Below are 72089 nucleotides of genomic sequence, written 5' to 3' on the forward strand. Positions count from 1 at the left end.
CCATGTATCTCTTTTTCTCAACTATTTTTTTAAGTAAATTAGTTCCCAATAGTACTATGAAACCATTGAAAAATCCTATGTTTTACCTTTCCTGCAATATGTCTACTGCTACATTCTGAATAATCTCCATATGGGAATACAGGGATAGAGAGCTCAGTTACAGCAAATGGAGAAATTGCCCAGACTATGAAAAAAATCGTTTAAAAATGTTAATACATTATTTCATGACTGGTCCCACTCTAAGAGAACACAAATACTTCAGTTTTGTGCAATTGTATAAATATTTCACTTTCATGCTATACTTACTCAAAAAATAACACCTGGAGATGCTGGAGTGACAGTCTCCATTCTGTTGAACATGTTGATGCATGTACCTTCTAAAATGGTCTATACTCTTCCCTTGCAGAGTTCATTTCTACACTGTTTGAATCATTTGTAATCTTGTTTTCTCTGTGGAGTAATCCACAAATCTTTCTACACTATGTATAACCAAGCTGTGACATTCTTATTCTTGTCTTGATCGAGATTATGTTGTAGGTCACACATTTTTTATTTTGAATACAATAAATCAGTGAAAATAATACTATCTTTTTAGTCATAAATCATACTGTATTTGTGTCTACCAGAGAGATGATTTTGTACTTAGTTTGTAAATGGAAATGCCCCACAAAATATTGTACTTGTTTTTCACAAAACTACTATGCATACTCTATTCTTTGTATGGTGCATACTCTATTCTTTGTATGGTGTCCTTTTAAATGTAAACTTAACATTAGATAGTATGACAAAAAGCTGCTGAAATCACTGTAATGTCTCTGGCAAAAAAATGACAGAAGTAATCAAACTTATTGATTAGACAGAAAATAGACAACGATGTACACTTAAAAAACTCTTGATAGATCTATCAGACTTGCTGAACTGATTTTATTCACTTGAAAATATCAATGTCAACCAAACACTGCAGGAATTTTTGTACATCATGACATGGTTTTTAGACTGAAAAATTACAGAAATAAAGCCAAAAAACATATATCACAGAATCACAGAATGGCCAAGGTTGGAAGGGACCTCTCTGAAGATTATCTAGTCCAACCCCCCTATCAAATAGGATCACCTAGAACACATTGAGCAAGATGATATGCAGATGCATTTTGAGTATCTCCAGAGAAGGAGAGTCCACAACCTCTCTGGGTAACCTCTTCCAGTGCTCTATTACCCTCACAGTAAAGAAGTGCCCTCTCATATTCAGCCAGAACTTACTGTACTTCAGTTTGTGCCCATTGCCTCTTGTCCTGTTGCTGGGCACAACTGAAAAGAGACTGTCTCCATCCTCTCGACACCCTCCCTTCAGATAATTATAAATATTGATGAGGTCTCCCCTCAGTCTTCTCTTTTCCAGGCTAAACAGGTCCAGTTTTCTCAGCCTGTCCTTGTACAGCAGGAGCTCCAGGTGCTTATAAACATTAAGAATACTTTTTTTTTTAACAGTTTTAACTTCAAGTGTATTGTTTAATATCAGCATGTATTTCCTCTGTTTCTGAAACTTTAAAATGAAACTGCACTTATTTGACTAGCCTTGTCTAAAGTGTTTCCTATCTCATTTCCCATTCTTTTTAAATGCATATTTTTTGGGGTGATTCTGCTTTAAGATACCCACAAAGCTTAATACCCATAAATCCATGGGCCCAGATGAGACGTACCCGTGAGTGCTGAGGGAGCTGGTGGACTTTATTCCTAAGCCACTCTCCAACATCTTTCAAAGATTGTGGAGAACATGGGAGTTGCCTGAAGGCTGAAAGAAAGCCCATGTCACTCCAATCTTCAGAAAGGACAAGAAGGAATACCCAGAAAACTACACTACAGTCAGCCTCATCCCCATCCCTGGAAAGGTGATGGGGTGATGGAGCAGCTCATCCAGGAGGTCATCTCCAAGCACGTGGAGGATAAGAAGATGATCAGGAGTGGTCAGCATAGTTTCATCAAGGGGAAATCATGTTTAACCAATCTGATGTTGGAATGACTGGATGGGTAGATGAGAGGAGAGCAATGGATGTTGTCCACCTTGAAAGCAAGGCTTTTTTCAGGCTTTTTTTCAGCAAGGCTTCTTTTTCCTGGAAGGCTTTTTTTTTTTTTTTTTTTTTTTTTTTCCCACCTAAGGGGAATAACCATATGTACCTGTACAGGTTGGGGATTGATCTGCTGGAAAAGAAGCTCTGTGGAGAAGGACCTGGGAGTCCCGGTGGACAACAAGTTAACCATGAGCCAGCAATGTGCCCTGGTCAATGATACATTAGGAAGAGTGTTCCCAGTAGGTCAAGGGATCCTTCCCCTCTGTTCAGTCCTGGTGAGGTCACATCTACATGTACTGTGTCCATGTGCAACATGCTCAAGGTGTTACCTTTGTACTAGGTAATCTCCAGAAGTCCCTTCCTACCTCAACCATTCTTTGATTCTGTGATTCTGTAAAGATGAGAGGGTAGCCTGCACACTTCAGAGCAAGTTTTTACCTGAGAAATTTCAAAAAGTTCTATTTAAATTATCTAGATCCCTCTGACTCTTGTTCTGCAATATATATATGGTGTATGGTGTTATATATGGTGTTTTATATATATATATATATACATGGTGGGTTATGTTGGTGGTTTTTTTTAATAGGAAAGGAAGATTATCTGAAGAAGAAGAAGAAGAAGAAGAAGAAGAAGAAGAAGAAGAAGAAGAAGAAGAAGAAGAAGAAGAAGAAGAAGAAGAAGAAGAAGAAGAAGAAGAAGAAGAAGAAGAAGAAGAAGAAGAAGAAGAAGAAGAAGAAGAAGAAGAAGAAGAAGAAGAAGAAGAAGAAGAAGAAGAAGAAGAAGAAGAAGAAGAAGAAGAAGAAGAAGAAGAAGAAGAAGAAGAAGAAGAAGAAGAAGAAGAAGAAGAAGAAGAAGAAGAAGAAGAAGAAGAAGAAGAAGAAGAAAGAAGAAGAAGAAGAAGAAGAAGAAGAAGAAAGAAGAAGAAGAAGAAGAAGAAGAAGAAGAAGAAGAAGAAGAAGAAGAAGAAGAAGAAGAAGAAGAAGAAGAAGAAGAAGAAGAAGAAGAAGAAGAAGAAGAAGAAGAAGAAGAAGAAGAAGAAGAAGAAGAAGAAGAAGAAGAAGAAGAAGAAGAAGAAGAAGAAGGAGAAGAAGAAGGAGAAGAAGGAGGAGAAGAAGGAGGAGAAGAAGGAGGAGAAGAAGGAGAAGGAGAAGGAGAAGGAGAAGGAGAAGGAGAAGGAGAAGGAGAAGGAGAAGGAGAAGGAGAAGGAGAAGGAGAAGGAGAAGAAGGAAAATTAATCTGAAGAAAAAAATGTGTCTTTATGGCATCTAGTAGAATATGTGCTAACACCCGACTGGCATCTTTGCTATATTCTGTGGTATAAATCGAATACTACAATGGATTTCTGGTGAGTAAATAGTGGTAAGTATGAAGCAAAGCAGGCTGAGACACTATCGTAAGAAGTTTCTATTTGTCTAGTATCTTTTTTGTGTTGCTGCAGGACTGAGCTCCATTTACCATTGCTGGAGGTTTAGCAGCCTCCACACCCCAATCGTCCTGCAAGGATTGTACCTGAGTACCTGTCAAAGCAGAAGGTTGCAGTGTTATGCTGTGAGTTTATTAAGTGTCTGTTCAAATCTCACACTTCCCTAGGCACCCCCACCCCCAGATGGATTCATGGCGAGAGACTGAGGGCCCTAGGTTGGGATGGAATGGAGTTCTCTATCAACAGCAAGGGAGCCAGTAAGTAGAAATAGTGCTTTAAGATCCCTTGACACTATACTATTCTTATAGATTTTATAATTTAGAGTTTGTTGTTTAAGAAAGTGGCAAGACAGTCTATGTGGGGGTGGGGGGGTTGATTATGTTAGGTTAGTTTTGTTTGTTTGGTTTTTTTTTGTTTTTTCTTTTGTTTTTAATATAGTGTGAATTTTAAGGAAGATACGGATTTGGAAATTAATTTTTAGAAAAAAAGTTTGGAGCAAACTTGATTGTCTCTAATGCATGAAAGAAAATTGCAATTTATAAGAACTGTCAAACATTTCGTAAGATTTTACTTTTTTGTTGTAGTTTTATTCTTTCTTACATTAAGTTATTCTTAAGTGTTATTACATGGCAGATTTTCTGTGCTATGCTAAGTAGACAAGTTGAAGTCTCTGTTACTTGAATTTCCTTAATATATTCATATTTTCAATATATTTACTTGGCGTCCTGTCAGATCTCACCCTTGTTCATTGTTGAAATATGAGATTGCTAAAATTTATTATTTTACCTATTGAAAATACATTGATGCATAAAGAAAAGATTTTGCAAGATCTACTGTTGCTCTTTTAAAAATATGATTTTTTTGATTAAAAATTGTACAGTAATTGTGGTTTTAAAAAAGGCTTAACCGAGCCAGTCATGGATGAGGGAGTACGACAGGCTATTACTTTAAAACAAACAAACAAACACACATACAACATAATAGGACAAGACTGAGCAACAAACAGCAACAATTGGTAATGTTAGATTTGCTGTAGTTTCCATCTACAGATGAGTGTCAAAGTCCAATCAGGTTTCAGAAAAAAAATGAAGAACTTTAGTGATGGATTCTCAACTTCCATTTTCAAAACCAATCATGGATTCTGAGGTTTGTTGACTTGAGAATTGAGATCTCAATTGACAGCATCATATTTGAGTCTTAAACCTTTTCCACATATGTAACTTCAGAGAATTCACTTACCTGGACTTTGTGCTGAGAGGCTAGGAGCCTGGAATCAAGTAATGTATTTGCATTATAGCAGCTCTTTGCCCACAATAATGCACCAAGCTGCAAAGCAAAGTGTCTTGCAATAAAGGGAATGTATCTTCTGTAAGGAGCTGACTTACCGCCAGATAGTTAATCATGCAAATGAAATGAATTCTCACCGCTGTGCATCCACCAGAATAAACTTGTCCCAGACAGCTAAATCATTTAAATCACTCTGAACATTTTAACTGTCACCAAGTATATTCTTACTTCTGACCAGAACTGATTAGATAACACTTACTAAACTACTAGCAGTCAAACAAAAGTACAATATTTTTGAAATAAAATATACAGCAATTTGTCCTGTGTTATTTGCTTTGGCCCAATTCTTTCTTATATAAAATGATCAACATTTCACTTGCTGCCATTTACAAAATTCCTTGATGCAGAAGTAAAATGAAGTAAAAGATCTTTGTTATCGTTTCCAAATGATACATGATGTCTTGCATCAATAATTGATTTGTTTGTGGCACTTAATAATTTTCAATATTGTACCACTTTTCTAACAATAATAAGTAGAACCATGAATGTAGAAGATTATTATTTACTAGCCACGGCTCAGTGTACCATATAATCAAATCCTTTGTCAGAGCATCCTGCCACATAATCAGATATTGTGAATTGTCAAAGGCAATTTTATAAATATATATGTTCATTTAAAGCCTCAGTAAGCTTGTCATGGCATGTGATAAGTACATTTTTCTTTCCTTTTTTTTTGTTTGTTTGTTTTTCCAGTTCTTTATATATGTAGCAATAGTAATTACACTGTCTTCAAATACAGTTTCTACAGTGCAAAGTAACACTCTACATCTACAGTGTGCTTGTGTCTAAAAAACCACAGCTATTAGACTGGATACTGTTCAGCGGGGGGGATTGGACTAGATGATCTTCAGAGGTCCCTTCCAACCTCGGCCATTCTGTGATTCTGTGATTCTGTGATAAGTAATATAAAATTCTGTATATATTCAAGGCATATTTTTAAATATTAGGTGAACTCAGTAGCAAGAGGCGAGGCGAGGCGAGGCGAGGCGCGAGGCGAGGCGAGGCGAGGAGAGGCGAGGAGAGGCAAGGAGAGGAGAGGAGAAAAAAAAATGAACAATATTTCAATTAAAAATAAGAAAAATGTAGCTGACATGCAGATGAGCGTCAGCTTTCTTCAGACAGCACAAACAATAAAAGCTGTGTAAACACATTCAAGATATGTTTGGAAAAGTGATAGCTATATCATGGAAAAGAAATAGTCCTGAAATAAGTAACTTTATAATATTGTTAGAGTTTGTCTGTAACAGATCAACAGTACATTTTCTCAGGTATCCTATGTGAATTGCAAAAGTCACTCAGTAAGGGGTTAGATAAACAGTAACTGATTCTTGACCACAATTACTTTAGCCTTGGTTTTCTTTACAATCCTGATTATTGGATGTGATGGTATGTAAATTTACTTTATACAAAGAAGAAAGAGGGGTCTAGAGGGGCCATAGTTCTATTTAATATATTTAATGTAATACCATATAAATAAGTAGTGCCATCTGCATTACGAAATCTTAGGGGATTTTACTTTGTCCTTCATTTAAGTGACTTTAGAGTGTGAATAGCTGAAATGCATAATTTTTCTTGTTGTTGTTGTTGTTTTTAATAGCAAAGTACAGTCAGGGTACCTGTAAATTGGAAACCTTCTTTAGATACAGGGGCAGTTCAGGTACTTCTGGACATATTTCCAAACTGCAAAGCTCCTCAGGTACTTATTTTTGGCATAAAATATCAGGCCAGGTCCAAAAGCCCAAGAGAGGTAAGGATGCTGCAATTTCATGCCCCAGGCACAACCAATAACAAGGCTGAAGATATATTCCCAGCAGACAGATGCAAACAGAGCACATGTATATGAAATGTATATAAATGGCTGGCCACTCCGTACAGGCAGATACGCAGAGCACTCATACAAACATAGACAACACCAACAGCCTGATCCTGATCCTGCTCCCTGATCCTGATCCTCCAACAGCCTGATCCTGATCCTGATCCTGCTCCTCTCTGGCTGAGAAAGACAGAGGTCTGTTGCAACTCCAGGTGCTGCACCACAGTCACAGGTCCCACACCCAGAGCTGGTGCTTGGTGTCACTCACTTAGGGTCAGTAGCACTGAGCACACAGACCCTCCAGCCTGCATTACTAGCCCAGCCGCTGGCAGCCAGACAGATACTTCCTCCAGGTGCCGGCCCCATACAGGTGCTGGCCCCCCACAGAGACCTTGTGACCTGGGGTCCCACACCAGTGGCTGACATTCCATACATACACACATGCAGACACAGCAGATAGAGTTCCTTACCTGAGAAAAAAGCTAGAAAGGAATTTTATGAGAAGTCAGAACAGATTACACTGGTGTCCTGGTTCCAGTTAGGACAGAGTTAAGTAGCTCATAGTAGCTGGTAGGGTGCTATGTTTTGGATTAGGATGAGAAGAGCGCTGATAACATGCTGATGTTTTAATTGTTGCAGAGCAGTGTTTACACCAGGCCAAGGACTTTTCGGCTTCTTGCTCTGTCCTGCCAGCGAGCAGGCTGGGGGTGCAGCAGGAGCTGGGAGGGGACAGACCCAGGACAGCTGACCCAAACTGGCCAAAGGGGTATTCCATACCATCTGACGTCATGCTAAACAATATATAGGGGTGGCTGGCCGGGGTGGGGGGGCCGGCTGCTCGGGAATAGGCTGGGCATCGGTCAGCGGGTGGTGAGCAATTGCATTGTGCATCACTTGTTTTCTTACACATTATTATTGTTAATACTATTACCATTATCACTATTATTATTATTATTGTTATTATTATTTTCCTGTCTTAATAAACTGTCTTTATCTCAACTCACAGGCTTCACTTTCCCGTTTCTCTCCCCCATCCCAGAGAGGGAGGGGGGAGGGTGAGCGAACGGCTGTGTGGTGTTTAGCTGCCAGCCGGGTTAAACCACAACAGTCCTTTTTGGCGCCCAACGTGGGGCCCGAAGGGTTGAGATATCGACAAATCTGACCAGAGTGTGTTAAACTAAAATTGGTATAAGTATTGGACCTGCTTAATAGTTGCTAGTCACGATGTTGATTGCCTTAATCTCCAGTCTGCTGTACCTGTATTCCAAATTGAGTTTTATGGTGCGTTACTTTCTGTATGTGCTCCCTGTTGCACTGTTTATCCTTTCCGGGCCCTGGTTTAAGATTGTTATGGTACTGTGCGGTGTAGCAATGGCTTATGAAATGATGAAATATCTGGTCACGACTTTAACCTGGTATTTGTACTCAGCACTGACGTCGACTCTATACTTTGGAACCCATATCTCGGAAACTATTAGCAATTACACCTATTGCCTGTTTTCGTTAGGGAGCCAATCTGTGAAGGGGACAGGGGAAGACATGTTTCCCTACCTGTTCACTCTCCCTTTCTCCTTCACCACCACCCTCTTATCCCCCGAGTTAGTTACGGTGGTTCTCCGAGATGTTGAATATCCTTGGGATACTCAGACCAGCCTGCTCTTGTTGTTATGTCTCCTGAATGCGCTTCAGATTTTGTGGAGGGTTAAACAACTACTTAGGAATCTCATCCGGAGATCTGTCTTGAGACGGGATAGTTGCGAGTGGCAGGGAGTGTGGGAGGATATGGGCAGGTTTCTAGAGCAGTGGTCACCTCCAGTGTTTTGGACATTCACCCCTGAACAACTGCAAAATCCTAAAAAGCTGGCAGAATGCTTGAAAAAAAGGTGTCATGACACTGGCAGTTCCAAAGTGACACAAATCACTGTAGCGTGCTGGGGTCTGGCTTGTGCCTATCGAGCTGCAATTGATGCTACTAGCAACCTAGCTCCAGCTCCTGCAGCCACTCCAGCTGCAGCTCCTGCAGCCGCTCCAGCTCCAGCTCCTGCAGCTACTCCAGCTCCAGCTCCTGCAGCCGCTCCAGCTCCAGCTCCTGCAGCCGCTCCAGCTCCAGCTCCTGCAGCCGTTCCGGCTCCTGCAGCCGCTCCAGCTCCAGCTCCTGCAGCCGCTCCAGCTGCAGCTCCTGCAGCCGCTCCAGCTCCAGCTCCTGCAGCCGCTCCAGCTGCAGCTCCTGCAGCCGCTCCAGCTCCAGCCCCTGCAGCCGCTCCAGCTCCTGCAGCTGCCCCAGCTCGTGCAGCTGCTCCCACTCCTGTGGCTGGGTCAGAGAAACGAGCTGTAGCAGTGCAAGTTGACCCCGCAGAGGGTATTCCAACCCCTGTGGCAGACCCTGTGTCTGGGTCAGAGAAACGAGCTGTAGCAGTGCAAGTTGTCCCTGTAGACAAGGTGAAAAAATGGTATAGAGGCTCAGGTCGTTTAAAACGCAGACAGTCTTCTGCTAAGTCTGGGCGTAGTGAAGACGAGGCTGGGCCATCAAAGGTGCAGGAGACTGAAGATGAGGATGAGGATGGCGAAAAATCAACAGTAACTACCCGGACTCCATACCAGCCATCAAAGGTGCAGGAGACTGAAGATGAGGATGAGGATGTCGGAAAATCAACAGTAACTACCCGGACTCTACACCGGCCATCAAAGGTGCAGAAGACTGAAGATGAGGATGAGGATGTCGAAAAATCAACAGTAATTACCCGGACTCTATACCAGCGTGAGCTACGAGATGTGCGAAAAGATTTTGGTCGCTGTATAGGCGAGCAGCTTGTCACCTGGCTGCTCCGGTGCTGGGACACGGGAGCCAATTATGTGGAATTGGAGGGCAAGGAAGCCAGGCGGCTGGGATCCCTTGCTAGGGACGCATGCATTGACAAAGCAATTGGAGATGGAGCACGATCTCGCAGCCTCTGGAGGCGTCTCCTGTCAGCTGTGCAGGAAAGGTATCCCTTCAAGGAAGAACTTGTATGTTTACCAAGCAAATGGACCACCATGGAGAAGGGAATTCAGTACCTGAGGGAATTGGCCGTACGGGAAGTAATTTATAAGGACCTAGACGACGCACAAACATCCGCAGATCCAGATGCAGTCCGATGTACACCACCTATGTGGCGGAAGTTTGTACAGAGTGCCCCATCATCATATGCCAACTCATTGGCAATACTAACCTGGAAAGAGGAGGAGAATCCCACAGTGAATGAAGTGACTAAAATACTCCGGCAGTACGAAGGAAATCTCTCCTCTTCCCTAAAGGCCTGTGTCTCAGCTGTGGAGAAACTCTCTGAAGAGGTCCACCAACTTAAAGAGAATTTATCTTCCCCTCCACCTGAACAAACCAGTGTCCACCAGCTAAAAGAGAATGCTTTGGAGAAACTTTCTGAAAAGATCCACCAACTTGAAGAAAGATTATCTTCCCCTTCACCTGAACGAACCAGTGTCCACCAGCTAAAAGAGAATACCTTGGAGAAACTTTCTGAAAAGATCCACCAACTTGAAGAGAGATTATTTTCCTCCCCACCTGTACAAACCAGTGTCTCAGCTATTAGGGGTAAACGTTCATCTATGCAAGGAAGACAATATGGTGGGCACACACACCGCGCCACCCTGTGGTTTTACCTACGTGACCATGGAGAGGACATGAGAAAATGGGATAGAAAATCTACTGCGACCCTAGAGGCACGGGTACGTGAATTGCAAAGGAAAACAATTGGGAAAAGGGAGTTCTCTGAAAGGTTTGCTGCTCCAACTTCCAGCAGGCAGTCCTTTAAACACAGAAATGAAGATTCTGACCAGGACTAGAGGGGCCCTGCCTCCAGCCAGGGGGAGAAAAGGGACAATCGAGTTTATTGGACTGTGTGGATTCGATGGCCTGGCACGTCAGACGCACAGAAGTATAAGGCTTTGGTAGACACCGGTGCACAATGTACTCTAATGCCATCAAGCTATAAAGGGCCAGAGCCCATCTGTATTTATGGTGTGACGGGGGGATCCCAGCAGTTAACTGTATTGGAGGCTGAAGTAAGTCTAACCGGTAATGAGTGGCAAAAGCACCGTATTGTGACTGGCCCAGATGCTCCGTGCATCCTTGGCATAGACTATCTTAGAAGAGGATATTTCAAGGACCCAAAAGGGTTCCGCTGGGCTTTTGGCATAGCTGCTTTGGAGACAGAGGACATTAAACAGTTGTCTACCTTGCCTGGTCTCTCAGAGGACCCTTCTGTTGTGGGGTTGCTGAGGGTTGAAGAACAGCAAGTGCCGATCGCTACCACAACTGTGCACCGGCGGCAATATCGCACCAACCGAGACTCCCTGAGTCCCATCCATAAGCTAATTCGTCAACTGGAGAGCCAAGGAGTGATCAGCAAGACTCATTCACCTTTTAATAGTCCCATATGGCCAGTGCGAAAGTCTAATGGTGAGTGGAGACTAACAGTGGACTATCGTGGCCTGAACGAAGTCACGCCACCACTGAGTGCTGCAGTGCCGGACATGCTAGAACTCCAGTATGAACTGGAATCAAAGGCAGCCAAGTGGTATGCCACAATTGATATCGCTAATGCATTTTTCTCCATCCCTCTAGCAGCACAGTGCAGGCCACAGTTTGCTTTCACTTGGAGGGGAGTCCAATATACTTGGAATCGGCTGCCCCAGGGGTGGAAACATAGCCCTACCATTTGCCATGGACTGATCCAGTCTGCGCTGGAGCAGGGGGAAGCTCCTGAACACCTGCAGTACATCGATGACATCATTGTGTGGGGTGACACTGCAGAAGAAGTTTTCGAGAAAGGGAAGAAAATAGTCCAAATCCTTCTGAAGGCCGGTTTTGCCATAAAACAGAATAAAGTTAAAGGACCTGCACGAGAGATCCAGTTTTTAGGAATAAAATGGCAAGATGGACGTCGTCAAATCCCAATGGATGTGATCAACAAGATAACAGCTATGTCTCCACCAACTAGCAAAAAAGAAACACAAACTTTCCTAGGTGTCGTGGGGTTTTGGAGAATGCATATTCCAAATTACAGTCTGATTGTAAACCCGCTCTACCAAGTAACCCGTAAGAAGAATGCTTTTGAATGGGGCCCTGAGCAACGACAAGCCTTTGAACAAATTAAGCAGGAAATAGTTCATGCAGTAGCCCTCGGGCCAGTCCGAACAGGACCAGATGTAAAGAATGTGCTCTACACCGCAGCCGGAGAGAATGGTCCCACCTGGAGCCTCTGGCAGAAAGAACCTGGGGAAACTCGAGGTCGACCCCTGGGGTTTTGGAGTCGGGGATACAGAGGATCTGAAGCCCGCTATACTCCAACTGAAAAGGAGATATTGGCAGCATATGAAGGAGTTCGATCTGCTTCGGAAGTGGTCGGTACTGAAGCGCAGCTCCTCCTGGCACCCCGACTGCCGGTACTAGGCTGGATGTTCAAAGGAAGGGTCCCCTCTACGCATCATGCAACTGATGCTACATGGAGCAAGTGGGTTGCACTGATTACTCAGCGGGCTCGAATAGGAAACCCCAGTCGCCCAGGAATCTTGGAGGTGATTATGGACTGGCCAGAAGGCAAATACTTTGGGATATCATCAGAGGAGGAGGTGGTTCGTGCTGAAGAAGCCCCCCTGTACAACAAGCTACCGGAAAATGAGAAGAAATATGCCTTGTTCACTGACGGGTCCTGTCGTATTGTGGGAAAGCATTGGAGATGGAAAGCTGCTGTATGGAGTCCTACACGACGAGTTGCAGAAGCTGCTGAGGGAGAAGGTGAATCGAGTCAGTTTGCAGAAGTAAAAGCCATTCAGCTGGCTTTAGATATTGCTGAACGAGAAAAGTGGCCAGTTCTCTATCTCTATACTGATTCATGGATGGTAGCAAATGCCCTGTGGGGGTGGTTACAGCAATGGAAGCAGAACAACTGGCAGCGCAGGGGCAAGCCCATCTGGGCTGCGGCATTGTGGCAAGATATTGCTGCCCGGGTAGAGAACCTGGTTGTAAAGGTATGCCATGTAGATGCTCATGTGCCCAAGAATCGGGCTACTGAAGAACACCAAAACAACCAGCAGGTGGATCAGGCTGCTAAGATTGAAGTGGCTCAGGTGGACCTGGACTGGCAACATAAAGGTGAATTATTTATAGCCCGATGGGCCCATGACACCTCAGGCCATCAAGGTAGAGATGCAACCTACAGATGGGCTCGTGATCGAGGGGTGGACCTGACCATGGACACTATAGCACAGGTTATTCATGACTGTGAAACATGTGCTGCAATCAAGCAAGCCAAACGGTCAAAACCTCTTTGGTATGGAGGACGATGGCTGAAATATAAATATGGAGAGGCCTGGCAGATTGATTACATCACACTCCCTCAAACCCGCAACGGCAAGCGCCACGTACTTACAATGGTGGAAGCAACCACCGGCTGGCTGGAAACATATCCTGTGCCCCATGCCACCGCCCGGAACACTATCCTGGGCCTTGAAAAGCAAGTCTTATGGCGACATGGCACCCCAGAGAGAATTGAGTCAGACAACGGGACTCATTTCCGAAACAACCTTATAGACACTTGGGCCAAAGAACATGGTATTGAGTGGGTGTATCACATCCCCTATCGTGCACCAGCCTCTGGAAAAGTTGAACGATACAATGGACTGTTGAAGACTACACTGAAAGCAATGGGTGCTGGGACATTCAAAAATTGGGATACACATTTGGCAAAGGCCACCTGGTTAGTCAATACCAGGGGATCTGCCAACCGAGCTGGACCTGCCCAATCAAACCTGTTACGCACTGTAGAAGGGGATAAAGTTCCTGTAGTGCACGTAAGAAACATGCTGGGTAAAACAGTCTGGGCTACTCCTGCCTCAGGAAAAGGCAAACCCATTCGTGGAATTGCTTTTGCTCAGGGACCTGGATGCACTTGGTGGGTAATGCAAAAGAATGGGGAGGTCCGGTGTGTACCTCAAGGGGATTTGATACTGGGTGAGAATAGCCCATGAGTTGAATTGTAGTATGTTAATTATTATATAATAATGTATGTCATCACTACCATGATTGCTATATATCATAGATGAAAATGGTGATTAATTAGAATGTATTGGACAGAGTGTAACCTGAGCATGACATAAATGGTATGGAATAAGGGGTGGATATCTGTCCTGGTTCCAGTTAGGACAGAGTTAAGTAGCTCATAGTAGCTGGTAGGGTGCTATGTTTTGGATTAGGATGAGAAGAGCGCTGATAACATGCTGATGTTTTAATTGTTGCAGAGCAGTGTTTACACCAGGCCAAGGACTTCTCGGCTTCTTGCTCTGTCCTGCCAGCGAGCAGGCTGGGGGTGCAGCAGGAGCTGGGAGGGGACAGACCCAGGACAGCTGACCCAAACTGGCCAAAGGGGTATTCCATACCATCTGACGTCATGCTAAACAATATATAGGGGTGGCTGGCCGGGGTGGGGGGGCCGGCTGCTCGGGAATAGGCTGGGCATCGGTCAGAGGGTGGTGAGCAATTGCATTGTGCATCACTTGTTTTCTTACACATTATTATTGTTAATACTATTACCATTATCACTATTATTATTATTATTGTTATTATTATTTTCCTGTCTTAATAAACTGTCTTTATCTCAACTCACAGGCTTCACTTTCCCGTTTCTCTCCCCCATCCCAGAGAGGGAGGGGGGAGGGTGAGCGAACGGCTGTGTGGTGTTTAGCTGCCAGCCGGGTTAAACCACAACAACTGGTCAGGCACAAGGGCATGGATAGACAAGTGTGGCAACCCATTTACTCACCATCAGTCTCTTTCATCCCATTATCACTCTATTTTTCCATGCTTGTCCCTCGCCAAATCACCTAGATCCCTCCCCTTCCCCAACTTTTATTCCTCTTCTAAACATCCTATAAGTTCTGTACAATCCCCAAATATTCTTGACCTGCATCCCATAATGTATCCCTTACCCCTAAATGGTGGATCCCCATCAGTCCTAAAGGTGCTTCTCTAACATTGACTTGCTTCGATATGCAGCACAAGTGGTCGCTGGGGCTGGGGTGAAACACTTTTGTTTCAGCCCTGGGATGGGCCTGGATAGGGCTTCCCTTCCTCTGTGCCCTTAATTTAGGTTCCTGCTTGCCTTTGTGTCCATCTGCTCCTCTAGGCCTATGGAGACAGGCCTTTGATGGGCTGACAGCACCTGCAATGGGCCTGGGAAGAACCAGATCAAATTGTTATTCAGGTTGCACTCTGACCATTTTCCTTTTGAGTTCCTATGCCAATGTGAGAATGACCTTTTATTACATATCTTAATTTATATACCACAAGTTGTGTATGTGTCATTATGTCCACAGCTAAATACCTAAGAAAGTTCAGGCTTGAGAATAAATAATTATCAGTTGGATAGTGAATAGGGTGAATCATGTACTTATCATAGAATCATAGAATGGTTTGGGTTGGAAGGACCTTAGAGATCACCTATTTCTAATTCCCCTGTCATGGGCAGGGACACCTTCCAATATGTCAGGTTGCTCAAACCCCTGTCCAACCTGGTCTTAAACTCTTCCAGGGATGGGACATCCACAGCTTCTCTGGGCAACCTGTTCCAGTGCCTCACTACCCTCTGAGTGAAGAATTTCTTCCTAAAACCTGATCTAAATCTACCCTCTTTCAGTTTAAAACCATTATCCCTTGTCCTATCCCTATACTCCCTAACAAAAAGTCCCGTATCCCCAGAGCCTTCTCTTCTCCAGACTGAACAACCCCAACTCCCTCAGCCTTTCTTCATGTGAGAGGTGCTACAGCTCTTTGATCATCCTCATGGACTCTTAGGTCAATATCCTTCTTATATTGGGGGCCCCAAAGCTGAACATAGTACTCCAGGTGGGGTCTCACAAGAGCAAAGTAGAGAGGAGACAATCACCTCCCTCAGCCTGCTGGCCACGCTTCTTTTGATGCAGCCCGAGGTACAGCTGGCTTTCTGGGTTGCAAGTGCACATTGCCAGCTCAGCAAGCGCCCATAATATTCTTGAGCCTACACAAAGTCCAATGCTACTGGTTTGTATATGGTTCTGTCTCACAGGACATAGCAAACTTGAGGAAGGTGAACTGGAAATATATTTCTGTACTGCTGTTGAAGGAGACACCCCTAAGCAGTGAGGACACAAAACAATCTATTACATTTTGCTAGGAACTGGTCCCTAACCGGCTTTTATTTACCAGTATAGATATATCCAATAAGAGTAATGCAAAGTATACCAGATGAAATACACTACTAAAGATGTAATTAACAAACCATTCCCTAAAAATGGGATTTTGTTAAATTGGGAAGGCTTATTGTATGAAATTATGCAAGGCTTTTTCTTGTTTTGGCACTACTCGATATTTAATTACTTGAGTGATAGACTGTGTAGTGCACCTTAGTAAGTCTGCACATGACACCAGGCCAGGAAGGATACCCTTATGAAGGGCAAGGTTAGAATGCAAAATGATCATGATGGATTAAGATGTCTGTTGGAAATAAATAAGATGCCCATCAAGAAGGAAAAGTTCAAAGTGCTGCACTGAGAAATAAACAACTGCAGAAAGAAAAGCTGAGGGAAATACTGGCCAAACAACGGTTCTGCAGAAATGACCTGGGCTTATACTAGTCTTTTGCAGATTCATAAACTCATGCAGTCATAGTGCCGGTAGGAACTTCTGGAGGTCATCAAGTACAGCCTCAAAGTCTCACCAACACTAGATCAGGTCAGCAATTTATTTTATTTTATTTTTTAAGCAGCATGAGTAGACAATGTCTAGTGACCTGTAACATCTTTGTTCTCACTCAAAAGTCATTTGGAATGATTTGCCTGGGCATTTGAGTCACAGTCACCATCTGTCCTTAGTCTCTTCTTGAGCAATTTAGAGTGTAACACTGCATAACACTTGATAAAGTTTTATGCTGGTACCTCCACAAAACATTTGAAAGTCTTCATTTTCTCTGTCTGTTGGCCTTTCTAGAGCAACATTTTGTATGCCAGTCAGCCGTTCTGGTCAGCAGCCCTGTTTTTTATGACACTATATCTTACCATGAGACTTAATCAAGAATCTCACTAATAGATTTCTTAATAGCTGAGGCTTGCTGGCATAGTATTGGGCACTTGGGATTAAGGAAACAGCAAGACTTAATGTAGATCAATGCATGAACATTACTGGAAGACTCCATAGCTCATTTGGAATACATAGTTTATTTTAAATGGAGAAAGGTTTGAAAAGTTTACACCAAAAAAGGATCCTTAGAGTAATCCTATATGATAACAGTGTAGATGTGTAGGGTAAGAGGAACCCAGGAGGAACTAAGTTTTTATGTAAGAATCAAAGCAAATCCTGTGGCATGGCTCAATGAAGCACTGCAACAGAAAAGAACCATTTGACTGGAACTGCATGAAATGCATGAAGTGCATCCTCTAGTCTGCTCCACACTGATAAACCATCTAGGATAGTTTTATATCCCCCTGTAGGCATTATTCTTTCATGAAAGATAAGACAGAGTAATTGGTGAGAGATCTGTGCAGAATGTTAATAACAATAGGTGATCTACAAAGACCAAAGTATTTAGAGTGGATTAGTCTGGGTAAGATAACGCTAAGGATACCAAGATCAGACTGATGGAAATGAAAAGGAGTAAACTCATTGTCATGGAAACAAGAGAAGACATCATGGATGAAAGTGAATCAAGGAAGGTACAGCATTAGACATTTTAAAATATGTTGCCAGCAATAAGGATAGTTAAGCACCAGTTTAAGCAAGAAAGTTGTAGGTTCTCCATAACTAAAGATTTTCAAAAAACAAATTAGACAAATGCATATATGGAAAGGTTTAAATAGAGCTGATCTTGCCCTGGGGCAGTGGAATGGCTTAGACAAATTCTCAAGAGTCTTTTAAGGCTTATTTCCTATGAAATATCTACAATACCAAATATCCAAGCATACTAATACTATAAACTCTGTTACCAAGGAAAATCACACTCAATGCTTCTAAACAACTCTACAGGGGGAAAACCCACTATTATTTTAAGGCACTTAGAAATGAGAATATGAACTAAAAGTATTATTAGTTTTAGAAGACATACTTCTGTATGAGTACTGATGATAAACCTGCCTTTGTCCTGTGAAAACAGAAAATTTCACAGTAATGAAGCTGGATCTGACCCTTGTTTTGTGTATGTCTTGTGTTTTTTCAGCAGTAATTTATCACAATGGTAGACACTGGATACAATCTTGAGGTATGGTTTCTTAATCTGTGTGTCTAATAAAGGAGTAAGACAGAGGGTTACAATTAAATATTCTTATTCCCTGACCTACAGTGTGTCATTGTATCTGCTTATGATGATGAAGAATTGTATAATCTCATGAAGGAAAAGAAAGAAGCATTTGGCTAATTTTCTTATCAATAGACTATAATGCTTTGATAAAAATGAAAACTTCAGATACATGAGAATTGAAACTGATAAAAAGCATATGTGAACTGGTTTCTGGGCTGAAATTGCTAGTCTTGCAAAAAGAGGCTGTTGTCATCATGACCTTCTGCTAATAAACATTAAAATACAGAGCTATTTAACTTAATTTTGTAGCTATTCCTGCAGTGCATGCAAATGGAATTGAATTAAATATGAAAAAATTTACATTAGATAATGTTTTTGACCTCCTGCCCAGTTACTGGCTATAAATATATTGACCTCTGCTTCTGGTAAACATATTGCAAATGAAACCAAAAATACATTTAAAAATATATCTATTAAGTATAATTTGGTAGTATTAAGAAGTATCAGATGGTCTCTAAACACACAGTAGAACATTTTTTGTCCCAAAGACCTGGTAATCTAAAGTGCCAAAGATGAGAAATATGGAAATAAACATAAGAAGCAACATTATTAGGAAAAAACTAGTCATGTCCAATACTTGAGTGCTTCTTTTCACTCTTTCTAGAGTTGAACATACCCATTTCATCACCTCTTGTTCTCCTTAGTCCTCTTCAGCCATTTTGTCTTTCTCCAATACTGAGTGCCAATTTCAGTCCCTATGCTTTTATATTCTTTTGATTAATCTGAATGAGCTATAATATTGTATCCATTTGGAAATGAGGATGGCTGCCACTCTTTGCTAAACAAACATGTATATAACCATAAGTGAATCTTGTCATTGGATTGTTTGCTTCTTTGGGTGTTTGCAAAGATGATGAGAATGCAAGGAAAGAAAAAAAAAAAAAAAAGAAGAAATAGCCAAATAGCCTTAGAATAATAGTTGTAATGCTGTAGTTTCTGTTATATGCCAGTTTTCAAGCTTTTCACAGCTATTTGAGGTACAGATCGTTCACATTCAAAATTCCATTTAAAGTTTTTTAAATGTGAATTCTTGATCCTCTTCTCATGAGTAAATACAATGCACAGGATAGCCTGCCTACCAATTGGCAGAAGTTGTTTTGAAGTACTCTGCAGAAATTTAAGTCACCAAATAGATGTAACCTATCTAGAAAGTCCAGCATTGTTTCTTGTTTACCTAATAGATGTGCCTAACACAAATGAAGAAGAAAGAATTGATTTATTTTTTTAGAATTTCAGTTTCTCTGTAATGGCTCATGTTCATTTTCTTGATATTAGAGTTTTTGCCTATACTGTATGCAATTAGGTAACTTGGTTTTAATTTCACTGTAGATCAAATAGAACTCTAGCTCTCACAGGACAATCTTTCAGCTTTCACAGTAGAAACAATGGCAAAAATATACATGGGCACAAAGTAAATATTTAATTGTATGTTCTAAAATGTAGCAGCTATTCTCAGTAGAGTTGAAAATGCTATATATTAAGACATCAAAAAAATGAGCTACCAAAGAACAGCTAAAATAACTAAAACCTTAGTCAAATGCAACAATGACTATCACCCAACCAGTAGCATTTAAATTTACTCAAATCATGTGAACAATCTTTGTCACCTCTCCTTATGACGGAAATCAGTGATAAAATCTCATTTAAATCAGAATACGTGCATGCACATTGGCTAGTTTAACTGACATGAAAGATGAAGTCTTTGAAGTAGTACCAGACATAAGCTGAGAGTTATTGGTATGTACTACTTTATAAAGAATACAGAATTCTGTATCCTATGAACCATCAGAAGTCTCAGAATGGGAGAATTTTTGGAAAAAGGAACTCCTGTCTGCACTACTGTATAAGTAGTTTAAAAGGTTTTACTGTTTAAAAGCATTAAAGATGCTTTTTTGAAAATAAATAATGTGTTTAATTGTCTCTTCCCCCCTTTATATCACAATTTTATTGTTTTATATAAGGAAGCTATATAAAGTGCCTGTGATGGCTATCCAAAACTGGAAACAGAGAAGCAGGTATATGTTAAGCTCTATGAAGTCAGTCCAGTTTGGGACAAGCAAATATAATGAAACTGAACCACAACTAGTTATCAGTATACATACGGAGGCACAATGCACCTTACCATTCATTTCTAGAGGTGAATTTGCATCAGATCTTCATTTTAGTCCTCAAGGTTCTGCAATGTTTAGCTAAGATGGTTCTCTCCTATCATTTCATGAAAAAGGACTGAAGTGAATGAAAACCTTGTTGAACCTTAAACCTTTCTGTCTACTGCATATAGAGGGAGGCAGCCAAGTCAGTTTATTTTGAAATGTATAATATTCTGATAAACATTACTAAATTAAAGTAAAAAGAATAAGGCAGCTTTAACTTTGGACCTCCTTAGAGATAAAGCTAGAAAATAAGAGTAGTTTAGGTCCTCCTTCCTCTGAAATCTAGTGATTTTAACACAACTTCTCAAAGTACTTACTCTCCAGGGTACTGATAGCTACAGGAAGTCTCAGATTGCACCAGAAATGTGTGTAACCTTTCCCAGTGCTGAACACAACTGGCAACCTACTCTCAAATTGCTATATGGATTTAGTAGTCAAAAATTTGCAACACTACTATGTTAATTTTACAACAATCTCTTATAATAGTTGTCTTCCGGAATGATTTTCTCCAGACAGATCTTGTATTCAATTCAACAATCCTGGCTATGTCAAAAACATTTGAAAAGAGTTGCCATCCCTAAAGAATTTCATACAGCACGACCTGCAAAAAAAATTTATTGTTAATATCATTTTATAAATATCTCATAACCAAGAAATAAGAATGTATTTGAAGAAATCTGGATAACTACCAAAAATACTCTATTCCTATCCTAATTTGAAGTGGGATATTTGTGTCAATAAGAAAACTGTATTAAGGAAAAACATATCAACTAATCTCATTAATGTCAGAAGGGAATGCTTAAATACCAAACCATGTTCAGAAGACCACTAGTAATACAATTAGGAGCAGTTTCACACAGAATCACAGAATCACAGAATTGTAGGGGTTGGAAGGGACCTCAAGAGATCATGTCCAACCTCCCTTAATTCTTTTTATAGAATTATATAAAATTTATATAATTTATAGAATATAGTTTTATAGAATCATAGAATATCCTGAGTTGGAAGGGATCCCTAAGGATCATTATGTCCAACTCCTGGGTCTTCACAGTACAACACAAAAATCAGCCAGTAAGTCTGAGAGCATTGTCCAAACACTTCTTGAGCTCTGACAGGCTTGGTGCTGTGACTACTTCCCTGGGGAGCCTGCTCCAGTGCCCAACCACCCGCTCAGTGAAGGACCTTTTCTTCATATCCAACCTGAGCCTCCCCTGCTGCAGGTTCACACTGTTCCTTCAGGTCCTGTCTTTGGCCACCAAAGACAAGAGATCATTGCCTGCCCCTCCTCTCCCCCTCATAAGGAAGCTGTAGGCCAGTAGGAGGTGTCCCCTCGGTCCCCTCTTCTCTAGGCTGAATAAACCAAGTGACTTCAGCCTCTCCTTATATGTCTTTTTCTGTTGACCCTTCACCATGTCTGTAGCCCTGCTTTGGACGCTCTCTAATAGTTTTATGTCCTTTTTATACTGTGGTGCCCAAAAGTGAGGCCAAACCAGCAAAGAGAAAGTATGGTACAATCGCTTCCCTCAAACATCTAGCATTGCCATGCTTGATGCACCCCAGGGTATGTTTGGCCCTCCTGGCTGCCAGGGCACACTGTTGAATCATGTTCAACTTGCTGCTGACGAGATCCCTTTCCATGGGGCTGCTCTCCAGCTTCTCTTCTTCTGGTTTGTACACATAGCTAGGATTGCCCCTTCCCAGGTACAGAATCTGGAACTTGGTCTTGTTCAACTTCATATTGTTGGTGATTGCCCAGCCCTGTAACTTGTAAACATCTCTCTGCAAGGTCTCGCCACCCTCAAAGGAGTCAACAGCTCCTCTCAATTTAGTATCATCTGCCAACATTCAAAAGGCCTTCTAGTCCTACATCCAAGTCATTTATGAAAACACTGAAGAGAACACATCATATTATATTTTTATCTAGCTGTATGCTGGACATTCTGTCCAGAAGGATACTGTGAAAAACAGTATAAAAGGTTTTACTGAAATCCAAAAAGATTACATCAACCGTCTTCCCTTGCTCAACTAGATGGGTGACCTTGTCATGAAAGGAAATTAAGTTTGTTAAGCTGGACATTCCCCTCATGAACCCACGTTGGCTATGGCCAATGACCACATTTTCCTTCAGGTGTTTTTCAGTAAATGCCAGAATAATTTTTTCCATAATTTTACCAGGCACTGAAGTGAGACTGACAGGCCTGTAATTACCAGGGTCTTCTTTCTTGCCCTTCTTGAAAATTGGAATGACTTTTGCCAGCTTCCAGTCAACTGGGACCTCTCCAGATTCCCAAGACCATTGAAAAATAATTGAAAGAGATTTTATGATGACATCAGTCAGCTCTCTGAGTACCCTGGGATGAATCCTATCAGGACCCATAGATATGCATCCAGTGGAGCAGCAAATCCCACACAACTTTGGGGTTGGCTGGGAGTTTTTTGTTCCTACAGTCACAGTCTTCCAATTCAGGGCACTTGAGGTCCAAGAGTCCATCATCAGTGTTGAAGTCAGATGCAAAAAAAGGTATTAAACATCTTTTCTTTGTCTATGTGTCTATGTTCCTGTTTGTGAGATGACCATCCTCATCAAATAATGGAGCAGTGTTTTCTCTGGTCCTCCTTTTACTGTTGAAACATTAAAAAACAAAAAACAAAAACAAAAAAAAACTTTTTATTATTGTCCTCCACAGTTCTGGCTAGCTTCAACTCTAATTGAGCCACACAATTTAGCCACACAAATTTTCTTCCTACAAAGGAGAACAGCATCCCTGTAGTCTTCCCATGTCACCCCATCTCACTTCCTGAGTCCATACATTTTATGATACTTATTATGAGTTTATGATTGTACACAGAAAAGCATCTGCAATTTGGATCAGTTGCAGCAATCCTTTTGTGGAATGAACATTTTATAAGGTAAAGCCATGTTTCAGACAAGAAAACTGAGTCCTGCCACTTATCTTCCTCCAGCTAATGGTAAAATTCAGGATTTTGCACTCAGTTCTTTTCATTAGGAAAAATGATAAATTATCTTGAGGACATTAAGGTTTTAGGGAGATGGAAAACAAAGACTAACGTCACATCTCATAACACGCACATTATGAAACAGACGTGTAATTCATATATTAACAGAGACATTTTTAAAACTGAAAATCTATGTACATGAGATAATTATTAGTATTATTTCATTTATTCTTCATGTTCTGTATGTTCTTTAGGTTGATTATTCTCCTACTGTTTAGAAGCAAAAAGAGTGTGTTAAGCGTTGTACTTCGATACCATAGAGAGCTGGTCATGGACTTAGAGCCTTTGCTGAACTTACTGCTGGAATGAACTTGTACTTTAATAATCTTAGCATACATTCTTAAATCTACCAGAATATAATTATGTTGTTCAGAAATCATTCGTTCTGAAGGCAGTTTGTGTTAAATGTCTGAGCTCTTCTGTCTGCTGATGTATGATATACACATTTCTGTATAACCATGGTTTCCAATCTTTGTAGGATATTCTTTAAGATACAATTAGCAACTGTAGTAGTCATGTGTAAGAGCAGTATTTTGTGAAAGATATTCATGATTATAAGATAATATAAAATGTGTGAAATGATGGAAACTTTAACTGCTCATAAATATTTCTGGTAGGTAAATATTATTTTGCAACCTGTCTTTATCATGGACTACTGAAAATGCAAACAAGCCATTATGCATCTAAGTTATCAAGAGAATAAATTACTTTACAGACCTCTGCCCTTTCTTCTTCCCATGGAGCCCTCACTCACCTTCTTCTTTCAGCCACCCAAGTCCTTCCCACTTTTCCTGTAAAATTTTGTCTAGTCACACCAAACAGTCAGAACTAAGGCTTCCACATATTAGTGATAAAAATTCCTGAAACCAGAACACTTTTGCTATATTAAAAATTCTCTATCCCTAAGTATGCTGTTTTAAAAATAACTTTCTTTTACATATTGGTAGGTGTGTGTGAAATTCAAACTTGACTACATGAGACAGATTTAAAAGACCTTACAAGGACTAGCTATGGTAAACATGGGTGAATCAAAAGTATATTTCTCTTTTTTTTTTTTTTGTCAGTTTTACTATGTATCATTTTTCCTGTCAAAATCAAGCAAAATATAGAAACACTCCTACAGTAAGTATATGTTTGTTTGTTTGTTTGTTTTATGTGTTTTGAGACATAGATTCACATAATATAAGGCCAGAAAGTATCATGGTACGTCTAACGTGGCTTCATGGCTTCATAAAGATGTTAATAAGATTAACTGAACTTGAAAATATCTTTTGTTAGAGTGAACATACTGATTCTAAAATTCTGAGGAATCAAAAATCCCTACAGATCCCCACAACTAATAACTTCATTCTTAACACCACTAAAACATCACAGAAAAGTGCTGACCAGTCACTTTTATATGGCTATTAACATGCACAAAATACAGAAATATTAAATAAATATGTCTGTACCCTGCTGAGGATAAAAAAGATGTTAAAGAGAAAGATGTTTCTATTATATTTTAGAATTATGAAGAATTCTCTCATGAGAGTTCAGGACTGCTGCCTCAGTTAATGATTTTCTTATTCTATCTGTACCTTCAGACTTTGTTAAAAGAAGAGATAGTGAAGATTTGGAAACATTCTACAGAAAATGGCGGTTACAAACATAGCTCATATTTTCTCTTTGAGAGGAATAATTGCAAACTTTATCCCTTTTTATACAAACATACTCTTGGTCTTCTTATGTGAAGTGATTCTGGTTTTGCTTTTTTAGAGACAACTGTCTTTTCTAAACATTTAAGAGTAGTTTGTGAAAAATATGTTTTATAATGAAAAAAATGAGTTCAAATTAATCAACTTAGAAAACATGTTTGACTTGATCACACTATATTTGTATTGTAAAGAAAACTAGTGATGGGATGTTCAGCCTGACAAAGACTGAGAAGATTCAGTGGTAAACATAAATTCAGAATAGAAATGTAACATAAATTTAAAAGCACAGATATAATTTATTTTTATTTTTAATTTTGCAATCCTAAAATGTTAAAATTAAATCTAGATATTTTTATAGAAGATACAGCTCTGTTCTCAAAGCCAGTTCCTTATGCCAGGCTTAACATGGTTAGCACAATTTTCACCTCCTGCAGTTGTCTGTATTCAGATGGGACTCAAAGATAAAATAAAATAAAATGATAATTACTATTAATTATGACAATTTTATTATTAGAGAAAGGCAAGGCTAATTCAAAAACACAACTAAATAAAAGAGATGATTACTCCAGAGAGAATCTCCTTTGCCTGAAGCCTAAAATAAAAAGTATGGGTTTTTTTTGTGTGTTTGTTTCTGTTTGTTTGTTTGTTTGTTTTTCTGGATTTGCATGTAGACAAGACTTTGTCACCTTATTTCCATAAGTTGTACCATGCTTTTTCTTTGTATTCCTGATACTCAGAATATTTACAAATGTGCAAAAGAGTTTTATTGACAAGATTAAGTCTTGCCTAGGCTATTGTAAATTACCTAAAACATTTATTTAAAAAATCCTTAACTTTTATAAGCCTTAAGGAAGCAAGCCAGTTCTCTAAAGAAACCAGTCAAGGCATTGTCTTGAGAGCAAAAAACGAATGTGAGATGTGAATTTAATTCTACTGTTTATTTTGGCATACCAGAGCTTAGTTCATATATCCTCTCCAGAAATAAATGGCTCTGAATGACTCAATGTTCAAGTAAATAAGCTTTTAGTGCTTAAACATATAAAATCATCTAAACAGCTTATTCAAAATCTTTGAAAGAAAACTATAACTAAATAGATTCTTAGAACTCCTTCGCTCCTTTTTAACTTGCCTTTGTGAAATCATAAGGCATGCTGACCCAGGAACTCGCTGTGCAGATTCAGGCAGGTGCCACAGGGATGAAGGAGAGAGTTCTTATCTTCTGCTTTCTTACACCACCGAGGAGACTGAGAGCATTGAGAAGGAGGTCAGAGAAATGAGCTGGATCAGTTCCAAAGGTTTTCTGAGTGCTCTTTTTCTCTAAATACATAGAAGAGGGAGTACCTCTCTCATTCATGTTTTTCTGGGTTCAAAATGAGCTGTTCTCATTTTTTGTTTGGCTCCATACCTTCATGAGATATTTTCATTACACATTTTGGCTTATGAATAAGCAGTCTACTACATTATGTGCAGTGGGGTAATACTCTTCCACAAATTTGATAAGTAAATAGTCTTTGTAGTCATGGAGTATATTCTTAAATATATATATATCCATCCAGTTCATTTTCTAATAGATTCTTTCTTGTTTCATCATTTTTAATAAGAGCTGAAATGTTTTTTTCTAATAAATCCTAACAGTCGATTACATATAAAAGCTTCTCAGCTCTTAATTTTTATTTTTCTCCTCAGCATTCTTGAGGGTAGCGACCGTTGACTATTCAATACATACATAAAGGAATTTGCTTAACCATTGTCAGAAAATGAATTACCCAGGTAATATATTTTTTTTATGCTTATATGGCTTTTTTCTATTTGGTAGCCTAAATGCTCTTGTTTTATTATACATAAATAGTTTCATTACTGCACAGCAAGAGTATCAGGAAATTATACCCTATCATTTCAAGAAGTTTGTCATCTCAGTTACAAAAGGAACTAAAAACGTGCACTATTTGGAAGGAGATGCTATTTGGAAGGACTGCTAGTGCCAGGGCAATTCTCCATCTAGTGCGTTAATGCCATTGCATTATATATATTACGTCTACATTGGGCAGAGCATTAAATGGTATACAGAGACCCATCTTTCCTCCTCCTTCAGGACATCTTTAAAGTAATCAGTATCTTTTTTAGAATATTTTAGAATGGTTGGTTTGGTGGTTTTTTTTTTCGTTAAATTCTGAAGTCTGTGGGGAGCCTAAATTAGTAAAAAATTAACCGTTTGAAAAAAAAAAGTTTTATTTTCAATTATATTTTTTGCAAAGAGCACTAAAATAAGGGTAATTTTATCACATAATCTACAGCTTTGAAAACCTATCCCCTTTTTTATTTTTCAGCATTTCTGCAAACTCTTTCTCTCTCTCTCTCTGTATATCCACCTACGATCACAAAATCTAGCAAGCTATTTTTTTGCTGAATAAACAAGTATTCATATTTAAGATATGTCTCAGGTAAGGGGGTAATCTGCCTTTGATATGCCTTTGTTTGGTTAGCTCTTAACCAATTGATTTCTAACTTTGAAATCTGCTACGCACAGTATATTTTAAATGTACCCAAAGCTCAGAGACAACATAACCTTACCAATAAATACTATTTCTTTTTTTAAAAAAAAAAATAAAGTATATAAAGTATAATCAGACAAAAGTTGAAGTAACATAGAAATTATAAAATCTTTTATCAACATTAGTATTATTGACGCTGATAAAGCAGAATCTATCTTAAATTAAAGAATATACAAAGCTATTAAAAATCTTTGTTTAAACAAGATAGCTTATTTAGTGAAATGAAATACATAACAGAACCTGTGTGAAAGATTTGCTATGCACTTTAATTGTGGATATAAATCACATTGAATATAATTTAAAGTTCAGTAATGGCCTTAAGTTAAAAGAGAGAATCATAATGGTTTTATCCAAAATAATGTTGTATTAATAATGAAACTACTTCCCCTTTGTCTAGTTGGCAAGTTTTACCACGTGATATTTATAACCAGGGTTCATTTCTTCAGACCTGTTAATGGTGTTTTTCATCTTTATTTTCCCATGTCTTATCCCTCTTGTCTAATTACACCGTACTTTCTGTGATCTGAAACAGCTCTAAACTTACAGGAAAAGGTAATTATATCCTTCACTGTCTTATAATTTGTCAGTTCAGCATGAGACATACAACAATACAGAAAACTTTCAATGCTTTTTGTTCATTGAAAACATCAGATTTCATTCAAAAAAAAATCATTTGTTTGAAAAGGAATACTAAAAAAAAAAAAAAACAGCTTGAAAATGCAATAATCAGATTTATTTCAAATATAGCTGTTCCTTCAAGGACTTGAATATTTGCTACATCAAAAAGGTTTCCTCTGTTATAAACAAGAAAATTTCCATTGGCACACATACAAAGAAGGATGAATGACATCTCGAAGAAAAACTGACACCAGGAACTTTTTACAATGAAATTTGTGGCTAAATATCTCCCTGACAACAAAGGCCAATTTTCATATTATTAGTACAGATCTTTTGCATTTCTTAGGGGATGACAAAAGAAAGCATGAAAGAATTAGAGATTCCTCACTAAAATTCTTCCTTTCAGTTATAAAAATGTTTTCAGAGGTACATATGAGTATAGAGTTGCATATGAGCACACTGATCGTGCCCAGTACTTCACACTTCTAAAAAGCATGATCGCAGTAAAAGATAACAGTTAAACATAAGCTTAGCTTTAAGGAATTGAACAATCTTTTTAAATTGTATCATTTCAACCTCTATGGGACAGTTCACATGCTGAATGCAGGCATGATTACATGTTTTCCTGAACAGACTACAATCCAGAAAAGCAGTGAACATTTGCTCCTGCAGATGGCATGTGTAAAATAAATAGACTCTTATGTCACGTAAGGGAAATTCCTTCCAATTTGTTTTACAGACTAGGAATGAAAAGTTTCCTTCCACATATTGATTTGCATCCCAAGTCATGATTGAGTAATCGTATTTTCTTCACAAGTACCACATTCACCATTGATCACTGAGAACTGCTCAGGTATCATTCAACTGGAGATTAAGGGAATTTCATTCATTTAGGTTCTCTTTGTTCCCTTATGTCTCACTAATTCTTTCCGTGTTAGGAAAAAGAGATATTTACTAATAAACATCAAGAAAAAGATAAGAGATAAACACTCACATTTCCCCCTCCTTCTACAGCACTGTTATTAAAGAAAATGTTCATGCTTGGAATATCTGAAGTTAAGGCTTAAAGTAATTTTGTGTTGCTTTCCATGCACAGTATATAACACAAAGCTATGTTAGCCAGGCACTTGAGTGGCTGCCTGAAAAGTACTTGCATAGGAAGACAATTTTGCTTAGATGTTCTAAGAGGAAAAGCCTGTGGATTTTGATATTTTTCCCTTTTGGAGGGAGAATTAAATTATTCACTGAGCTCTCAAGGGGCTTCTGAGCTGGGATTCCTGAAGTTAAAAGACAAAACGAAGTACTGCGTTCTGCTGTTGCTTCCCTCTTGAATATACTTGTGGATCCAAAGTGTAGATGTGGAAGTAAATTGCTTAAAACCCCAAGATTGTTTATTACTTTTTAAAGATTTTTTATTGCTCATTAATTAAAAAAAAAATCCTAATGTAATACAGTATTTGTTTTTGAACAGCATCCATCTTTATCATAGAATTTTTAGTCGTCCTAGCTTTTTCACTTATATATATTTTGCATCAGAAAAATAAGAAAAGGGAAAAAATATACAAATTCCATCTTTTATTTTAAAACATTTTTCCTTTGTTCCTTATGTGCAAATTAATTTATAAATGTTTTTAAAACCCTGAAAGAGTGAAGCTGTATTATTCAGACTGAATGGAGGTGTGAGACTCAGGCAATCAAATATTCTAGTTTGTGTTTACCCTGCCTGGATGCACTGGGCATATCTCACTTCCTTGTCATGCTCTGATCCACTGTTGCTAGGGAGAGAGAATATGAGGGTAAAATAACTTTATGTAGTAAAATTGATTTAAATTACAACAGTCATTCTCACAATAATCCTTTTAATTGCTCTTAGGAATTATGAAATTAATTAAGAAATATCTTGTGGCATCCACTCAATTTAAAAATAAAATATTGATTTAACTAATTGAATGGTTAGTACCTTGTGAAAAGCAGTCATCTTAGCTTTTATTTTTATTGGAAAAATAAAACAAGAACAAAAACAAAAACAAAAAAGTTGAATGTGCCTAATAAAGAAATATTTCTGTTTTGAATCCATTTCACCATCTCACGCCTTCCCTTATCAGCTAAACCAGATGAGATTAGTGGTGTCTTGAGTCCTATTAAGAGGAAGAAAGCCTTTGTTTTTTACTTGGTAGCACTCACTTCTCTGTCATTTTGTCTCTTTCTAAGCCTTTGTGTTCAACTTAAACTGCCGGGAAAATGCATTAACCTTTAAAGGGAAGTGGCAAAAGAATTTAATATGTGAAGTACAAAAAAATATTTCCTTCAGCTGTAGGACTTGTTTTCTTTTTGTATTCACTGGTTACGCAGTGTTTACTGTTGCACACTATTAGCCAGGCTTAATTAGGTGAGATGGGACATAGACATTTAGGAACAGAGTTCCTCCACAACTTATATATACCATGAGTCAAATGATGACAGGAATTGCAAGTGACAATGAACTTGTACTTGCATTGCCCAGCCCTCAGTTTCATGAGTTCTGGAGTTCTGCCTCTGCCACAATTTAGAGCTCTGGTCACACTGCTTGCCAATGCTTGCCAATGATTATGAGGTGAAAAAAGAGATGTTCTTGTCCCTGCTCTCTTTTCTTTATTTACACCTCCTCTAGCAATAATGCAATGACAAAGTAATCATTCTTTCTTCAGAGTACTGGAAAAATTCCATATTCTGGAACTGAGACTTTCACAGCAAATAATGCTGATCTGGTTCTACCAGATGTGTAACACAAAATCTGCTATTCTGTACCTGGAATCTAGATAAATTGTTGTTTTTTAGTGTTTAGCATCCATTTTATTCATCTGCAATTCTGCTATTAAAGACAATGCACTCTGCATTTAAATTAAAAGCACCTCATTAATGAACAAAAATGAACAAAGAAAGAATTATAGTAAAAACATTAAAGTGGAGACAGCTGGGATGGGGGAGAAAATCTCTGTTCAATAAGGGCAGGATTCTGTATAAGGGTCATGAATACTACTTAAGCAATGGGCCATTAGGGCGGTGCGGTTATCATGAAATAATCTCACCCCTGGAGAGATAACTATGGACCAGATGCAGCCATGTGCTTCTAAGCACCCAGGGGTGTAGTTATCATGATAATCACACCTGCTGATTTTGCTTCATTGCCACTATAAAATTTCCTGTATTTCGTCTCAGGACAAATATAACAGTGTTTAAGTATATTATTCTGACCACAGAAAATTGCCAATTAATGTAAGAATAGTTAAGCAATTTAATAGTTAACCAAGACAAAGACAGAGCACCTGTCTTTTCTTCCACACTTGCCCAAATCTAACCTCTTAGTGGGAAAAATAAAATAAAATACTGAAGGACTCAGTACCTGGAGCAAAAAGCTTTGGGTAACTTCCCCCCCCCCCCCCCCCCCCCCCAAAAAAAAAAACAAAACACTCTCTATCTAGCTCTCCTTAAGTGCTAATCTCCTGAGAAATTCCAAAGATTTGAATTCATATCGTATGCAGCAAGGACCCCACTTTCTTTTGTCTGGAGACAATGGTTGGGATGGCTGTTGGCAAAATATTCACAGTTCCCTCAGGGAGACGAGCTGTCAAGTAATAATAAGGCAGCAAGGAACAGCAGGGAACAGGGCCTGGGCTTCTGTGGAAATACAGTTGAATCTGACTTGCTTTAAATGCTAGGGGATCCAACTAAAGAGCATGTGGTCTGCGCTCTTCACTGAAACAGTGTAACCTGACACAAAAGAATATATTTGAAAAAATATGCAGATGGAGTTTCATCTTCGAGAAAATTGGAAAAAATAACTAAGGAAATTTAAACAGTAAATGAGGAAAATTCTATAAGTAATTGTTATAATAAGCAAGAGAACATTCATATATGAGATAATTATTATTTTCCCTTCACCTCAGTGAATTAATGGTGTTCATGTACTGTTAGAACTGTATCTGAAGTTTCATTAGTTTTGGTTTGGAGAACCAAAATACGTCTAACAAGATTATGTAAAAAAAAAAAAAACAACAACCATGCTGCTCACTTTTCCACGTCTCCATTATTATACCCCTTCATCATTTGAAAAACGAACAAACAAATAAAAAACATTTTTATTTACTTGAAAGTATCTTTATTATTATTTCTGTTTAAGTGTCTTTTTTTTTTTTTTTCAAAGAAAAACATGCAAAATGTTTTCTCAGGACAAGACATACAAGGAAGGAATCCGAACGGCCATTCTTAGATATTTTTAATGTGCCCCCAAACTAACTTTTTTTAATTCTTCCTCAAGGAATTTAAAATAAAATTGCTCTATCTATGGAAGGGAAACTAAAGTTAAGACCTATATAAAAATTACAGAAATTATGTTATTTACTATGCAGGATGTAATTCATAATACACCATCATTAAGGAGAATGGAAGATGAAAAGCAAAGGAAGGACATCTTTTGAATGACAGTCAAGCTCTGGCTATGAACTTTGCTAATGCTGTGGACTTTAGCTCATGAGTTCATTCTCACTTGAAAATTCAGTTTGAAATACAAAAGACATGAAGGGCTTTACCACTAAGCTAATAAATTGCTAGGAAAAAAAATGTTGGTGGTTTCAGAGCATATAATTTTCAAAGTCCAATGCACATTCCTTTTCTTTTTGAGCAGGGAATGGGAGAAAGCATTCAAAAATTTTGTGGTTGTGCTGAGTTTAGACTTTTTTAACAGGAACACTGGAAAGTGACATGCAGTTCTTCTTTGTCTGTCTTCCCAGTCAGAGAGCCTGGTATAAGAGGAATAGATTATGCATGTATAACATATTTTATCACTTTGCTAGCATCAGTGAGACATTTATTTAAGAATCCTTGAGCAGCAGCACAGTTTCATCCTGATCTCTCTCTCTCTCCCTCTCTCTCTCAAAAGATGCTTAGACACCAGGTAAGTTTCTAGCAATTTAAAAGTATTTAAGAGTTAATTTAGCTGTTTCCTTCTCCTCTGCATGTGTTCTCCTAGATGGATTCTGGGGTACAAGGAAGAAGGATGTAGTAAGGCAATTTCCTTAAGTAAACAGGCAGACATAAGATTTTCTAATTAACTCCTCTCCCCTATTTTAGCTTATGCAGATGTAAATTACCTAATTGCTATTTTATTGGCTCTGCATAGGTTGGTTGTCTTCTAATGGCATCTGTATGTTTTTTGCTTCACTGACATTATAGGACTCATTGCTGTGATCTGTATAGGAAAGCTATATTGCCTGAGCTTGAAATAGGAGAAAATGGCATACTAAAAGTTCAACATACAATATCTTATTTTTTGCTGTTTAGTGTAAGAACTACAACATGCAAAGCAAGTAACAATCTGAGTCAAATTTAACTGCATTTATAACAGGCTGATTCACCTGTCTGTTTGTACACATGATGCCAATGGTGCTGGAGCATACAATTGGTTTATTTTGTTCTGAGAAATAATATGTGCAAATAATATGACTAATGCAAATATTCCACAACTCAGAACATTTTAATGCTTTGGTAATGTCATTAGTCATTCATTACCTTCCTTTCCTTTGTCTTATTTTAGCATCTCCTCCTATTATAGTTCAAAATTGGAACACCATGAATAGCTTTCCCAGATATAACAGTAAAATAATAACAGAGGACAGAAAAGTATGTGTTTGAAGAGGTAGAAAGAAATCAGGGATGTTAACATGACAACAAAACAAAATAACTCTATTGGACAGAAGTATGAAGGGGAGAATGAGGGTGAGGCATGCAGCATTATGAGTATTAGTAAGAATGGGAAAACACTGTGTTTCGGTAATGAAATGCTGAAATTGAAGGTATTTTGAGCTCCTGGCTAGATGGGATATTAAATGCAAGTACAGTTATATTTGATATAGTGTAGAGAATTTATGAGATGGAAATACCTAGGAACACTGTTGAACAGAGGCCCTTTGATAAGGAGGGAACTAGATCCTTCCTAAAAGGAGGAAAAGAATCTGCATGGAAATGAGTTATATGGAGAGATGGCATTCCTGGAATTGGAAATTTGGATATGGAGGAATAAGAAAACACATAGAACCACAGCAGTAAGGAAGTGATTTTCAACAAAGACATGAAAGAACAGGAATCAGAAGTTACAGGGAATAATGAGGTTATGAGTCATGCTCCTGTCATGTGCTACAGGCAGTGTGACTCTATAGGACTGAGTAATAGCATCACATAAATTTTTAAAGAATCTGTGTACAACACTTAGTATTTACCAGTTACAGAGAAAGGCATCGATCTAGATTTATGACATGTTGATTTTTAAAGGTGTGTGTTTAAAGACAGACTTAATGAGAAAGCTGTTAATGTGTAATTTGTTTAGTTCATTGATTTATATTACTCTAGTAACACTGATACTTCTGGTCTTTAGTAATCACTTGAAAAACAAGTTGTCTGTTTAGCAAGCAGCTCAGAATAGTAAACTTTTTTATTGTTTTTCATATATTAGTTTTTCCACTGATAATTTAACTTGGTTCATTTTTTAATTTATTTTCTGACTTCTATCAGCCATCAATCCTTCCATCTGAACTGAGAATGAATGGTTTCCTCTAAAGAAAATTATAATTCAAACTATTAAATTCAAGGACATGTAGTATTCAAAGAAGAGGGTTGCTTTTGTAAGTGACTAAATACATAAGTGAAGCTGAATTTTCCAATAGCCACAAAAACAGCTTATTAAGACTATACCCTGTAGTGAGGGAAGGTGTTAGCTTTTTTCCTAGAGTGTAATGTCTTAAAATTTATAGAACAAAAACAAACAGAATATTTATAAATATTTGTAAAATGAAAACAAATGTGAAATCTGTCATACTGAAGTAAATTTCACATCCCACATATAAACAAGGGATGTCAGTGCTCTTGTGATCCTCAGGCCTCTTGATTAGAACATGCAAGAAAAGTGCCTTGACACAGACAGAAATTTCTTTAGGAAGAAATGAGCGCCAGCTTATGTACAAGAAAATACTCTTTAGTGTTAATGAGCTATCTGCTGCCAAATCATTGCTCATCCTTACTACGCTTAGGTTAGACCTCACTTAGCCTGACAGCCTTAATAATCACCTTTCATCTAAGTAAGAATATGATAAAACCACTGATTAGCTCCATCCCAAACACACAGCTCCATCCAAAAAAAAAAAAAAAAAGCTTACGTAGCAAGTGAAGATACATTTCTGGCCAGTGTTTTGCCTGATATCATAAAATCAAGAAGCACTGGTTAAATGGCAAAGTCAAAATAATGTGCATTGAAGTGCATTCCCTTCCTTAGTCATACTTTTATTGCCATGTACTAAATTAAATCAAGGTTTTTGCTTACAGTTTGCCTCAGCTGTTGTACCTGGGCATAAAGAAAACCTCCTGGAAAATGGGAGTGCAAAACTTACAGGCTGATTGTGTGTGGCTTTCTCAGAATGAGACAGATAGCAAAACTACATTTTGCCCTAAGGTAAAAAGGAAGCTAAAGGGTTTTTAGGTGCATGCTGCTAAAAAGGTCTTGGAGCAGTAAACAAAAGTACCTTGCTTTACTGTTTGATTTATGCTGTGTTCAGTGAATCAAAGCTTTATTTGTAAAGAGGACTTCATCAAGACAGTAATGCCTGACTGAATCATCATTTTCTCATCCTGAATAGAATGACTCAAAAAAACTGAGTTTTGCTAGCTCTACAAAAGAAGAGATGATAGAATATCAGCTACAGTATTGAACTGCAGCCTCTTAGGACTTTTCTGACCCAGTTTTGGATTTCAATTTCAAGTGAGTTCTCGCTGTGCTGATGGAAATCCTCCCTGATACTTCAGACCTTCTTGGAAAAACCAACAAACAAATGAAACCGCTAGCTTATATGTTCAAGTTGTCTTGCGGCTAGAGTTTATGCTTGAGCTTAAACTAATGGATTCCCAAAAAGACTTTTCTGTTGTCCTTCCCATTGAACTTATTAAGGAGTATAGTACTTATTTCCAATCCAGGATGATGATACAATGATACCTTGTTCGTACCTGAGATTCTGCTACATATGGTAGCACAATTAGATCAAGCCATTCAGCTTGTTAGTCTTGAGCCCTATCTCAAGAATCAGATTTCAAAGATCCAATGTGATACTAAACATTTTCCAGAATCCTTTAGGAATCCTAGGTTCATAATATTTAGTCCTTGATGCATTTCAGAGCAGTCTCAGTCCTCTGCTTGTCCTCACTGTACAGTTCTGTGTTTAGTGTCTGTCATTAATACACACTCGCTATCATGTGCTCTGGTTGGCAGATATGGCCTTTTAACATGAAGAGAATGCTACTGCATGCACTTAGTTTTGGGAGCAGAGGAAAGTTCTCCAATCTTAAGAAAAAGAGCAGTCACCATAAGAACACCTTCACAGAATTCTTATTTGGGATGAAGGAAGGGAGGGAGGGAGGGAGGGAGGAAGGAAGGAAGGAAGGAAGGAAGGAAGGAAGGAAGGAAGGAAGGAAGGAAGGAAGGAAGGAAGGAAGGAAGGAAGGAAGGAAGGAAGGAAGGAAGGAAGGAAGGAAGGAAGAAAAACCCACAACTGTCAAGGTGGGCTAGTGTAACCTCTATGTCTCCATTAAAAGATAATTTCCTGTTACATACAGATCAACCCTATCCAGCTATGTTAATTACCACCCACTTAAACCTTACTTTGCACAGTCTGCGCTTTTCTGCTGGTGTGAATTTCATGCTAAATGTAAGCCGTGCTGCTGTCTTCATGCCTAGAAAATGACACAGCAATACCAAAAGCACTGCCAAACTCAGGGAAAAAGGCACAGGTTGTGAAGTAGCCATTTGAGGATGGAAACTTTGACTTTTGCTTCCAACTTAAAGAATTGCTCCTGATTATCAAGATAAAATGCATTCTCTTTTAAATTCATTAATTTTACACACACACACACACACACACAAAGATACATTTTCAGATATAATTTCAGAAAAAAAAAAAAAAAAGAAAAAAAACTCTCTTTGTAGCATAGCTTAGACAGCCAGCGTAGATAGAGAAGGAAAATTGGCAGCTGCTTGTAAATTAAGTTGAATTTGAGCGTATTACAAAGATACCAAAACATCACAATTGCTTAAACAGCAACTACTTATTCTGGTAACCTTTCTCTTGAAAATGGTAAGATGTGAATCACATTCTGGTCATGGGAATGACTATGAAAAAGCAACATTTCCACTGTGTGAGTTCACACATGGGTATACACACAGAGGTTATCCTCAAATGTTCACATAGTTGTTCTGAAATTTCTGAAAGTCATCCAGAGTAAGCCTAGAAGTAATGCTGTCTATCTCAGCTGACCAACCACTAAAGTACTAACAGAGAATATTTCAAATGATAGTTGTCACAAATACTCCATAATATATACTCCAATATGTTAATTTTATTACTGCATAGTTATTAAAAGATTCCAGATATTCTAACGGGAACACATTTTTTTGTAGTCTGTAAACAGAAGAAGAAACAAAATGCATTATCAAGAAGAAAATGACTAATCTCCAGAATAAGTAAAATGTAGAAAAATATTTTACTTTAAAAATTAGTGCTGGGTACAAAATTCTTCCTTAATTCTCTTTTATATTCTTTGTCTAAGTATGTAATTCAAAAACTTTATTTAGGCAATTATGAATTACTTATTCTCTACATTACATGTTCTGTGAACTACTATGGACCTATACTGAGATGTGTGAGTAAGCGTGTGTGTGTGCATAATTTATGATAGGTTTTATTTAATTTTATCACTTCTTTTTTATAACATTGTTTGGTTAACATTATTTTGTTACTGTATTGTAATGCCAAACAAAAGATATTCATAACACATGAGAGAGTATCATTTTAAAGCAGAGGCAAAATCAGAAATCAGATTTTAATTTTCAGTATACAATCAAATCAAAAGCAGTTTTCTGTAGAATAAGATATTTGTTGATAGTTGGTCTATGCTGCTTATAATAGCATTGATCTTCACAGTCTTACATTTAGAAGTCATTTTTATAGGTATTTTACAAATTAACAGAGGATGAGATTAAATGTCATTTTGTTATGGCAAAGAGTTTTTTCATTAATCTGTTACAGCAATAAACATGTTGATTATGCTTGTTACCTCTTAAAGACTGACCCTGTTTTTCTAGAAGCCACAATACAACTATGCTTCCACAAAACCACTTTATCGCACAAAGTGAAATAAACTGCTGTTTAATTTCATTATTACTAGAGCACAATTTGCAAGGAGAAGACTTTCAGGGCAACTTATGTTTTATTGTCAGAGTATATGTTATATACAGAATCACAGAATCACAGAATGGCCGAGGTTTGAAGGGACCTCTGAAGATCATCTAGTCCAACCCCCTGCCTTGCAGGATCACCTAGAACACATTGAACAAGATGTCATCCAGACCCGTTTTGAGTAACTCCAGAGAAGAAGACTCCACAACCTCTCTGGGCAACCTCTTCCAGTGCTCAGTTACCCTCACAGTAAAGAAGTGCCCTCTCATATTCAGCCAGAACTTCCTGTGCTTCAGTTTGTGCCTGTTGACTCTTGTCCTGTTGCTAGGCACAGGACAAATAGAGACTGTCTCCATCCTCTTGACACCATCCCCTCAGATAATTATAAACATTGATCAGGTCTCCCCTTAGTCTTCTCTTTTCCAGGCTAAACAGGCCCAGTTCTCTCAGCCTGTCCTCATACAACAGGTGCTCCACTCCTCTAATCTTCATAGCCCTCCTCTGAACTCACTCCAGTAGTTGTATTTCCCTCCCGTGCTGGGGAGCCCAGAACTGGACACAATTCTCCAGGTATGACCTCACCAAGGCTGAATAGAGGGCGAGGATCACCTCCCCTTGACCTGCTGGCAACACTCGTCTGAATGCACTCCAGAATATAAAGAGATAGCTGTTTAAAATTGCACAGAAAGCGTTTGAAAAGAAAAAAAAAATCCTAAATATTGTAGCAAGTAAATGATCTGTGCTTATGTAATTTCATGCTTACCATACTTACCATGAAACCTTATCACAAAGATCAAAAACTAGAATCATGGAATCATAGACTCGTAGAATAAAATATCCTGATTTGGAAGGGATCCTCAAGGATCATCAAGTCCAACTTCTGGTTCCACACAGGACCACCCAATAATCAACCTGTATCTCTGAGAGCATTTTCCAAATGCTTCTTGAACTCTTTCAATCTCTTTCAGGTTACTGCAATGTAGGAAAAAAATAGGTTTATTCTTAGCATGGTATTTCTAACCTGTTTACCAGGAGCACTAGCTCTCTCACTCAGAGACTGACCCTGGTTTATTTAGATTTCCCAACATTGAGTCTGTTTGGCTTATATCTTTTACTATTGAAACTCTTATTTTTTTTTTTCTCTTCAACATGTAAGAGCTCCAGCAGGGGACTGATTTACTCAACAGTCCACTGCAACTTGGAGGATGCAGTGAAATTATTTGAAACTAGGCTTCATATATATTCATATATTCCATATGTATCTATGTATAAGTAGGTTTGTACTCATTTCATGGGATTATTCTCGATTTCTGACAGTAAAATAAATTGCAGATCAAAAAAAAAACCTTTAAAAATCAAATTTCAATATAATTTCAATCTTACAAAAGTGAATTGATGTTTTCATTAAGCAATATTAAAGACATCTTTGAACTTTTTCTAATTTGAGTACAAAGACCCTATTGCCCTAATGTCAACTAACATAGCACAAAATTAAAATACCATACAAGAAATTACAAATGGGGAATTGCTCTTGATCTATGTAGGAACAGATTCAGAAGCAGAGTTTTATTCAAAATGGTCATAATAAATACAAACTTTCAAAAATGCAATTATAATGATATAAAACCATGTCTGTCTGAAGTATGAAAAAGGCATAGCTTCCTCGTAATGAAGTGGAAATTTAGTTTGGCATGAAGATTGATGCTGCTGGAGTTAATTTCACCTGAAATCTGAAAGGTAAGGGATTTACCATAAGAAGTACTGGAATATAGGGACAGTTGCACCCAGCCTAAGATCTTTTTCAGAAAGTTTATTGGGAAGTAGAAATATCCACATAGAAGCCTGTCTCCCAGTTCCTTTTTTTCCCCATGCCTTTTAATTTCCCCATACCATTGTCTAAGATTTGATATCCAGATTCTGTAAAGAGAAAGAGTATGGGTCTTTGGCTGCTGACTGTAGAGGCAAAGGGCAAGACCAAATCTACACACTGCTGAAGAACTTAAATTTTTTTAGCTGAACTTTATGTTGACCTTTTCAGACCTGTATTTTGTGAACTAGGTCAACTGACTTAGGGTGAGATTTTTCCTAGCACTGAATGCCCTTTTGTTGCTCACCGGTGTTGCAACTAGGAAATGTTCTTCTTATCATGTGAGAATGTATTGTTATGCTGTTAGAGCAATATTTAGAGCATATAAATTAATGAAGTTGTGATAGAGCATACAAACTCCAGCAGGATTTGGGAGAGATAGGGTAGAACTGGTAATTAAGATGCCTCACAAACAAGGGTGTGTAGGTCATAGTTGAGCTTGTTGAACTGCCTTGCCTAAGGAGGGTGAGGTTTTGTTTTGTCACTGACTGGAATTTGATGTTAAAAAAAGGTTTTAAGCAAAGTGCATAAATGGCCTTAAATTTCCTCTTGAAAAGGACCTGTGTCTGGTCAAGGATCACTGAAGTTTTTAAAGTGACTTCTGTGAATGAATTAGATGTATAGACATGCATGTGAGCAATTTTAACACTTCTCAGGTTTGCTTTGAGATATTTTTGGTGCAACTGAGGTCAGAAAACACAGCCCCTCTTTTTTTTGTTTGTTTTGTTATTGTTGCTTGTTTGTTTGCTTTTTAAGTACCATAGTGATTAAGACGAGAAGTAAGACAAGTGATTTGTGAGTCAAATCTTCACTTTTAAAATCTGTTTGAATTTTGGCTGAGGAAAGGTGGCTTTGAGTATGAGTCATTACCAAGATTTTTAGGGTTATCCTCTAATTGCAGTATTCCGCCTGAAAGACACACTTGAAATATTATGGTCAAATCATTTTTTCTCTCTATTCTTGCTATGGCCCTGAATGGCTTTTCACAACATTCAGATCATAACAAATTGTGCTATTAATTACTCTGAATATTTGGAGCAAGTCCAGATAATTTCCTTAAGATAACTTCAGTGAAAATTAACTCAATGCACTGAAACTGGTACAGTAGCTGTTTTTCTTTCTCTATTTTTCTCTATCTTATTGGGAAATTTTAAAATTAGTAAACTGCCAAAAAATCTTTGCATACTTTGCAATTCTAAGCAGATCCTGATAAGTACAGTAACTATTATATATGGTTATATATATATATACCGTGAAATAATCAAATACTGCAGATGGCAAATATGGAGTAATATGGGGTAATATGGAGAAATATCAAATACTGCAGAAGGTAAATATGGAGTACATTTTAAAAGATTAATGGTAATGCTATTGCTCAAAAAGCATGGTTAAAAAAAAAAAAAGCTTCAAAAAGTCAGTAAGAGTGAATTGAAATGACAATGGAATATCAAATAATAAGGCTAAATCCTATTAGTTTTATCTTAAAGCACCATCATATTAATTCATAAATAATACATCTTATTAGGGACATAGGAATAAAGAAGAATTTGGGGAAAGTATGTTAAGTACTCTACAGGAACAAAACAAAACAAAATAAGACAAAACTGTGCATGATTAGCCTCAAGTTCCACAGTGATCTCTCTAAATTGACTTGAGAAGTTGACTGCAGAACTTGACTGGCTGGAAAAAGCACATGTGCGCACACATTTGCACAATCACACAGAAATTAGAAGTCAATTCTGGAGGCAGTTTCTATGCTTTCACTAACTTGGTACTTAGAAATAGTTCTAGAAATTGCTGCTGAGATGGCTGAGACATTCTTGGAGAGATGCAATCACACATTTCCTGAGCTTGATCTTGTAAGAGAATATAACTGTACGTAAGGGCTCCAATTGTTATTCATATATTCATTGTGTTGTACTGGTTCATTTCTGTCAGTTGTTGACTTTAGGATTGCAATGATTTATTTGTTATTAAAAACATTGTATTTCCAATCAATAATAAATATAATATGGGAAAAGAAACAAGCAAAAGAATAAACAAACAAACAAAAGAGACCAGAAGTCAGTGTCTAGACAAAGGTATATCTATCTTTTAACAAAATCTGTCATAAATAGAAGACCGAAGAACCTCATTCCTAGAATCACAGAATCACAGAATCATAGAATCATAGAATGGTTTGGATTGGAAGTGGCTGAAAAGATTACCTGGTTCCACCCCCCCCGCCATGGGCAGGAACACCTTCCACTATGCCAGGCTGCTCAAAGCCCAATCAAGCCTGGCCTTAAACACTTCCAGGGACTAAGCATCCACAACTTCTGGGCAACCTGTTCCAGTGCCTCACCACCCTCTCAGTAAAGAATTTCTACCTAACATCTAATCTAAATCTACCCCTTTAGAGTTTAAAGCCATTACCTCTTCTCCTATCTCTGCACTCCCTGTCAAAGAGTCCCTCTCCAGCTTTTTTTGTAGGTCCCCTTTAGGTACTGGAAGGACACTATAAGGTCTCCTCGGAGCCTTCTCTTCTCCAGACTGAACAACACCTGCTCTCTCAGCCTGTCTTCGTGGTAGAAGTGTTGTAGGTCTTCTCTGGACTCACTCCAACAGGTCCATATCCTCATGTTGGGGGCCCCAGAGCTGAGCACAGTGCTCCAGGTGTGGTCTCACAAGAGCAGAGTAGATGGGAACAATCACCTCCCTTGACCTGCTGGTCATGTTTCTTTTGTTGCAGTTGGCATTCTTTGGCTTTCTGGTCTGCAAGTGCACACTGCCAGTTCATGACAAGCTTCTCCTCAAAAAACACCCCCAAGTCCTCCTCAGGGCTGCTCTCAATCCATTCTCCATCCAGCCTGCATTTACACTTGGGATTTCCTCAACCCAGGTGCAGGACATTGCACTTGGCCTTGCTGAATTTCAAGAGTTCAAGCCTATTTCTAAAGATACATGTTACTACTGGCTTCTGAAATTCTAGCCCATGTGCACTAGGGCTTAGAGAGAGATTGAGAATGAATATATGGTGAAGAGTGATTTAATGTTACAAACAGAAAATATGAAGTTGATGTGAAAGAAACATTCTAGATTTTGATCTGATCTTCTTTCTTGTTTTGCATATTTTGAATAAAATCTCTATAGATCAGCATAGGAAGAAAAAATGGTTCATTTTCTGCAGCTTTCTAAAATATATCTCCTTGAAGAGCAGTAATTTTAGAAATGAATGGCATATATATACAGTTAATATTTCTGCTTTAGTTTTACTTTGTTCTTAGAGATCATTCTTTAGTCATTCTCTTCATTTTCATTGCTATAGACTGAGCAATAGTTAAAATGTTGAATATTTACTTATGTTCCTTCCAAGAAATTACTTATGAGAGCATGTGCTTCCCAATAAAAGAGCTTTTATGCTAACTTAATATATTAGTACTTTTACAAAAAGCAAGTTTACCCCTAAGTGCTAATGCTTTGTGTGTCAGCATGCCTTTCTCTCTGTGGCTGACCCAAAAAGCTTTAACTCTGCTTCTCTTCCATTGTCTACTCAAGTTTTATCATTGTAGATGAAAGATGCAACTGTGGAATAGGCTTTTATTCCCACATCAAACTCCTCAGTTGGTCATACCAAGATTTTGACCAACAGATTTAGAAAATATTTAAATAATGAGATACGTTGTTGAGTCCATTCTCTAGGCTGAATTTTGTTTTATTTTCATCATCAGCTAGCACAGATTGCAATCAGTTTAATGCTTTCCTAAGAACAGTTCTGAACTATTCTTAAGACAATGACATAAGCCTTGGGTGCATTTTTCCTTTTCAGAAGAATCGTGAGAGATGAACCTATAATATCCCCTAGTGAATATAGTTATTAGCAAAATATATGAGAACCTCTGAGAATTATGAACATAAAACAGAAGCTTTATCTTCTTAGGTCTTCCAGGAAGATTGTACTGAAGCTGAAAAGCTTTTAAAAATGACTGGGAATGTTACCTGAGAGTGATCTTAGAACAGGGTGGCAATGTGGGTGTAGAATTCAGGGAAGATTTTAAAGGTGAAAACACTGGTATTTTTCTCACTATCTTTCAGAAGATGGATGCTATTCTTTAATAATTTAAGTCCTTTTGCATTCTGGTATGTTTCTCACAGTGCTGCATCTTGCTCTATTCTATTCTATTTAGAGAACATCCAGATGTTAACAACTTAAACAACTTTAAATTGTTTTGGGGAAAAGTAATCATTAGTTGAATCTAAGTGTTTTTATATAGCTGTCCATGAAGAAATTAGATGAAAGGCTAAAAGGTTATTAAAGCAGTCACTGTGTTTACTACAGTCCAGCAGGGACTGATATTTTATACAAACTTGAGAAAAATTATTGACTTTTACTTGCCTTCAAAAGGTATGAAGTATACTTGATAGTGATCTTATTTTTTTCCTAAAACTTGAAAAAACTGTTGATATTACATTACTTACTTTTATAGCAAATATATAGCAAAGTTGTGCCACAAGATAGATTTATAAAACCTCACGTAGATCTCAGCAGATGCTTTTGCTGCCAGGTGTCAAATTTATTCCTATCGGTGTGTACCCAATACTTTGTTAGAAGTAAAATTCAGACCACATTCCCCCTTCCCCCCCTCCTTGTAGATTTCAGTCTTTTTTTTTTTTTTTAATAAAGGGGTTAAGACAGTACTTCCCTTTGATGTTTTACTTACTGCGCTACTATCTGCCATTCAGATACTATACTCATGACAAGAGAATAAGGCCTAGTACAAATCCATTCCCCTTTTCTATTAGATAGCAGGTTTGATTTAGACATGAAATACAAATTGCTAATTTGTATTGAGCTGTGTAAAATTAATTATCTCCAAATGCAGACTTAAATTAATTTTTATTTAAAGATCTCTCCTCTTTCAGCTTCCTCTGGGTTTAAGAAAGCAATTAAAATTCTTTTTTTTTTTTTTTCAGAGCTGAAATGATTTTATAAAGCATGACTTTTTTTTTCTAATATAAATATTCTTTGATTTTGTATTTTAGCTATGCTGAAATTATGACTATTAGTGACATCTTAGAAGAGCAAGTGACCATGACACGAATGAGGAAAGGAAAAAAACAAATAGAAGAAGTGAAAGGATAATACAAAGTAAAGACAGAGTAAGAGATATACTTTGCTTTCTAAAGACATTTATCTGTATCATAGGAAAATAAACAAAAACAAACAAGGAAATATAGGGAAACAACAACAACAGAAAACAAAAAGATAGGAATTCAGAAAGTGCATTGGTAGAATGAATCATTGTATCTCAGCTGTAGACAAGTCTTGAAACAGAAGTTTAAAAAATGCTTCCTAGATTTTACCCAGACAATTTTTTGGCCATTTCTGAAAAATCCAAATGACTATATTAATTTTCTGTGGCTAAACATCCAAACAGTTAAATGATTTTTTGAAGCAAACTAAATCTTTGCCTAATCACTTTGTTTTCTCACTAATTTTAATTGGTCTGGTGTTTCTGGCATTATTAATAATTTAATTTTTATTACAGTGTAGAGCACATCTAATGAGGAATGGCAGAATGATGGTTTCAAGGCAACTCAAGATGTCTATGGATGAAACCTTTGCTGAATGACCTATGCTACAAAGGACAGGAGAGGACAAGATGCAGAAGATTATGTACCTATTAATGGGTTTGTTCTCATTTTTTCTCTTATTCTAGGCACATTGAAGCAAAGACCTATGTATGGGCTATGCATATATGAACTAAGCTATATACTGTGCATATTATGCCTGTGGAAACCTGGAGAAGCTGTGCCCTTGTCAGAAGACCATCAGCTATTGACTTACTACACTCTTGAGTGAGAAAAGAAAGGGGAGGAAAAAAAAAAAAAAAGAAAAAAAAAGAAAAAAAGGAAAACAGGATAAAGGGAAATTGCTATAAAACTGGTTGTATGATTCTTCATCTGTTTTGAAGTTGCAGAATGCCAGCTGATAAGCAGTCATATGAGGATGCTGAGTCCAGACTTTGACTAGAAAGTTTGACCAATATAAAAACACCAATCAGCGCACAGTTCTTCACTGAGTATTAGGCAAGGCAAAAGCCATTATTAAAACAGTAAACTATATGATCTGTCCCTCTACTCTTTTTTATTGGCTCATATTCAGCCATTTTCACTAAAAGAAGAATTTGAAGATACCCCATTCTGGATTTACATATTTATGTATAGCATTTATGTGATATTCTTTCAAAGTGTGGTTGCAAATTTCAGTCAAACCCTACTTTTAGGTTTTAAGTTCTGTTGTAAAAACATTTTAGCCACATGTGTGAAATGATCTGTCTGAGCCAATATTCCTGACAGGATCTATTAATTCATACAGAAAACTGTGCTGTTACTCTTTTATGGCATGTGGACCACAGTTGACTCACAAACAGTCTTCTTAAAGAACTGGTAGATGTTGACTGATCATGCTTAATTACCTGCTGTGGTATGTGTTGTGTTGCATGCTTGTGGGCCAAAAATTCAAAGATATCTACATGTTTTAGGATCTTAATTCCATGTAAAAGTTAAGTACCATTGTACCTGTGAGATTTCCCTTTCTCAGGATGGTTTTGTAAGGATATGTATATGCCTAAATCCTAATCTGGTCTTTATATCATTTTAAAAACAATTTTTAGTTCTGAAGTTACTCAAATACTTTGAAAATTTCATCCCTCTGGATATAAAATAAATAAATATATTAACCTGAAGATATTAATCAGATTTTTGACACACAGAGTGAAGTAATCAGTGTGAACTGCCACTAGAACTGCAGTGGGTTGCCATATGAAAGGGAAAGATCACTACATAAAGGAAGACAGAATGTAAAGCTAACATAAAGAATCCATGTACCTTATAAAAGTAACATAAAGAATCCAGGTACCTTAGGTGGATTGTCTATACTAAAATGTAGCATTCTTTAGGTCTGCTGCAGCTCCCAATACATTGATTAGATTGTTAATAGTGATTTAGATGGAACTTTTCTGCTGTTTGATGGTCTTTAACATATTTTTTATTCTCCCTCTCTTCTGCTGTCTCCTACATTACAAGCTGATGCCTTAAGAATCTATGACATTCTGTTAAATCCATTTCCTTTTTTGTGCATATGGATATAACTCAATGTGCAGAGGTAAAGCTGAGTTTTAATTCTGCAATTATTATTCCCCCCAACTCTTCACTTACACATGCCCTTAAGTTGTTTTCCAGCTCCACCCAAAAACACTTCCTTCTCTACTCAATATAAAATACGGTTGTTGTATTACAACCTTTTTCCTAAGTGTTATTTCTGACTAAACTTATAGTAATTTTGACTACCTATTATGCATTTGAATCATTCTTCATTCATTATATATTCTCATTCTACTCTGCATAATGCTTTTTAGACTTTTCCCAGGATCTTTCCCAATTCTCTGTAATGTTGTATTATACTTCTCTTAGGCTGTTCTTCCAACTATTTGGTCCAGATACCAATGTCAGATTTGTTCTTACAATATTCTTTATTTTCAGCAATCACATTTTTGCCCATTGCCATGCCAGAGATCCTAATGTGTTCTCATCCCAGAGTTTTTTCTTGAGGATCTACTGTGATGCCAAAAAGAAATCAGCCAGCTAATAATGAGAGCAGTTAAAATGTTCTAGGTTTTGTTGTTGTTGTTCTTTTTTAATATTATCTCATTATCTTTTTTCTTAGAGCATAACTTTTTTTCTTTTATAATTGGTACTTCTTAACTTACATCTAGAAAATACTACTTACAAAGCTGATATCAACTAAAGCATACAATAATAAGATGGACTAACATTCCAATATTTTTCCAATAGAAGTTATAACACATCCTTACTCATATAAATTTTTGTCAGGCCTCTAACCTCTTCCAACTCTCTCTTCCATAGTTAACTAGGAATTATTGGTAAATTCTTTAAAGCAGTTTGAAATTCTATTCTAAACATACATGTTACCTTGCAATAGAAACAACACCTTCTGACTAGCAAGTAAGTGTCATTCATTCCTTGGCTGAGACACAAAGGATTAAAATGATTTCTTGATAAAAATCTAGAAAGAAAATTCTTAAAAATCTAAATAACCCTGATAAAAGTGTTTTTTTGTACAGTGACTCTGAAGCTGCTGTCCTAAAAGAAATGCCAACTATATAATTGCTTCTCCTTCCAGCTGGCGAGGGAGCCACAGGGATACTGCCAGAACTAATTGCTGATTATTATAAACAAAGATGAATTTATATATATATATATATAAAATAATAAAAACTTTTTGTTCTCTAGAAAATTATTGTCATCACCAGGGAATGTAAGTGTTTATTTCTATATGATAATATAATTAAACTAATATAGAATGTAATTGTATTGAAAAAAGGAGAAAAATAATCTCAAGTTGGCTTTGTGGGTGGGTGGGGAAATATAAACCCTGAAATGAACTTAATTGTTATTACAGATGAATGATTTGGGACTCATTTAGAGGTGATTTGTTTACTTCTGTTAGTTATGTCTTACCCCTGTGTTATACATTTTGAGCCCAGGTGTTATGACTTAATTTTCATGTTGCGCCCTGTGTTGCCACTAGTTACCAAATATCCACATAACCAGCAGGTTCTAGGTATAGAACTAGTTTAGATTTAATATTCACCCTTTCTTTTTTCTGTTTTTCTTTTTTTGTCTTTTGGGTCCTCTACCCTGAAGCAGTGCTTTTATGAAAAATGTAGCCTTTACATGCATTTTTCTTGCATGCAGCTTTAAGGGGCATTAAAAAACTCTTCCCTTTCTGCCTCCACCTCTTTGTTTCTCTTCTTTCAACACCTTTTTTCATTTTTACTCTAACATTTTCAAATAGACAGTAAAGAACAACGTCCTAGAAAAATAATTTAAATCCTTATTTTTCATAGTCTGTCCTAATGTCATCGAATTTTAAAGGTAGCATTTGGGCTCTCAGGGCTACTTCAGGTTGAATAGTAATCAAGATTTGTGTGGGTGGGATCTTTAAGATTTCCTTAGGGAAGATCAATTAACTTGTTAATGAGACTTTCAGATAATGAATACTGCAGATGGACCCAAGTATACTGGAAAAGTTGGTTTCTAATATATTGTGAACTAAATTAAATCTATAATTGAGATGGAAATAATCTTCTATACATCTTCCAATTTGTGTGCAGAAGACTTTTCTGTTCACTTTAGACATTTTAGAACTGATAAAGACTCCAGCACACTCAGAAAATAATTTCTATGGTTTCAATGTAATTAATTGTGACTTTTATTGGCCTAAAGTGTTAAAATCTACCCCAATAAAAGCAAAAGTTTGCCTTTGAAGAGCACACATGCACACACACAAAAGATTTTGCATGTTGTAGTTCGTGTAACAACTTCCTGGAGCTATACCGTTCATCTGCAAATTAATTTCACTTTGTGCATAAGTGCGATATACACACTGAAGGGAACTGGAACAAATTGGCACTTCACTCCACAATGGGAATAAAACATTTTTCCTGATCACAGCTTTTCCCAAGAACTAAGCAAATTAGGGAAATAAAGGCCATTAAGTAAAATTAGATTTTATGCTATTTAACAGGTGTTTTGGTCTATTTTACCCTGAGGGTAGATCACAATGCAGTCCAAAAAGTTAATTGTTCGATAATTGTACAGTTTGCACATTTATTTCCAGCAGTTTAGCCTATAGTATAGTTCTGTTAAACTTCTGTCATCTATCTTTGGACCTATCCTTTCTTTAATGCATCCAAGAATTATAAGCAACAATAGCTTAACTCTATTTTGAGAGCATTTGCATTGGATATTGTCTGAAACACTGGATAAACTATCTGAGAAACAAAATTAAAATCAGAATCTATTGTAACAGATTTATATTCCTTAGGGCATTTCTGAAAGAAGGAATAGAGTATTACTGCTCATTTTCAATAGAAAATTTCCTGAAACATTATGAATCACAAATACAATAAATTGTCTCATGCTTCAAAATACAGCCCCTGAAGACCATGCACAAGAAAAACAAGATGGAGCTATTAATATAGAGGTATATGTTCAACCCAAAAATTATGTAGGTATTTTTCACTGTACAATGATCAACTGTGAAAAATAGCAGCACCAAAACAAACAAACAAAAAACCAAAAACCTCACTGAATACAATGTAAGAATATTTCTCCTCAAAAAACTGGCTGCTTCTCCTCAAAAAACTGGCTGCTCATGGCTTGGACTGGCGTATGCTTCGTTGGGTTAAAAACTGGCTGGATAGCCGGGCCCAAAGAGTTGTGGTGAATGGAGTGAAATCCAGTTGGAGGCCGGTCACTAGTGGAGTCCCCCAGGGCTCAGGACTGGGGCCAGTCCTCTTTAATATCTTTATCGATGATCTGGATGAGGACGTCCAGTGCACCCTCAGTAAGTTTGCAGATGACACCAAGTTAGGTGCGTGTGTTGATCTGCTCGAGGGTGGGAAGGCTCTTCATGAGGATCTGGATAGGTTGGACCGATGGGCTGAGGTCAACTGTATGAAGTTCAATAAGGCCAAGTGCCGGGTCCTGCATCTGGGGCGTAACAACTCCAAGCAGCGCTACAGGCTGGGAGATGAGTGGTTGGAAAGCTGCCTGGCAGAGAAGGACCTGGGAGTATTGGTTGACAGTCAGCTGAATATGAGCCAGCAGTGTGCTCAGGTGGCCAAGAAGGCCAACAGCATCCTGGCTTGTATAAGAAGCAGCATGGCCAGCAGGTCTAGGGAAGTGATTGTCCCCCTGTACTCGGCTCTGGTGAGGCCGCACCTCGAGTACTGTGTTCAGTTTTGGGCCCCTCGCTACAGGAAGGACATGGAGGTGCTCGAGAGAGTCCAGAGAAGGGCGACAAAGCTGGTGAGTGGTTTGGAGAAAAAGTCTTACGAGGAGCGGCTGAGGGAGCTGGGATTGTTCAGCCTGGAGAAGAGGAGGCTCAGGGGCGACCTTATCGCTCTCTATAGGTACCTTAAAGGAGGCTGTTGCAAGGTAGGGATTGGTCTATTCTCCCATGTGCCTGGTGACAGGACGAGGGGGAATGGGCTAAAGTTGCACCAGGGGAGGTTTAGGTTGGATGTTAGGAATAACTTCTTTACCGAAAGGGTTGTTAGGCATTGGAATGGGCTGCCCAGGGAAGTGGTTGAGTCGCCATCCCTGGAGGTCTTTAAGAGACATTTAGATGTTGAGCCTAGTGATATGGTTTAGTGGAGGACTTGTTAGTGTTAGGTCAGAGGTTGGACTGGGTGATCTTGGAGGTCTCTTCCAACCTAGACGATTCTGTGATTCTGTGATTCTGTTAATATCATTCAGTATATCTGTGAGGAGTTGAGGAGCTAAGCTTCAGTTTCCCATATATACCAAAAAGTACAATATATACCTCTAATACATCATAAAAACAATATTGTCCAGAAAAAACAAAACTCGAACTGAAAATGGTACAGCAATACAAGTAGATATGCTTTCTTAAGTAGTCAGGAGCCCACATACAAAACTAAAAGTACTTTTTCGTTTATTTTCTGTCTGAAATGGGGTCACTGGCAGCTTGTTTGTCACATATTCATTTTAAGCAGTTAATCAGATTACCATTATGTAAATATCCACACCATAAACTTGGCGGATTTCCTTTTCTCACATAAGAGAAGTAGCAAAACTGTCCAGAAGGGGAAATAATTCATAACCTGCTGCCCCAAAATGTAAACGTTTATGTTGTTCCTTCCCATTCAGCCATGGGAATTAGTTCTTGTCCCTCATTTCCTGCCAAAAACCTTGAAAGTTGTTCCCCCTTCCTGACCTACCTCTTTTCAAAAGAACCTAGCCAAATTTGCATGCTTGCCTCAGTCAGTGTCACTCCATGTACCAAAAAAAGCTTGAGGGAAGACACGCATTTAAAAGGACAGTTCTGTACCCAGGACAAGTATCTCTTTTTAGATATTTTATGAGTATTTTGTAAATCTTCAGAAGTAATATCTTCAGAAGATTATACCTTTGCTTTTGAAAAAGATTTTACTTTTTTTTTTTGAAAAACGAAAGTTTACAAAACAATAGGAAGCTATTTCTCACAAGTATTATGCAAAAGTAATGAGAAAAACAAGCACACAAATAGGCTGTGGTAAAAGTTTCAGTTACCACTCATTCAAATATCACCTATTTTTTTTTTTTTTTTTTTAGCTTAATCTAATTCCTTTAATTGTTATCCATGCATTTTATATGGGCATGCACAATATATATTCCTTGCACTATACACACAAGAAGGTAAAAGTGAATGCTGATCTATGAAATGCTAACTTTTAATTTCCTATGAAATGTGCAATAAAAAACCATTCTGTTTAGAACATTTTTTTTCATTTTTTTCCCTTCAGTTGTTCTAGGAAAATAGGTTTTATGATCTAATCAACAATACAATTTTAGTAAGTTACTCTGCTAGTTACCTCATAATGATTACTCTAATATTATGTCTAGGTACAATTATTGTTGTGGGGAATAGTTTTCCAGTCTTTGCTTTTAATTAATTAATAGATCTTTGCAATTTTGCAATAACTTTCAACCCCAATAGATGGACAATAGCTGGACAGTGCAACCTTTCTTTCTGATATTTACTTTCCATCATGTCTAATGTCAACATGTTGTGCAAAATGAAATAATGACATAATATTTTGTGAAATGGATTAACAGGCATTAATACTTACTCTAATTTGTAATATATTCCTCATTTCGTGTAAAATTTTAAGTATATACTGAAGTTCTCAGGAGACTGAAGTCCCAAGATCTTTGAGCCCAAACTCAGAATTCGAACATGGTTTGTAATCCCCAGAAATGCACAGTCCATCATTATTATGGCCTCAATGATACTGACACAGTGCTTTATCTCATAGGCTGTACTTATGCTATAAAATCAGCAAAATATTCCCTGTCCTTTTTGGAACAGATGGGCAATTCTATTGCCTCTCATTTTAGTAAACTCCTTTGAACTGCAATTATTGATATCATTAACTAATATGATATTGCACCAGAAGTGTATTAGATACAACAGCTTTTTGTTGTTGTTGTTATTGTGATCAACTTAACTCCTTTGTGATATTCAATAGTATGCATCTCAAGGTTAGTGGTTATGAATGCTTCAAAATATATTTTGATATCTGTTAATATGATTTTTTCTTTCTTCTCTCCCCAGTTTATGCTGGGTCTTTAAACAGTGCCAATTCACAATGAGAGTTTGGGACCAAATATATCGGAAACATATCTGTATTTATTTTTTCAAATGAAAAATATAATATATATTTATATTGAAATAATTAAATACTCTTTAAGAGTGAAAACAACATGCTTTTTATGCATATGTGCAGTAGAAATAAATATAGTAAATAGAATGTCAGATCACAGAACTTTAGCCTGATCTATGATGGTATTTACACTTTATATAACTCAGTTAGTACTGAATGTGACCAATTAAGAAAATTTAACTGTAACATTATTCTCTTTTGTTCCCCAGTTTTAACTTTGAAGTAACAGTTGTAACTTAAATAGAAAAAAATACAAAGCTGTATACTTTTCGGTGGATTTTAGTTCTTTAATATGCCCCTATAGAATTAAATATGCTTCATTTTGAAAAGAAACAAAGGAGTCGAAAATCTAGTTTGCCATAGCTTTCTCAGTGCTAAGTTCAGAAAGATTTCAAATCCAAACAACCACAGTCACTGCTAGTTCCTTGATATAGCACCAGCATAATCACCATCTTTTAAATGAGAGCAGTAACAGCAAATAAATGTACAATAACAAATATCCCATACTAATGAACCTGCAACACTGTTCTGAAGCATATTCAGGGAGAACTAAAGCAAATGAAGAGAACAAATAAGACCAAAATAATAATAATAATAATGTAACAGAAGTAAGAGTTACCCATGCAGTTAAGCTGTTGCACAGTGACTCTTCTGTCTTAGCACTCATTACCTCGAATTCAGAAAATCTTACGCTACTCTGTTTTCTTACTAGTGAAAGTAAATACTGCTTCACTTTAAATTCTCTATCACTAAAACTGTCTATTAATATTCTAAATACATATGGCATGAAAGACCAACATATTGATTTTACATTTTAATACTGTGATTTTAGAATATGTTATAAAGAACTTGGTAAATGGCCAAGTATTCATAAGCTATTTGGTAGGTCCACCTAATTGTCATTTACTAACCATTTGGAAAGTTTTTGCAAATACAAATGAATAAAAGACACAATACATTTAATTATCTTTGATCCACTGTTGATAGTATGTATCATACATGTCAGGTTAACATTCCATAATTTAGTTTTGTTATATTTTTCTTCTGCTGTTACTTTCACATAAAGCATCGGTGTAATATTTAATCTTTACAATCTGGTAAGAACTATGCCCTTTTTTTTTTCCGCTGGAAATTTCCACTAACAGTTTAAGGTGTTTCTATCAAATGATTATCAAGCAGTTTAAAAAAAAACAAAAAAAAAAACACTATTATGCCTGCTATGAAAACCCAGCGGACATGGAGTACTATAGTTGGAATATATCATTTAAATTGTGTAAGTAATCACTTATTTCACATAGATTTTTTTATTCCACAGTTGCATGATCTAAGAGAAAATGTCCTTGAACCAAGAAATCATTGATATATCGAATCTCTTAGAAAATCTGCAGAGCATTTGAGGATCTAGAGAAGTAAAGCACAAGGTACTGATCAACCACACCTACAACTTTCTTTCTTGCGATTACACATTGCTTTTGCTCAGTGGTAGATATGAATCCATTCAGACAAGATAAAGAAATCACCTTTCATTGACTTCATTAGCCCCAGGGGGGTCACCATTAGTTACAGATAGATATGCTCATCCACAATTGACTTTAGTGAGGTTTTACTCATGAAACCAAGTTCCTGTTCCACAGGTTAATCTAAACCAGGGAGAAATGTTCATCAGATGAAGAATATCTACTCTAACCTCATTTCTTTATAAACTTGTAAAGACAATGTCTTTACTAGATCTGTCCATGTCTCTTCGTTCTACAGGGTGCCATAACCATATAAAACAGCACCCTATTCCGCTGTTGTTTTAACCAAAAGGCAGCAAGTCAGCTTGGAGAGACCAGCTTTTTACAAGATTTCCCCAGAATTAACATCATCTCAGTCTGTAGCACTCAGCAACTTCTCTGCCTTCTGCCCTATATTGGTGAAAGCTGGAAATATTTAAACAAGGTGCTAGCTTTTACCTCCACAAGTCCAGCATTGGAGACTAGGAGAGTTAATATTCAGAGTGAATATTTTTTTCACCAGGTTTTACTGCATGTCATTTAAAGTAAAGCAAGCAATGTCTGGCCTTCTCAAACCTCACACTGAGCATGTGTTTGATTTACTGACCGGTACAGCTAGAGAATGGGGTGACAGTTTTTTTCTGTTCTACAAAAAAAAAATAGTTCTGAACATTTCAGTAACAGTAAATATAATCTCTTTTAGTATCACACTGTGCTTTTCATTTCAGGCAGGCATTTATAGACTCAGATTGCTCATTGTCTTGTGACTTGAGTAATTGCTTTAACTTAGACGAATTACAGAATTCTACCATTTTCATTTGGCAGTTTTTGCAAAGGTATATATGACAGCATAACATAAAAGGCACTGAAATATGAGGCATGCTTATAAAACAAAAGAACAGCCTCTGAGTGAATTGTCTTTGGTAGGAACAATTCTTAGGTGTAGGAAAACACTTTACTTTAAGGAAAACACATTTTAAACACAGGTATACATTTTCCAGATGAAACAGATTTCTCTCTGTGCTCCACAGACCTCAAATCTTGATCTCCTGATTCTCCTGATACTTTGATTTCAAACTCTTTTTTTTTTTTCTTTCTTTGAGAAACAGACACATTTTCTTTACCAGGTATTGGAACATTGGCAGTAGTTTAGAATCTATTTTATGTCAGAAACTGAATGAACATGGATCTCTAGTTATTTAGCAGATTGCTTAGTTCAAATTTATGGATCACCACATTGTATTTAAAATATTAATTCCCAAAAGAATCATTGTCTTGAGCTCAGGACAAACACTAAATATGGCTACAATGCAGACAAGACAAAAGTATACATACTTCAGTATTCTCCCAGAGCAACTATGTGTCAGATCTACCACACCAATGGTAATAATTAACAGATTTATTGTTTATTCCACTGCATTCTAGGAGAATGTTTTCAGCTGAAAATTTTTGCTGCATGAGGGACAGCTTTCAAAGAAACAATTACACAGTGGCACTCTGGTGCATTTCTGTAACAATACAGAAACCATGTAAATTCAATCCATTCGTAAACAGATTAGACATCCTTGCATTTGGTTCAGGTCACAGTATTTAACACTTTTTCAAGAACCCTGTTGTTGAGCTGGGATCATCAAATGAGACATATGCACATCACAGCTGGGACTGACTGACTGAGCACAGATGTGTATCTCCTAAATTGTTTGTGACAGAGACTGTAGTTAATTGTGATGGGTGACAGGTACTTTGGAGGCCAGTCAACTCAATGAACTGTTGATGACTGTGGTATGAGACATAGTATATATTAAAAACAAGTGGAAAAATTATGTCATCCATGACTGAAAATCCAAATCAAGCGCAGACAAGTAAAGCAGACTGGAGATGTTCATGGCCTTTTTCCTTGCCTCTACTTTCTCTCTATCCTTAAATTTAGAATCAAATGTTTTGTATCATTTTGTCCAAGTGTAGGTTTGTAAATCTCCTTTGTCAGTGGAGATGACAAATGATTAACAAATTGCGACAGTTTATTTTTGGATGAAAAGATGTGAGACAATTTTGTTTTGACACTTACTGAAAGCAGTTGTAATCTCCTTCAAAATATCCTTTTTAACTTAAAAGGCAATTTGTACTTATCTTAAAAGTAGAATATTCTAGCTTGGAGGAGGAAAAAAAAAAAGTTATACCTTTTGTACTGAAACTAATATTTTTTATTACGTTAGGGAAAAAAACGGTTTTGTTCAACTCCACACATTTTATTCCCAGAGTTTAATTTGTCCTCTCAATCAATACAAGAGAAATGGCAAAAAATCCCTGTTTAATCCCTATTTACCCAGTTTTATTTACACTTTACCTGTGCCTGTTTTCTTAGACTAAGCTTTTCTGCCTTCTTCTTTGCTCCTTGCTACAAGTCGTCTTATTAACATAGTAAAACATCAAATGAACTCTCTCTGTCCTGTTGTGAAATAAAAATGGTGCAACAATCACATTTCATTTTTCTAAAACTGAAGTTGGAGACGTTGAGATAGAATTGTAGTCATAGATGATTCAGTGAGAGACAGACATGATAGGTTTGGAGAATCTCTGAAAGAAGCCCTGTTAAACATTATTATCAGCCACAGAAGCTCATGTTAGCAGTGCTTAGGACTTAGCCACTGGATGAAGCAGGGCTGTCAAACTCATTTTGGGGGACAGAAATGTTTTGTCTCAGGGTTCTGTTCTTTTGATATAGCTCTGAGACGCACTGAAGTCACTTTGAGGTTTCCACATTAATCTCTCTAGAGACCCTATAACGTGTTCCCTAGTAGTTTGCCATAGCACTGAGATTTTTGCTTTATTATCATACTCTACCATATGATACTCCACTAATAGAGAGAAATGTTAATGTTGGTCTTTTAGAAATTAATGTTTCTAATGTTACAAAAATTGCAGCTAGTAAAATGAGCAAGAGGTTTAAAAGTGTGAAATACTCAGAAAACTGAATAGAAACAAACCATAAAAAGAACTGCCTCTTTTTGCTGCATTAAAAAAATAAAAATAAAAATAAAATAATAAAAAAAAAGATTCTGCAACAAAGTAAACTCTGTTTTTTTGCTGTCTCCTAATCCCCTGCAATGCCTGAAAACAAACTGAATATCCCACCAGGGGACTGTGGTTGAACAGAATAATTGTCTGCATAATTTTTTCTGTGTGATAGGCATCTACTCCTCTCATGTATGTTTCCTTCTGTTATATGGTATACTTAAACATACGAACTGAAGTTCTGCCATTAAGTCTGGGAACTCAATCCTTATTTCAAGTTAGGGTAAACATTGTAAGCAACACCCCATTCTCCTCCTTTTGTACTAGAACCTTCAGATATTCCTAAGGCCACTGGTTCTTCAAGAATTCCTTGAGTTTCATGATCATCATGGTATTGTAGCAGGGGGTATTGTTATTTTATACAGCATTTTCCTATGTCAGCTCCCATGACCTAGCAAAAATCATTATGGATGTGGTGTTCTGCAGCCAAAAAGTACAGTATGGAGGTGGAGAACCACCTGCAGTTTAAACTTCAGCTAAAGATACAAATAGTGCTGATGAGATGTGTGTTTCTGTGGCATTCAATTTTTAATGGGTTTATAAAGAAAGAATAGTCATCACTTACCCCTTTTGGAGGCTTGCTTTCACTGAATGGAGAGCTGTAGCTGGGCTGGGATCTGTACAGAGCTACTTATCAGACACAGTTTACCTGCAGAGACCATTTCCTACAAGATGTAGGTGTAGCAGAGGATGCTGAATTACATGAAAGTCTTCCCCAAAGATCCATGAATCTAGTAGTGACAGTATAAAACTGGCAAAAAGTTCTAACCAAAGGGAATAATGTTTCTGTTGCCCCTTCTCTATCCACAACTACCTGTGGTCTAGAGATGCTATATCTGGGACTTCGGGCAGATGCTATTAAGAACTACAAACCAATAATACCTGGGCCCTGACACATTAGAGAGTTTCTAAAATGCTTGCTTTTCAAATTGTGAGGGAAAAGAGAAATCCAATACTGATAATCTGATAGTCTGATACTCTGCTTGCTGTTCCAGCCAGCTCACACCCACTATGCTGTGCCAAGTGCTCCAAGGTCAAAACACTGTGGACTTCCAGAAATTTGTCTGTCAGGACAATGCCTGTTACATTGTAAGAGGACAGAATGAGTGAGGTCAAAGATAACTTTCTCCATCTGCATTTTGACATGATTTAATTCCTGAAACAGAAATTGACCTGAAAGTCAGATTCATATTCAATTCATACATGCCAGAAGATAACATTTAAATTAGGCTACAAAATTAGAATAAACTAAAATTAAATATTTTTATACAGCTCTACAGACTTGCATCTATGTTGGCTTTCTGATGAGAAATTTCATTGCCATAAAACAAGACTCAAACTAAAACAGCACAGGCATTTTACTGAATTGTGTGATATGTTTGCTGTCAATGGCAGGGCAAGCATGAGCAAAGAGCTCTCTTTTAGCGTGATGGACTGGTAGAGGAAAAAGTTTTGCTGACACTGTTTTGCTGATTTTGATGACTCTGTGGCACAGCTCTCCATGTTTTATTATTCTTTTGTCTGAGCAGAGCTATGCTTTCCTATCGGTCCTCGTCTAGTCCAGGTGGCATGGCTGCAGTGTAGTGATTACTAAAAGGAGCTTCAGGGTGGTAAAGATAAACACACTTGTAGAGTGAAGCTTGCAAAGTGACCTGCCCCTCTGAGTATGTCATATGGGAAACTCAGCAGGGGATAATTAAGCTTCAAGTATGTGTTTCTTTGTGGTGTGAAAAAAGTGTTTTGGGAGGGGGGTAAGAGAGGACAGTGGCTACATGCAGAACAGAGTGAGTCTTTCTCCTGTTAAAGACAAGTGGAAAAGGATCCAGGAGAGAGAACACAACACAAATGTTTTTACTTGAGGTTAAATTTTTGAACAAAAGGGCAGGAGAGTTCAGCTTGGGCCAGGTTACTGTCTGTTGTTATGGCAACAGAGGAGGACATCTTCTGTTTGTGAAAAGGGAAGAGCGGGAGTGGACAGGCAGAAAAGAGAATTGTTTAAAGAGAAAGGCAGGTGGTAGGAGTTTGAAAATGGAATGAGAAAGAAGTTGAGTGTCAAGGTCAAACAAAAGTAGTAGCATCACTGGCTGCGCACCTGAAATGCACTCACAGGCCTTTCCTCTCAAGGGTCAAATTTGCTAGGGTCAATTCCACAGTCATCATCTGGCTGCAAGAATGCCACTGTGATGCCCTGTCCTCCTGCAACCACTTCAGCTGAAGGGCTTACATTTACCTTTGTGCACTGTGTAAGTGTGCATAATACTTGTGAGAACTCTTTTCAGTGCTGTGTACCACATCTACCATCTTTTTAATAAATTGAACTGATTATTAATTTTCTTGGGGTAACGTGTGATGAAAGCTACTTCTTCAATGTGGAAAGCTCCCTTTCTTCCCTGAGAAGCAAGCTGGTTAGAACACAACTCCTGGGACATGCAGATGTCTTTGTCAGAAGTAAGGTCTCAATACAGTATGGACCCAGTACAAGCAATATTTTTCTCTTGTAGCAAGGTGACCCAGTAGGACAGAAAGGAGGACCAGCATGAACCAGGCAACTGGCTGGCCAGAGATGCAACTTACTGCTTTCCTGAACAGATTCGAAGTCAAATTTCTGAGCCTAGCTCACCAGAAGGAAACATAAAACAGGACAACACAGCACAAAATTAAGACTTTTCATTCACAATTCTTGACAGAAAAGGGAATAAAAAAGTAGGCAACAAATGCAATTTTACCACAGAATGATTATTTTTCTTTTTTTTTTTTTCTTCCTTTCTATTTTTTCCCCTTCTTTCCTGAATAAAAAGTTGATGTAAGTCAGCCTGTTCATGAGTCAGTGCAGTTGTGACTGCATGGCAGTCCCTGCTCCTCCAGCATTTTTGAACTGTATGGACAACTTCTATCAAATCTGACAGAAAGGTAGTGTTTTCAAATCTTACATTCTTACAGGTTCTGTGAAAATAGATAGCTAGGGGCAGAAAAGAGACTATAGTGACACCTACACTAAGGGAAACACTGAAGTATGAATTGAACTATTACTGACTACACACACTCTTGTGTTGAAGAGTGTGGATAGAAGAGAGAGGTTAAAAATTGTTTAATTCTCAGAAAGACTTCAGTCAAAGTTTGAGCTTTATTAGATACCATCTAACTTTCATTCTCTTCTCTTTCCCTCTTCATATGAGTTCTCTAGTGTTTAATAAGGACAGGAAACATGCTGCAGGCTTAGTTTACTTGATTTAAAAAGTCATTCAATGAAACACAAATAATCTGGAAACACAACTCTATTAGTTCCAGTGTTTGTAGAACTATTTATTATTTAAAGCAAATGATAGTTCCATTAAAAAGATCCCAGTCTTCTCTACTGTCTTTCTATCCCTCTTCATTTCAATAATTATTTACCCTCTTCTCCAGAATATTCTTATTTTCCAGATTTTTCCGTTAATTGCAGTTTCATATCACCCATTTCTTTGGAAGAAAGCATGAACACTCTTTTCTTCTTCCCCAGAATGTTCAAGTGTGAAATGTAATCCTCAACATGAATATCAGCAGATATCTGAAGATAGTTTATCCCATCAACTGATGTGTCTTTACTACTTTTACTTTCTTAAATTCTATGATCCAAATAAAAATGATATAGCATTTGGGCCACTTGGAATACATACAAACAAACAAACAAAACAACAACAGCAACAACAAAACAACAACCTGCAAATGGAATTTTGAGGTTCACAGCTGAAATATCAAATGTTGATGACTGAATCAGTTCAAAGCTGTCCTGATGAATACTGACTCTCATCTTTGGAAGAGAGAACTCCTCTCAAGTCATTGTATTCCTGGTGAACTACAATCTATTGTACTGTTAATTTGACAGCAAAAAATTCAACACAAATCATCCAACAAAATACAGTGATTTAAAATTAATTCTGTCATTACACTGAAAAAGAAAAAAAAAAAAAAAAGAGGACTTTAGTTTTAGATTAGATTTTTATATGCAAAAGAACAGCAATTTTAATGAACCATTTGTTGTTTGATGCTTGATACAATTATTCACACATAGGTTTGAACAGATTTGATTGGGCCAAGGCCTTTGATTTTGAACCAGAAAAACTCTTATAATCAAAGCTTTTAAAGGCAAATAACCAAGCAATCACTTACTGTCATGGTTATATGAGTTTAGGACCAAATTCAGAACTAAGCAGCAGATGTATAACCATATTGATTTTAATGAGATTACATAGGTGTGAAAGGTGCAAGAAAAAGCAAAATCTGGCTTTTTAATACTTAAACTCTCATTCTTTCCTTATTTATCTGTAGAGACACAATTCATGAGTTTTAATTTCCTAATTCAGTTTAGTAGTAGTCTTTTATCTGTTTATGGTGTAAGACCTGAAAAATAGATGTTTTCCCTAATTGCAGTATGTTGTCTGTTTCTCCCTCACTTTAATGACAACAGTAGGCTGTTCCCTATTTACTCCCTTCCCATCTAGCCAGCCTATTTATTTTCACTCATCCTTCCTAACCTTAGTTTAGATAGTTTTTCCTTTTTGAACAAAAAGATTTTGTATGGGAGAAACTAGTCTATTGTCCTTCTACAAACAGACTTTTGGAAAAGACAGACCCATGTACTTTAGTCAGTCATTAGAAAAACGTTGATAAGCAACAACTTCTAAGCAACCCAAGTATCTTTCAGAAAGACCATAAAACACTACTTAATGACTGATGAAAAAAAAGACAGATGCTCAGGTGTATTTTGTAAATTTTAAATTTCACATTCCAGTGACAACTCAAGTGTCACTGACTAGGCATATTTCCCATGTGTTAGAAATTAGAATTTTGGACTCATAGTCATTACCAAGAAACATATCTACCAGAATACCATGTCACCAGCTAAGCAAACACCTATGATATCTTAAATAATCATTGTAAAATCTATCTGTATTTTGCACAAAATTTTGTATAGATCCTCATATATAGAAGTCTTCTACATTAAATGTTACACCTGAGGTCATTTTTTTAGTTTATTTACATGCAATGCTTTTCTCAATGCCAATAAATTAAAAACTGTGATCGTTAATGTTATTCCTATGTGTTTGAATTTTAGATTTTTTTCTCGGCATTCCTTTAATATTTGTTATTGCTGTTTTTAGTAAAAATATGAGGAAACCAACCTGCCATCAGATTTAATGAGAATTCTATATACCAGCACAGTACACAAAAACAAATTAAACCCATAATTAACTTATTAATTCAACATAGTACTAATTCTTAGACTTTTATCATTCCTTTCTGTAAGTGGAAGTTTTAAATGCACAGTTTATCTTTAGTACTTTGGAATAGCTCCTGGAAACATGACAGCTGCTTTCCCCTTCTTGCCCCAAAAATTCGACTGTGAATCAAACTATTAATGTACTTGTGATCACTAAGGTAATTACATATTTTAACAGCTTCATTAAGAGCTCTGCAAATATATTTCACTATAAAATAATTTCTGTTTTCTTCAAACTGTCTAAAATATAAGGAATTTTTGGTAAGAGAAGTCTAAGGTGTGATGTTTCTTTACTTTAGACAACAACCTATTACAAATCAGCAGCAAATGATCCACAAAAAATCCCTCGGCATCTTAAAGGGGGAAAAATTACATAGGTAAACAGATAAATCTTTAGTACATTTGTCTTTATGGGAGCAGCTCCTGCTGTTGGTTTCTAACCTGGAGGGCATTATTCTTTTCTAAATTGCCAGTAGTGTCCCACAGCACAGTGATAAATAGAAACCACTGAAAGAAATAACGTTCATTCTAACACACAAGAACTTTCCAGACAGACATTGGCCTCTGAGAACAAACACTTAGATAAAATAGATTAGTTGCAATTGCAGAATATTTCACTCTGGATCCCTGTGAACAGATATTATCCAAGCTGTGCAAATAACTGCCTTTATGCCAATCATTAAGTAATAAATACATATAAGAAATGCTCTAAAACTTCCAGGAAAACAGAGGAAAAGGTATCTCTACAGCAGCTATGTTTGTTATGTAGCCACTGATTTATTCCCAAGAAATACTTTGAAAAATCATTAATAATGTAGGTGCTTTTATGTTGTTCTGTGGTAGCTAGTTTCCTTTAATGGTCAATTTATAAAATAGAAAAGAAACAAGAGTTAAGGAAATGCAATTAAAAGTACTAGCTTAATAATAAAATTAAAAAATCCCTAGCTGTTTTCTTTCTTCTTCGTCATTTCACCCAGAACACAAATACTAAGACATTTTTAATTTTTTCTGTAGTAACATTTAGTTAGATGATTCTTTTTCCTTTTCCTCCCTTTCCTTCCTTCCTTCCCTCCTCCCTTCCTCCCTTCCTTACCATTTTTTTACATAGTTATTTGGTTTTAACAAGTGTTGCATACGCTTCTAGACATTTTAATTTATTTGATTAACATTTTAAAATGTATGCTATTATAGTAAAGACTGTCTATGCTTTAATAATTCAGTACAAGAATTCCCTCTTGACTTACCCCCAAAGTTTGGCAGTCATTTGAGGCTATATAAACACGTATTGACTGCCAAAATAAGCAGTGGTTTTACTTCCCTCCTACATCTGACTCCCATGGCAGAGAAAAGGCATGATAAACTAGTTCAGAATTAACATATCAGAACTTCCCATAAAAAATAATAAAAGTCATGGAAGAGGCTAGGATTGGGGCAGGAATATATGGCCAACATCATAAAGGAAGGATATAGCTTCTTCTCCTTGCAGTTTACGTTGGTGTTAATTTTAATTAGAATAAATGAATTTTTAAGAGTTCATGTCAAATTTAGGTCCAAAGTTTAAAACAAAGGAAATGTTTCTTTGTATTCCATGGGCTTCAGAGTTAGCAGTGTCTGTTCTCTGACCTGGTTTCCTGGATGCTTCTTCAACAGTAACAAAAAATACAGTAAATATGGTAACTATGCTGGGCGGCTGGGACATTTTCATGTTCCAGGATGCTGCAGATTTCTTAAAATTCTAGTTGTTCTGTCTCCATCTTCTTTGATCACTGTTTTTTTTTATTATTTTTTATTTTACTTTTTGTTGTTTGGTTCTTCATTTCATTTTCACTTTCTTATCTTTTCAATCCATCTGCTCTGGAGTGGAGTATCAAAGCTTTTTTCCTATTCACTTGTTTCTGGGAATATCAATCATCACAAAGGCTATAGTAAAAGATTTATAATTCTCTCTATCTATATACATTTGTTAATCATACTTTCAAAATACTGCACAAGACACTGTTTTAGCAGACTGTACAGTACATATTTATTTACTCCATATATGATTGTAATTCATTTGGAAATAGCTTAACTGGCAATAAACTAGTTAGTTTTAATACTGCCAGGAGAACCGTGCCCTCACAGACTTCCAAAGTTATCTGGGAAGTTTTGCAAATAGTAAGGATATTTGTTCTTACTGAAGCCTGAGCTGCCATATTGATACTGCCGCATGTGTTACATGACAACACTGTCAGAATAGCTACTAAAGTGAATTCAAGTCTTAGAACTTTCAATCAAGCTTTTGACTACAATATAAATTGCCCCCTAATGAAGTTACTTGAGTGTGCCTTTTGAACTTTGACATGGTTGGGATTTTAAGTTAGGAACATCACAGATAGATAACAACTGCATGAGCTATGCCAGCAATTTTCCCTGACCTGTGAACAATAAAGTGCCATAAGAGATGTGCTAGTAGGAAGTATTTATAGATGTTCATATTGGCTACACTCACAGACTGCTTTAAGCATGGGTTTTTACAGTCTGTTCCCCCCATGCTCCCCCCAATGAAATTGTGTTAGTATTTCTCTTGGAGGAAAGAGAAATGTCAAAACTAATTAGTATTTGTAAAATTTTCCTTCTTTTCTTTCATTATGTGCATCAGGAAGCTTTGTATACTCATCCTTGGGGGAGATAAAAGTTCCTATGGTATTTTAAACCTCCATATAATTTTGTAAGTCAGTAGTGAATACACACGAAGAAGTTAGCACAGGAAAATCTCCATCTCTACAGTACTGGTCTGATAATAATAGTTTCCAGTTACTAACATCATTTTGTGTACAACTCAGATGAGCTAAGAACACACATTACTAATTTTAACTTAAATTATATTAACAACAATTCAAACCTTGTTACTCTTTGTGTGCATTCCCACTTTTTCTTGTTTCTCTGTTAAATGATATTTTAAAATCTGGTAGTCATTAATGCAGTTTCTCTCCAGAGAAGTCTGGGGAATTATGCAGAAAGAGGATTGAGAAGAAAGAATTTACAGAAATGGTAAGTAGACACAAGTGTTATAAAAGTTAAATAAATTACTTGCACTAAGAACCTGAGAGGAGAATAAACAGGTTAATGAGTATCTAAAACTTATGCTGATCAAATCTATTAATGATTTACTGTTTAAAAAACATATTGAATGTCTGAAATTCTTTTCCGAAATAAAAATTTTATCAGAGAAATTTCTCTGATAATGCTAGAAAGCAACAAGGTATAAAACCAGTTGGTTTAAAATGCAGTATTTAAGTAAGGAAAACTGTATCAGTGAATCAGTGTATTCAGATGAAATAAAACAGAGTTTTAAGGATACAATATGAAAATGAAATGAACATGAATTTAAAATGTTTTAGGAATACGGCTCCTAGTAATGAAGTAAAGTGGTTAGATATGTTGACCATACCAAATGAAAAGACTGTTCAAGGGCCAAGAAAAAAATGATACCTGTTTATTCTCAAATTTATTCTCTATTCTTGTAGCTTTAAAATAGAAATTTAATAGATGAAGACAAATGGTTACAAAATAAAATGACAGTAGTATCTTTGGGTGTTAGAGCAATATTTACTGAATTGAAAAAAATTACAAAATGCTCTGTGAATGTAAGAAACAGTGGAATTACTAAAACATAACTAAAAAATAAGAAATTCTCTGCCTCAATTAGTTTTTGGGGGGAATAAATCACACCTAAATCAGATCCAGCAAAGTGTAAAAACTAAAGATTGTCTGGTCTTCGTGGAGTACTGTCACCAGCTTCTCAAGCAAAGCAAGTGAACACAAATTGGTGTAGCGTGCATAGAGCCAGGGAAACTGTCAGACACTAAACCCAAGGGAGTACATGCTGACTAGATTATGCATGAAATCCATTTTTCAGGGTAACCCATCAACCTAGGCATGTTTTCCACATATAAACACCATTACACACTGGAAAAGGAGATAATTTGTTAGTTTCAAAAGCTGGTTTATTAAAGATGTGATAGTAGCTCTTCTATTTCCACTAAAACCCTGAAGACTCAGGGGAATATTCACATGGCATCACTCAATAGTTTCAAAGACAAGTTTATTAAAGACATGATAGTAGTTCTTCTATATCCACTAAAGCCATGAAAACCAAAGGGAATATTCTTGTGACTATCATATTTCACCATGAAGCAGTTTGGCATGACTGTTTTCTTAATCTAGGAAGACAGAGAAAGGACAGTCCGGGAAACTGATTAATGAGTGGAACTGCAGGAGGACATGGAACTTGCAGCTGAAGAAAGGGGGTTTCATGAACTCTGAAAAGACAGACAGATTTCTGAACGTATAAATGTAATTGTCTCAATATCTTTGTTTCCTGGTGGTTTCACAGATGACAAGAAGGTCAGGAGATGGCCAAGTTAACACATAGAAAGGAAAGGTAAACCTCATTCAGTTTTTTAGGTTTTCATGCTAAATGAAGGATAGAAAAAAGCCCAGCAGAGAAGTTGACCAAGTAATTAATAAATCTGTTCATAGGGAACCAATCTATTTCTTTTAACATGTCTAAGTTTAATTGAAGTAGACATGAAGATGGACAGAGTAAACACAATTTGATTCCCTTCCTGAAAGACGTCGATGTTTTAAACTCAAATCCTATCTATTCTCCCCAAGACAGAGGAGAAAAAAAAAGAAAAAAAAAAAGAAAAAAAATGAAAAAAAATGAAAAAAAAAAAAGAAAAAAAAGTTTGTGGCTTTAGGATATTAGTACAAATTCAAAACCAAGAACATTCATTGCTCTGATTTTTTGTTACAAAATGAATATATTTATGCATTAACTTTTGGAATACAGAACTCTAGCCGAAATAGCAGATATTAAAAAATAAGGGAAAGGAAAGGAAAGAAAAAAAGTTTCATTTTCATTGGACAGTATTATTTTTCTATGAGGTTCTGAAATACACATCAGGGCTGTACTTCTGAAATAGTGTTGCATATTGAATAGACAACAATACATTTCAATAACACACTTTTGATTACTACCTTCAGTGTTAACAAGACTGAACTTATTAATTAAACACAATTTTATTGAAACTTACATTGCTTTACATTCTTATATATCACTCAAAAAGACTTACTAAAATCTATTAATTAAAAAACAATCAGGAAATTATTATTGGGGTAAAAATATATATTCTAAATTATAGTGATTAAAATAATATTAAATTGAATTAAAGTTAATCTGAAGCCTACAATTGTGCTTTTTAAAGTAAATTGTCAAGTTTATAACGTCTTAAAGGTCTACCCAAACACAGTCGATTTCAGAATGTGAGGCACTACTGAATTACAGTCATGTTCAGCTACACTCAGCTATGATGTTTCATCAAAGCTGAACGTGTACTGTAAGAAATTTAATTGGATCTAGAGAAACGTTGGAAAACAGCTTTCCTCGCTTTCTTTGGAATCCATACAACATTTGACCAATAGCTAATTCTCAGCAGATATTAGACAAATTAATTAACAGACTAAAATGCATTTCTGTAGCTGAGAAGACACAAACACAATGAATTTGTTTAGAAAGGTTTTGACTTCATCATGTCCTGAGGAGATGCAAATTCAGCTTACGTTCTTTCCATGCAAGCAGTAGATTATAGTCTAGGAAGCCCTCTGAAGAGTTAGAGTATATCTCTTCATCAGTTTATGTCACCTGTAGTATGAAGGTATTTCCAGGTGACTAAAACTGTAGATAAAAGCGTGAGCAGAACACCCAAAATACAGTTTATATATTTCCTTGAATGTACTTATTAATCCAAGAGCAGACATCCTGCAAACTGGCAAGAAGGTTGCTACACACACTACCAAACACACTAGGAACACACTACCAAAGCTGGTGTGTTCATCTATAACTGCCTGGCTAGAAATGTAACTGTATCTTACTTTTTATGCAGGGTTTTCAACACATTCTAAATCACAAATTCATTATTTTTCTTCTGAAGCATCAAAGCAATGCCTTTTGCAGACATTGAAATTATGTGTTGTAAAAAAAATATATTTTTCTTTTTCTATTCTTCTTCTGAGACAGGTTAGAAGAGGAAAGGAATCCGAAAGACAAACCTATACTGTTCATGATGTGGGACAGGTGTCATCATAACCTGTGACCTGTTCTTGTGATCCTAACAAGTTACCTACAGAGACAGGAACACATCACAGACTTATTACTGTCATAGACAATATGCTGGATATAATATGGTCACACCTAATAAACTGAAGCTGAATAACAGGTCTGTCCAAAAAAAAAAAGTAAAATAAAAAAATCTTTTGCGGTAAGACCTTAGAACTTCAAGGCTGAGATATTTTTATTGGTTTACATAGCTATAACCAACAGTCTTCTTGATGCTCATTCAAATGCACTATAATAACTAGATGAAACTGAAAATAATGAAGCCAACAAAGCAGGAATACTTCAGTTTTGGACCTCTGTGGTCCATATTATACAGGATGAAAATCAACAGTCCTTGGAATTTGAATAAGAAATAGAAGTGCAATCTATATGAAATTCTGAATGATCTCCAAGATGCAACATACATAAAGAGGCAAAGCTGTGGAGGATGACTAAGGTGAGCAAGTCACAAGTATGACACCATAGACCTGTAAAAAATAATAAAAACAAAACAAGAAAAAAAATATGATTTTTTTCTTAGTTTTATGAAAGATTTTTTTTAGAAACAAGAATGACAATTCTACTAAGATAGTTCTTCCATGTTTTAACATCTGAGGGCTAACAGTTTCTTTAAAAGCAACTATTATTAGTCACAGATGTCCAGAACACTTTTCTGGTTCATGTAGGTATATAATACCTAACTGAATTCTATTTTCAAGCAGTTTTTATTTCAGTAATAAATTCATATTCCTATCTAAAAATCTGTTACTTGTTTGTTCATTCTTCTTAGCTTTGTTGTTGTTGTTGAAGGTTTTGAATGAAAGGATGTATGGAAATACAAATTAATTCATAGAGCAAATCCAATTTTAATGTTGTCACAAAATTAAATACACTTAATTTTCACCACTAAATTCTGGCCAGCTGTATGTTTAGGCACTTGTAGATGGAAAACAAACCCCCACTGCTTAAACTGATATTTTAAATAGGAATCTGAGAACACTCAGTACAATCAAGTCATGTACTATTTACATATTTCAATTGCAGTTAACACCAGCACACTGAGATAAAAGGAATATAGAGAACGAGAGCGAATATTGCTTCTTACCTGTAGTATCTCCATAATTTTCTAAAATAATGCCTTCAAAATCTCTTAAGCTAGATCTACAGACTTTTAAATAAGGCTAATCTAAATATTTCTAAAATCAGAATTCTTCTCATCCAAGTGCCTTGTTTGTTTCTACTCTGTTTGCTGTGTATTAAATTAGTAGATCTTCCTTCAATTGTACAAGAAAAAAATGGTCAAACTATCCCCTCATTAATTTAACAATGTTTTTATCTAATTGAAACTAGCTGGCAGACCACAAACAAACAAACAAAAATAAAATAATTCAAGAGAAAGCAATATTATTTTGAAGAACAGTTTTACTCATCTACTCATCTTGAATATTTTTAGGAAATAGTAAGAAAAATAAATTCCACAACTGCACCTTTTTTTAATGAAAATATAGAGGAATCTCCCTACTTTGATGATTAAAAATGGCGATGAAACTAACACTTCAATACTTGTAATTTACAATCATATACAACAAAACTTTCTGAGTAGTCTTCTAGCTGCTGTTCCTTTCAACTTTGACATATTTTCTAGACTATTAAATCTGCAAGACATATGACTTTTTATAATACTTTGAAAAGAACAGACCTTGAATTTTTTGGTGTGGCCACAGTAAACGTAATTTACAATAATGCAAAAAGAAGAGTGATATTTGTTCAGTTCCTTTTCAGAGACACAATATGAAAATACAAATTATTAAAGTTCACTCACACTGATGTAATTCCAGGCTCCCTGGTCACAAAGTTTGCTGATGCTCAAAGCTGACCCTGCTTATACTAATAACATTATTCAGAGATCATGAAGAAAATACAAGTTCTGTTTCAAGCAGCAATACCCCTTTCAATCAACCTCATGCTGAGAACCATTTATTACCATAACATGTGACACAGAAAATCTAAAGAGGCAGTAAGGGGTAAATTTTCAGATTATCACATGCCATTCTAACTGTGACTTTCTCATTAACTTTAAAAGAGTCATGTGGCTCAAATCAACTCAAACCTATGAAATGTACCCCTACACATGCCCAAGAACAAACCTTTATAAACATCATAATTTTCCATATTTTATTTAATTCCTGTAAAATAACAGAAACCACCAGTTAGACTCTTCACAAATTTTCTTCAGTCTGCAGAAAGCCTTGAATTGTGTTTAAAGTATTTAAGTTTAAAGACCTTGTAGTTCCTATGGGTACAAGCCTAAGCCATTCAGAAATTTCAGGTCAGTGAAGGATATTAAACAAGGGAAGCTTCTGGCCATGATGCAATGATCCTACAACGTACAGTTAGTAGTGCTTAGTATTTAGTTCCTTTGAGTCAAAGAAGGTTTGCAAAATGCAGTTAATGACAAATCTCTCTCTCTATATATATGTATATATAGAAACATGGCTAAATGAATGTGGACATAAGTATGAAGGAATGATTCTTTATTAGACAGACGCCTTGAGGTGCAGTATATACTTATACATTGAAAATGAGGATGTAAGAAGAATATGCCAAGTTTTTATCCTTTCTGCTCAAACAGA

At 36.8% G+C, this 72089-nt stretch overlaps 1 long non-coding RNA gene across 1 annotated transcript; it reads left to right on the plus strand.

Annotated features, from left to right (window-relative positions):
• The first annotated feature begins 7489 nt into the window (after positions 1–7489).
• On the plus strand, positions 7490–47366 carry LOC136790729 (uncharacterized). Its single transcript, XR_010831201.1, has 3 exons — positions 7490–7522; positions 45211–45327; positions 45717–47366. It is a non-coding gene; the product is annotated as an uncharacterized lncRNA (long non-coding RNA).
• Positions 47367–72089: the final 24723 nt, after the last annotated feature.

The sequence above is a fragment of the Anser cygnoides genome, chromosome 4, assembly GCF_040182565.1.
Source record: "Anser cygnoides isolate HZ-2024a breed goose chromosome 4, Taihu_goose_T2T_genome, whole genome shotgun sequence".
NCBI lineage: Eukaryota > Metazoa > Chordata > Aves > Anseriformes > Anatidae > Anser > Anser cygnoides.